Here is a 72,089-nt window from a genome sequence, read left to right as displayed (position 1 = left end):
CAATTGTGTAAAACGTTATACAATCCAAAATCAAATTTTTTTTTGTTATCACCACCGTCGAACAGCAGCATCCTTTATCTATATTTATAATTTTTTCTTTTCAATTAATTACAAATAAATGATTCTGGGTTTCGATTTTAAAACCCATACTTAACTGGGTAACTCGATTTTTGGTTGTGAATTGATTTGGGTTGTATAAGTTTTAGAAGAAGAAGTTGGTACAAGCAGAGGACGGGTTATATAAACTGGGTTGGCATTCAAATCAAAAAAACAATTACGGAGCCATGGTTAAGGAGTGATGTGTGCGAACGAGGGGTTGCGGGTTCAAGCCCGGTTCAGGGCATCTTCTTTTTAAAATGAGTTTTTTTAGGTAGTTCTCCATTTTAAAACTTATTTTTATTACTATAATTTTCTATACATACTAAAAGACCAACAGAAATTGGTCGTTTGATATCTATGAAACTACAACAAAAAAAATTCAAAACACCTCCCTAAACTATGTTCAATGTGTAAATTTTTAAGGGTAAAAAATGTAAAAAAACTATTTTATTAGAAAAACTAAAACAAACTTCACCAAAATTTTAAACGAGCCGTAACTTTTCGCTCACCAAGAGTTAAATTTCTCCGACATCACCGTTCAACTCGAAATAATTTCACGAAAGCAACGCAACTAACTACACGTGAAACGGACACTTTCTGAAAAACACTAAATATTTCGGGCTATTTGTCGTACGTATGTATACACGTATGATAAACAACCCAAACTAACTACATCATATCGATGGTTTCGTCCCCCTTTTTTACGCAATTTTCCTGGCGTCAAAAAAACGCACGTCATTAAGTATATACTAGGTACTACCCACGTGTATCCAAACACACCCACAACAACGCGTTTTTAATTTTGTAAATACATAACGCTACATTAAATATGAATATGCAAAATGAAAGGTCTCGCCGCATCGCGCGGGCCGATCCAGCTCTAGTTACTATTAATTGTTAATATTATTTTTGTTATTGTTATTATTGTTATTATAATTAATACTTGCTAGTATTATTATTAAGTATGATGAACCTTAGAATTATTGTTATGATTATCATTATTAGTTATTATTATTATTACAAGAATTATAATTATTATTATTAGTGTTATTTGTATAGTTAGTATTATCAGTATGAAAGGTATCAATATATGAAATCTGTCACTTTTACTAAAATAGGTATTATCATTATTACTACTAATATCACAAATTATCATTATGAGAATTATCATTTAAACATTAAAATAGGTTTTAGTATGATTACTAAAATTACTATTAAAACTATTATTGTTAAAATTACCGTTATTATCCAAAATAGTATTTCAATAAAAATTATCATTTTTATCTTATCATTATTATCATTTTTATTAAAGATATTATTATCACCATCATTAGTTATATTAGTATTATAACTATTATTATTATTTTTATTTTGGAAACTATTAAATTGCAAACAAAAGAAATTTGTACAAAAATATAATTATTACAAAATTATACTAATATTACTTAATATTGTGTTTAACTAATATTATATCATTTATATTGATATAACGTTAATTAATTTATATATCAAATAAGTAATATAATATATTATAAGTATTAATTAAATTTTATATAAATATTAATCCAAATAAATAATAAATTATATATAAACTTGTTCAATTACGATTATATATTTTAATATATATATGAATGATATAGGTTCGTGAATCGGAGGCCAAACCTAAACTTGTTCAATATAGTCATATGTATTTTTACTACAAAATACAGTATGGTGAGTTTCATTTGCTCCCTTTTTAATTGCTTTTGCATTATATATTTTTGGGCTGAGAATACATGCGCTGTTTTATAAATGTTTGACGAAATAGACACAAAAACTAATCCCATTTTTAAAACTCTTTAAATGTTTTGGGATGAATAAATGAGCTTTTTTATTTACAAAATAGTTCGTCAAAAACAAAATTCTATGTAGAGTTGTATCAACAAATATTTTTGGTTACACCTCAGGCTGTGGAATAGAACTATAGATTACTATATGCTGTTTAGCATGGATTATTCTATGCTGTTTAGCATTGATTTTAAATTCTAAGCTGAGTTGTATCATTAAATATTTTTGTTATACCTCAATGTAGAATAATTTTATAAAATGTTTTATAAATCTATTGGGCCCAACAAGCCCCATTCTGGAATTTGGAATGCTTTAGTACTTCGATTTTATCATGTTCGATGGGTGTCCCAGAATGATGGGGGTATTCTATATGCATCTTGTTAAGGTCGGTTACAGGTGTTCACCATATGAATGATTATTTTTGTCTCTATGCATGGGACGTATATTTATGAGAAATGAAAATCTTGTGGTCTATTAAAATGATGGAAATGAATGTTTATGATAAACTAATGAACTCACCAACCTTTTGGTTGACACTTTAAAGCATGTTTATTCTCAGGTATGAAAGAAATCTTCCGCTGTGCATTTGCTCATTTTAGAGACATTACTTGGAGTCATTCATAACATATTTCAAAAGACGTTGCATTCGAGTCGTCGAGTTCATCAAGATTATTATCAAGTCATTTATAGTTTAGATATATTATGAAATGGTATGCATGCCTTCAACTTTCAATGTATTAAAAGTTTGTCTTTTTAAAAACGAATGATCTGTTTGTAAAATGTATCATATAGAGGTCAAGTACCTAGTAATGAAATCAACTATTGTGAATCGTTTATAATCGATATGGACTACGTCCAGATAGATTAGGACGGGTCTCTACAGTTGGTATCAGAGCGGTGGTCTTAGCTAACCAGGTCTTCATTTGTGTGTATAACTGATAAGTCGTTAGGATGCATTAGTGAGTCTGGACTTCGTCAGTGTCTGCATGTCAAAAGTTTTACTTATCATTAGTGTCGAAAATTATTTGCTTATCATCCTTAAAGTTTAGACACGTCTTACTGCCTCTATTGCATAGACAGTGTATAAATAAATTCATATCTTAGCGTATCTGTTATTGTTACCTTTGCCTGACAGCTTCCGTAGTTTCCTCCGTAACTTATGGGATTTTAGTATTATATATGCATATGTAAATTATGTATTGCAGGGTACTAATCTACATCCTATTCTATTCCTTATCGAAAATCCTTCATCTGATCGTACGAGATGAGTCCCTCAACCAGTTCGAGTCCCTTAGATTCCGATAACTATTCCGATAGTTATTCCGACAGCTATTCTGACATAGAGTTTCACTCAAGCTCCGAAAACAGTGTCACCGGAATGAATCAACCAATCAGCCATCCCCAATTCATCTGATGGGTTCGTAGTCGACTTAATCAATGGAGAAGCGCAGAAGGCGATCCCTTCCACTAACCGAATTCACCTCTTGATGAAGAACCTGAAGCACTTACCGGAGAACCTGTTCATAACACCATTTTCTCTCTCATTTCCAGAGTATCTCACCACGACTATATCACAAGTCAGATTCAAAACCTTATTCATTCGCTCGTTCATACCGACAATCATCCCGGAGTAATAAAGTCAATGAGTTTCGTGCCCGAGTTGTAGCCTTGGAAAATATGGTGCAAAATGTACCAGCTTCAACAACATCAACTGAAAGAACCCGTTCATATACATTATAAACGATTCACAATAGTTGATTACATTGCGAGGTATTTGACCTCTATATGATACATTTTACAAACATTGCATTCGTTTTTAAAAGACAATCTTTCTTTACATCAAAAATTGACAGGCATACATACCATTTCATAATATTCACTATCCAACTATAAATTGATTTAATAATAATCTTTGATGAACTCAATGACTCGAATGCAACGTTCTTCGAAATATGCTATGAAAGACTCCAAGTAATATCTTTAAAATGAGCAAATGCACAGCGAAAGATTTCTTTAACACCTGAGAATAAACATGCTTTAAAGTGTCAACCAAAAGGTTGGTGAGTTCATTAGTTTATCATAATCATTTATTTCCATCATTTTAATAGACCACAAGAATTTCATTTCCAGTTCTCATAAATATACGTCCCATGCATAGAGACAAAAAATAATCATTCATATGGTGAACACCTGGTAACCGACATTAACTAGATACATATAAGAATATCCCCTATCATTCCTGGATCCTCCTTCGGACATGATATAATTTCGAAGTACTAAAGCATCCGGTACTTTGGATGGGGTTTGTTAGGCCTAATAGATCTATCTTTAGAATTCACGTCAATTAGGGTGTCTGTTCCCTAATTCTTAGATTACCAGACTTTAATAAAAAGGGGCATATTCAATTTCGATAATTCAACCATAGAATGTAGTTTTAATTACTTGTGTCTATTTCGTCAAACATTTATAAAAGCGCATGTATTCTCAGTCCCAAAAATATAAAGGGTAAAAAGGGAAATGAAACTCACCATACTGTATTTCGTAGTAAAAATACATATAACGTCATTGAACAAGTGCAAGGTTGGCCTCGGATTCACGAACCTAAATTAATTATATATATTTATGTGTTGGTCAATATTTGTCTAACAAATTAGGTCAAGTCATAGTGTACCACAATCCTAATGCTCGAGACTAATATGCAAAAGTCAACAAAAGTAAATTTGACTCAAAATAATTTCCAAAAATCTATACATGATTAATATATAGTTTAAATATCGTCGTTTTATATTTTTAAATATTTTTAAAAGATTTATTAGAGTAAATAATATAATTTATTTATTAATAAATAAAATTTTATATTATATTTATATAATAAAATATACTTTTATATATATTAAGTAATAAAATAGGGTTCATTTAATATTATAAAGATAATATGATAGGTATTATTAAAGTAAGTTATTACACGTAGTAAAATATGTTTGTATCAAATATTTATTTGATAAAATAATATCTATAATGATAGTAAGTAAAAGTTGTATTATTTTGTAATAATAATTATTATTATAAAAATATCAATATTTATAATTACTAAGATGACATTATGATAAACGATAATTCTAATTATGATAACTTTAATATTTACGATAATTTTTAATATTATCTTTAAAATAATAATTCTATTTAAAATAATAATAATAATGATATTTTATAGTAACAATGACATTTCTATTAAAATGATAATTTTTGTTAAAATGATAGTTTTAATACTAACAATAATTTTAATAATAATAGTAATGATAAAAATAATAAGAACGATAATTTTATCTAAATCAATATCTTATAATATTTTAATTTCATCATGATACTCTTACCCATTATTTCCTAATCGTTTCGTTTAATTGCTTTTACTCGTCTTTTATATCGTGTTCGTAATAATGATAATAATAGTAATCAGAATAATTAGGTGTTACAAATATTTTTTTTAATTACACTAATATTAATAATGATAGTTACTATAACATTATTAACGATAATACTAATAATTATCTTAATGATAATATAGTAATAATAATATTAACATTAACAATAACCATTTTTAAATAATGATATATATATTAATAATGATAATAATAATAATAATACCAATAATAATAATAATAATAATAATAATAATAATAATTGGATAATAATAATAATAATACTAATTATAACTTTAACGATAATAACGATAGTAATAATAATAAAAAATAACAATTTTTTTTAATGATAAATCCTTTTATTGATAAAGATAATAATAACAATAATAATAAGATAAAACTAGAACGACGATAATAACGACGATAATAATAATCATTTTTAATAATAATACAAAAATTCGATGGACTATAACTTCAAATCCGTTCATCGAAATCATTCGATATCTAAATGAAAAGTTCTTAATTTTTCGTTAGCTTTCTAACGACATGCATATCTTATACCTTATCTCAGTCGCATATATAACTAATTCAGGATTCAACATAACCTAACTAAAGGCAATATCAAAAGTACAAATATGCATAATCCTATATACTCGAGCACTAGTCAAGGATACACTATTAGTATGTAAAAGTTAAATTATGAGTATTCACATATCAATATTGAGATTCAATATTGCAGGAAAGGTACGTAGACGCAACGGAGATGATAAACACTATATTGACCACACGAGCATACCCATGAACCATACCCAATCACCTCCATAGCTATAACCCATAATTTCCTTAATCCAATCCCACTCGAAAAACAATTTTAAAATCACTCGGACAGCACTCTGACGTAATATTTTATGTATACTAATAATATCTTGAAATAATACGGAGTAAATATATATATGTAAATCGATTGAGAGAGTTTAGAGAAAAATATTTTCAAGTTTCTATGAAATAATGAAACCTATTGAATTCTATTTATAATAGATTTTTGAATTATTAAAGTGAATTATTAAAGTATGAATTATTAAAGTGAATTATTAAAGTATGAATTATTAAAGTGAATTATTAAAGTATGAATTATTAAAGTGAATTATTAAAGTATGAATTATTAAAGTGAATTATTAAAGTATGAATTATTAAAGTGAATTATTAAAGTTAAAGTAAAGTAAAAATAAAGTAAAGGTAAAGTTTAAGTATAGTAAAAGTATAAAACTATGTACGTATAATACGCGTATAAATATATATAATATTAATTTAAATCGTTATATATATTTAATAAAATAAAATATAAATATCGTTATCTTTATCATACTGGTTATGTAATGAGTTGTCAAAAGTGGTTCTAGATATTTATAAAAGTTATATACATTTTAATAATAAAGTTCTTTTTAAACTGAAAACGTTTTTGTACGTTTGAAACTAAATCAAATAAATATAATAATTTTGTTTTCCAAAACCAAATATATTTTTAAGAATCATTTTGTTTAAAGGTTAAAATAATGGAAATCGTTATATCATAAAATGTTTTAGAAAAGTAGAATCATATATATTCATAATAGATTTCAAGTTTTTAAATTATAGTTTGTTGGTGAAGCATGGGATAAAGTTCAAAGGTTAAATAAACGTATGAAATCATCTTAATGAAAAATGTCGAGTTACTTAACTTGTCGATATCCAACATCTAAGTTATTTACACTTCACGTTCTTACTTATAAATCACTTTACCATTTTCCGAATGTTGTCAAAAAGAATAGATTTCTTAAATCACAGTGGACCTCATAACATAGACCCGTAATCATATCATAATGTATCTGATAAATCAATCATTTGATATTATCTTCTAATTCCATCGATAAACATATTGAAACAAATACGTTCATGTAAAGTATTATACGTTTAATACTTTATTAATATTCTCAAGTTATAATATATATATACATATATATACATATTTATTTATATATAACGGATCGTCGGAATTTGGTCGAGGTTATAATGAATGTATGAACACAATTTAAAATTCTTGAGATTTAACTTAACAAACTTTGCTTATCGTGTCGGAATAATATAAAGATAAAGTTTAAATTTGGTTGGAAATTTCCGGGTTGTCACAGTACCTACCCGTTAAAGAAATTTCGTCCCGAAATTTGAGTGGAAAGGTCGTGAATGATAATAAGTATGTTTTCATGATGCATACAGGCTGAAAATTAGAGTTTTATTATCAGCGAATAATTTGGATAAACAATCCATTTATATGAAAAGTACGAATGAAGCTAACATAGAAGAGTGAAATGAGTAAGTGTAGATTCATCTTATCATTTGACGTAGATATGATTGATTTCCAGATTTCAAGGGATTTGAAGAAAATCTTTGTAATAAGATTTGATTCTCCGGTAACAAAAGGAATTTGGATCCGCTTTAAATGCGATAGTCCATTTTAATTGTTCTGTCGGAGATTTTCTTATAAATTCACCTCCTTCGTTTTCTTACAATTCACACCTTCTGTTGATGCATTTTATGCAAGTCCCTAGACATCTACCCACGTCTATTGCAGGTACAACAGTTTACAGGCCACCATGATCGTTCGTTATTATCCTATCCGTGTTTGTATATGGTTACAGCAACTACAGGAACGAGATTTAGATGCTTGACTATGTTAGACTTAGTCAGACATCCGAGTGAAGCCTCACTCGTACGGCTGATAGGCTCATACGCACGATTGATACTGAGCTAAGTCACAATTACAACCTAAATGAGAAGACACGAGTGAGTGATCACCCGTACGGCTGATGAAGCCAACTCGTATGTGTGATGGATGAATCGTACGGGTGAGTCAATAGCAGGGGTATATAAAGTCTTATGTTCATCATTTTAGGTTAAGCCTCTCATTTGTTACACACACTCAGATCTGGTGAGCTCCTCCGATTCTCTCTCAACCCAAATCACCCAGGTGGTGAATAATAGCTCTAGGTGTTGATCTAATCACACTTGATTTAGTTATGGTATGACTAAATTAATCCCAAAAAGCTTAACCTATTTACTAGAGGGTTTGATTCACTTATTCCGTCATTGTATGAGTTAAATCTGTTGATTTCTAAGTTCCTAGTCATGTTTCATCACCTTCTATTCTTTCCCCCTCAACTCATATTTTAAAGTGTTCATCAATATGCTCCATCCAGTTCTGATTCTCGATATACTTATAACTTTCATATCGGTCATTCTTCTTTTTTCATCTACCGCCGAAAGAATCTATTTACTTGTACTATACTCTTGGGTTTATAGTGTTTCTAGTTCTCCCGTGTTTTTATATTGCTATATGCATCGATATATATGGTTTATAATTTTTGGTTTGTCGTTGGGCTTTATATCTTCCCTTATATTTCAAAGTCTCTATTTCTATCTTCTATAATCATCGTCATCCACAGTTAATCTCTCTTTTATTTACTGCAATTTATACCCCAATTTCTATTTCGGAGTTTTGTCCTTTCGTTTCTTCTTCTTGCGATTAAGCACCGCTTGTAATGGTCCAGAATTCACAGATACGAATTTCGGAATGAACATTGTTAATGTTCTAGGAAGGAAATTGTGATGGCACGAACTTAACTTGTCAAATTACTAGAATACCTTGGAAAAGGCCGAATCATCAAGAAATATTTTCTTGATATTTTAGAGGTTAAATAGAATACAAGAGTCGTATAATATGGCACATGATGATGTTATGATCTGTGAATCATCACGTTCCATTTAGAAACTCAGCATGAATTACTGTAATATAATCACGTTGATCAAGTGTCATTATATTATACTAACTCATGCTTCAGTTTCCAACACTACTTCAAAAACATTCATATTTTAAACTCAAAGGTTTACAGAGTATAGCAACTAAACAGTTTCCTTTTTGATGTAATACAGATAGCGCAAAGAGATAAATGATTCCAGATAAGAATAGTTATGGAAATATCTTCAGAAATATGGAGGATATTTATAATGAAAGATACGATGATATCTTAGAATTTCTAATATCAGAGGATGATGAAGAATATTGTCTGTAAGAGTTTAGTGTCAGGAGCAAGGTTTTCGTTAATGACTTCAGCAGACACTGAATCATTTGGATTCTTTGAAGGCAGGTTCAGTCTTTATGATTTGTCCACAGCCTCGTTCATACTTTGCTCAATCCGTTTTCCAGTTCCAAAACTTCTCTATTTCTGAGCTTTGTTAATACACTAATCTTTATCATCAAACTTTTTATTGCTAAGGTCGTTTACAGTTTTTGTTGCTTCATCAGCATTTCGAGAACTAGTTCGCGATTCAGAGTGTTTTTCAGAAACTTCACATTCGAAGTATGTAAGCCTTGGAAATAGACGTTATGTATAACTGTTGGCGTCAACATGCTGTGAGATTTCAAAATACTGATTGCTAATTCCCAATGATTCGTATGGTAATTCTCGTTACAAGAGGCAGATGAGTAAATGATGAGGTTTCGATAAATATAAAGATTCTTCGGAATGCCCAAGATCAGTGAAGTTGTTGGTAAGTTTATTGCTAATGTGGTGGAATATGAAAGGTTCTCCGGTAACAAAAGGGTAATCACATATATCAAAATTATGATAAGGCTAATCCGAATGAAAAATCGAAGTTGTCTTGCTGGAGCTGTGATATAATTTGCTACTTTGCAAAGGAATTGCAAGGTTATTTTTGCTAATAAATGCCAAAAGATCTGACACAGATATGTGTTGAATTATGACTTTGGTTTCGAGAGCTTTTTAAGTACATAACTGTGGGTAATATGTGGTTGGATCATCATCTCGATTGCTCATTATTTGAAGTGTCTTCAGAGATTTTCGAAGGGTTTGAACACAGATTGTAATTGTTTGTATACATTTGATGTTCTAACACACTTTTGTAGTCAAAGTATAGCTTTGAAAGATGTAGGAATCTAAAAGTGATGGTACCGGTTATATCTCGAATTAAATTCTGAGATTTTAAAATCAGAATATGTAATTGGGTTTGAATGAGTATGATTGTTTTGATTTCTATGAAAGAATGTATATTATTGTGTAAGTAGGAAGTATAATTGATAATTTACTTAATCTGATTCGAAGAATGTAACATATTAATTGTGAATTTATATATATCTCTCGGGTATTACCTACCCGTTAAAAAATTTTCACAATTAATATTTTGTACATAAGAATTTTATTACAGTCTTTATGAAAATATATATGTATATATTCTCCTCAGATGTAACATAGATTTTAATGAGTTAATACTAAATTAAACTCATTCGATTTACGGTTGGAACTAGAATTGAATAATTCCTTGAAGGCTTTAGAGGTTACATAAGTATTTCTTCAATAATATTGAAATTATGAATCAATACTTCGTTATTTGTTGAGATGTGATGTTGGTTTTCGTTAAAGTCTTGTGAACTTCGCAAAGTACGAATGATGTTATCTGAAAAGTTTCGGTTACATCAATGATGAAGTGTAAAATCAAATATATACTTGATTTATTAGGAATTGGAAGTTGTTGAATTGAGACATAGATTGTAGTTAACGATGGTTAAGTCACGGGCGAGGGACGTACATTATTGCATATTTGTAATATGAATTAATCGAGTAGTTAAGATTCACACACAATAGCTTAGCACGAAAAGATTTATTTTTTATTTCAAAATATATATATATAAAATATATATATAATTTCTTCAGAGGAAATGAGTTAATTCTTCATAACTTGTTGATACAATATACACGTTATTGATTCGTAATGATGTCCACGGTGATTCTTGAACTAACGGAGTTTGTGATATTATAGGTGTTGTTGATTCTGATGTTGACTGTACTGACGATGCTGGTGACGTTGACGGTACTGTTGATGCTGTTGGTAAAACAAGTTTAACTTGTTAATCACACACCATTTTTTTCAGGGTTTCTACTCTTCCTTCTATCATTTTAGTTCGCTTAACTGATTTATGGTTAGGGCTAGATTAGATAATCTCTAAGACTTTAGAGATTATATAATCGCCGCGGAATGTTTCTCCAATGAAATTATGAATTAATACTTCGTCAGTTATTGTTGTTGGTACTCCTTGGTATCTATGGTGCGTATGACGTTGATACTAGTGGGACAGATTGTGAAGTTGAGGTTTACAACGTGGTTGTGGTTGGAGGTGGTAATGGTACTGTTGGCGTTGATGATGGTGGTACTGGTTATGCTGCTGGTGTTTGTAATCTCTGCACCATATTCTCCAAAGCCACTACCTGAGCGCGAAGTTCGTTGACTTCTTCTATTATTCCAGGATGATTGTCGGTCGGAACGAGCGGATAAATAAAATCTAGAATTTGATGTAGTATATAATCATGATGAAAGAACCCGTTCATATACATTATAAACGATTCACAATAGTTGATTACATTGCGAGGTATTTGACCTCTATATGATACATTTTACAAACATTGCATTCGTTTTTAAAAGACAATCTTTCTTTACATCAAAAATTGACAGGCATACATACCATTTCATAATATTCACTATCCAACTATAAATTGATTTAATAATAATCTTTGATGAACTCAATGACTCGAATGCAACGTTCTTCGAAATATGCTATGAAAGACTCCAAGTAATATCTTTAAAATGAGCAAATGCACAGCGGAAGATTTCTTTAACACCTGAGAATAAACATGCTTTAAAGTGTCAACCAAAAGGTTGGTGAGTTCATTAGTTTATCATAATCATTTATTTCTATCATTTTAATAGACCACAAGAATTTCATTTCCAGTTCTCATAAATATACGTCCCATGCATAGAGACAAAAAATAATCATTCATATGGTGAACACCTGGTAACCGACATTAACTAGATACATATAAGAATATCCCCTAGCATTCCTGGATCCTCCTTCGGACATGATATAATTTCGAAGTACTAAAGCATCCGGTACTTTGGATGGGGTTTGTTAGGCCCAATAGATGTATCTTTAGGATTCGCGTCAATTAGGGTGTCTGTTCCCTAATTCTTAGATTACCAGACTTTAATAAAAAGTGGCATATTCAATTTCGATAATTCAACCATAGAATGTAGTTTCAATTACTTGTGTCTATTTCGTCAAACATTTATAAAAGCGCATGTATTCTCAGTCCCAAAAATATAAAGGGTAAAAAGGCAAATGAAACTCACCATACTGTATTTCGTAGTAAAAATACATATAACGTCATTGAACAAGTGCAAGGTTGGCATCGGATTCACGAACCTAAATTAATTATATATATTTATGTGTTGGTCAATATTTGTCTAACAAATTAGGTCAAGTCATAGTGTACCACAATCCTAATGCTCGAGACTAATATGCAAAAGTCAACAAAAGTAAATTTGACTCAAAATAATTTCCAAAAATCTATACATGATTAATATATAGTTTAAATATCGTCGTTTTATATTTTTAAATATTTTTAAAAGATTTATTAGAGTAAATAATATAATTTATTTATTAATAAATAAAATTTTATATTATATTTATATAATAAAATATACTTTTATATATATTAAGTAATAAAATAGGGTTCATTTAATATTATAAAGATAATATGATAGGTATTATTAAAGTAAGTTATTACACGTAGTAAAATATGTTTGTATCAAATATTTATTTGATAAAATAATATCTATAATGATAGTAAGTAAAAGTTGTATTATTTTGTAATAATAATTATTATTATAAAAATATCAATATTTATAATTACTAAGATGACATTATGATAAACGATAATTCTAATTATGATAACTTTAATATTTACGATAATTTTTAATATTATCTTTAAAATAATAATTCTATTTAAAATAATAATAATAATGATATTTTATAGTAACAATGACATTTCTATTAAAATGATAATTTTTGTTAAAATGATAGTTTTAATACTAACGATAATTTTAATAATAATAGTAATGATAAAAATAATAAGAACGATAATTTTATCTAAATCAATATCTTATAATATTTTAATTTCATCATGATACTCTTACCCATTATTTCCTAATCGTTTCGTTTAATTGCTTTTAATCGTCTTTTATATCGTGTTCGTAATAATGATAATAATAGTAATCAGAATAATTAGGTGTTACAAATATTTGTTTTAATTACACTAATATTAATAATGATAGTTACTATAACATTATTAACGATAATACTAATAATTATCTTAATGATAATATAGTAATAATAATATTAACAATAACAATAACCATTTTTAAATAATGATATATATATATTAATAATGATAATAATAATAATAATACCAATAATAATAATAATAATAATAATAATTGGATAATAATAATAATAATACTAATTATAACTTTAACGATAATAACGATAGTAATAATAATAAAAAATAACAATTTTTTTTAATGATAAATCCTTTTATTGATAAAGATAATAATAATAATAATAATAAGATAAAACTAGAACGACGATAATAACGACGATAATAATAATCATTTTTAATAATAATACAAAAATTCGATGGACTATAACTTCAAATCCGTTCATCGAAATCATTCGATATCTAAATGAAAAGTTCTTAATTTTTCGTTAGCTTTCCAACGACATGCATATCTTATACCTTATCTCAGTCGCATATATAACTAATTCAGGATTCAACATAACCTAACTAAAGGCAATATCAAAAGTACAAATATGCATAATCCTATATACTCGAGCACTAGTCAAGGATACACTATTAGTATGTAAAAGTTAAATTATGAGTACTCACGTATCAATATTGAGATTCAATATTGCAGGAAAGGTACGTAGACGCAACGGAGATGATAAACACTATATTGACCTCACGACCATACCCATGAACCATACCCAATCACCTCCATAGCTATAACCCATAATTTCCTTAATCCAATCCCACTCGAAAAACAATTTCAAAATCACTCGGACAGCACTCTGACGTAATATTTTATGTATACTAATAATATCTTGAAATAATACGGAGTAAATATATATATGTAAATCGATTGAGAGAGTTTAGAGAAAAATATTTTCAAGTTTCTATGAAATAATGAAACCTATTGAATTCTATTTATAATAGATTTTTGAATTATTAAAGTGAATTATTAAAGTGAATTATTAAAGTATGAATTATTAAAGTGAATTATTAAAGTATGAATTATTAAAGTGAATTATTAAAGTATGAATTATTAAAGTGAATTATTAAAGTTAAAGTAAAGTAAAAATAAAGTAAAGGTAAAGTTTAAGTATAGTAAAAGTATAAAACTATGTACGTATAATACGCGTATAAATATATATAATATTAATTTAAATCGTTATATATATTTAATAAAATAAAATATAAATATCGTTATCTTTATCATACTGGTTAAGTAATGAGTTGTCAAAAGTGGTTCTAGATATTTATAAAAGTTATATACATTTTAATAATAAAGTTCTTTTTAAACTGAAAACGTTTTTGTACGTTTGAAACTAAATCAAATAAATATAATAATTTTGTTTTCCAAAACCAAATATATTTTTAAGAATCATTTTGTTTAAAGGTTAAAATAATGGAAATCGTTATATCATAAAATGTTTTAGAAAAGTAGAATCATATATATCCATAATAGATTTCAAGTTTTTAAATTACAGTTTGTTGGTGAAACATGGGATAAAGTTCAAAGGTTAAATAAACGTATGAAATCATCTTAATGAAAAATGTCGAGTTACTTAACTTGTCGATATCCAACATCTAAGTTATTTACACTTCACGTTCTTACTTATAAATCACTTTACCATTTTCCGAATGTTGTCAAAAAGAATAGATTTCTTAAATCACAGTGGACCTCATAACATTGACCCGTAATCATATCATAATGTATCTGATAAATCAATCATTTGATATTATCTTCTAATTCCATCGATAAACATATTGAAACAAATACGTTCATGTAAAGTATTATACGTTTAATACTTTATTAATATTCTCAAGTTATAATATATATATACATATTTATTTATATATAACGGATCGTCGGAATTTGGTCGAGGTTATAATGAATGTATGAACACAATTTAAAATTCTTGAGATTTAACTTAACAAACTTTGCTTATCGTGTCGGAATAATATAAAGATAAAGTTTAAATTTGGTTGGAAATTTCCGGGTTGTCACATCAACGACATCAACGACATCAACTATACCACCAGCAACAACATAAACCACAACAACACAAGCCTCAACATCACAATCGGTACCCCGATCATAAACATCGTTCTACATGACGTTCTACATCATTTATCTTCGTTCTTCATGGTGATTATGTAATCTCTAATGTTTTAGAGATTATATATTCTTGTTTCAACGGTAAATCAAATGAGTTTAATATCATATTAACTCATTAAATCCATGATTACATCTGAAGAAAATATATATGTATATATGTTTTCATAAAGATTGTAATTAAAAATTCTTTTGTACAAACTGTTAATGGTGAAAATATTTTAACGGGTAGGTAATACCCGAGAAATATTTAGATTTCACATTAATAAATTGCACTGTACATTCTTCGAATCTGATTCGACAGTCATTTACTATCCTACTTACACCCACAGATATACGTATCCGTTCACCGCAGAATAACCATTTTCATTCAATTTCATATTTGGATTTTGACCTATCAGAATTCAACAAGTGGCATAATGAAGAAAATAATGGACATAATAAAAATTGTTAGAAACAAACAAATTAACTATGATGAAAATTTTGTTAAGAATCCATGCTAACTGTTTCCAACTAACTGTTCCTAGCTAACTGATTACATTTTATTTATCGCAATTTAATTATCGCAATTTATATTTTCGCAATTTTATTTATCGTCATTTAATTTTTGTTATTTATTTTACGCAATTTATTTATTGTCATTTAATTTCTGCTATTTATTTTTACGCACTTTAAATATCGGGACATGTATACAAGGTTTTAACATATCATATTGACGCATCTATATATATTATTTGGAATCACCATAGACACTCTATATGTTGTAATGTTAGTGTTCGCTATACAGGGTTGAGGTTGATTCTATAATAATATATATACTTTGAGTTGTGGTCGAGTCTGAGACATGTACACGGGTCACAATACGTATTAATCAATTCGAATATTATATATTAAACTATATATGAATTAGTGGACTGTTAACTGTGGACTATCGACTGTGGACGAATAATATTGGACAATTAAAATGAATTAAAATATTGATTATAACATATGAAACTAAACAATTCTTCAAGTTTTCCACTTGATTTCATCTTAAACCTCATTGTATCTCGACGATTACAATCTGCGTTCAAACCTTTCGTGATTCTTGAAAACACCTCAATCGAGATGATGAACCAACCGCACTTCATCTACGTAAGAAGAGATTGATGCATATAGTTATGCACTTGAAAACTCTCGGAACCTGAGTAAATGTTTAACACGTATCTGTGATAGCTCCTTTTGCGTTGTTATTACCGAAAATAATTTTACAATCCCTCTCCAAATTAGCCAATTTTGTCACAGCTCCAGCAAATCAACTTCAACTTTTCGTTTGAAACAACCTTATTATAACCTTGATATATACGTTGTCTTTTCTCCTTCGTTACCGGGGAACTGTTTAAATTCCACCATATTACCAGCAGATGTACCAGCAATCTTGTCGCTCCTTGGTTTAAATCTCTCAGACAAATCACTAAATTTATCTATTGAAGTCTCATCATGTACTCATCCGCATTTTGTAACAAGAATTACCATACCAATTACAGGGAATTAGCAAATCTGTATTGTGAGTCTCGCAACGTTTCCACACCAACAGTTATATGTATCCATATAACATTTATCTCTTAGAACTACGATCTTCCATTCTGAAATTCTAAAAAGCACCCAGTCTGCGAATTAATACTCTGAATTTTGAAAATTTTAATGAAGCAACACAAACTGTAAACGACCTCAACAGTCAAAAGTTGATGATAAAGAATTGTATGTTGGCAAAGCTCAGAAAAAGTTTGAAACTAAAAAAACTGATTGAGAAAACTACGAAGGAGTCTCTGAACAAATCACAAGGACTAAATTTGTACATTAAGAATCCTGATGATTCTGTTTCTGATGAAATCTTTAGCGAATACCTTGCTTCTGACTCCAAACTCTTGCGGACAAATTTTCTTCACCATCCTTCGATATTAGAAATTCCAAGATATCATCGTATCTTTCATTATAAATATCCTCCATATTTCTGAAGATATTTTTATAACTATTCTTATCCAAAATCATTAATCTCTACGTGCTATCAGTGTTACATCATATAGAAACTGTTAGTTTCTATATTCTGTAAACTTTCGAGCTTAAAATATGAATGTTATTGAAGTAATGTTGGGAACTGATGCATGAGTTAGTATAATATAATGACACTTGATCAACGTGATTATATTACAGTAAGTCATGCTGAGTTTCTAAATGAAGCGTGATGATTCACAGATCATAACGTCATCATGTGCCATGTTGCACGACTCTTACGTTCTGTCTAATCTTAAACATATCAAGAACATATTTTTCTTAATAGTCCTATCTTTCCTTGAATTCTGGTAATTTGACAAATCAAATCGTGCTATTACGTTCTTTCTCGTTTAGAACATTAAGTTCATTTGAAACTCCATACTTACGAATTCTAGACCATTACTCGCTTTACTAGAGGTCGAGAGGAGAATAAAAAGGCAAAGAGCTCCAAAATATAAGAGAAAATATAAAGCCCAATAGCAACACGGAGGTTACAAACTGTGGATATTAATACGAATAACAATATAAAAACACGGTAGAATTAAGAATAGTATCACCCCAAAGTAATAATAGAAGGAAACAGATTTTCTGATGGAAGATTGAAAAGAAGGATGACAGAAATGATAATTAGAAAAATATCAAGGATTAGAACGAGATTAAGTATTTTCACAATCTTTTGATTGTATGAACTAAGAAAGAAAGCATAGGAATGGTGAGGATAATGGAACAGAAGAGCTTAATTTATAATGGAAGTATCAGACAAAGCAATCGAGACAGATGATCGCATTTAATTAAAGAGATCTTAATTTTCATAAATCCCAAAGAATCAGATCTTATAGATTTTCAAGATTTTCTTTTAAATCTCCTGAATTCCAGAATTCAAACGTGACTACGTCAAAAGCTAAGGCGAATCTTTATTTCCTCATTTCACTCTTTTGTAATAGCTTCATTCGTACGCTTCACAAAATCGAATCATTTTATCTATATTTATCAATAATGATAAAACTCTATTTATCAACTCATATTCGTCATGAAAACATTTTTATTGTTAGTCATGACGACCACACTCAAATTTCGGGACGAAATTTCTTTAACGGGTAGGTACTGTGACGACCCGGGAATTTTCGACTAAATTTAAACTTAATCTTTATATGATTTCGATACGATAAGCAAAGTCTGTAATGTTAAGTCTCGAAAACTTTGGAACAGTTACCTGAATGCATTTGACCTTTGACTATTCTCGACGATTCACGAACAAATATTGTAAATAAATATGTATATACATATATATAGGTAAATATAAATAATAGTATATGTATATAATAATTTGAGATGATAAGATACAATTGAATCATTGGAATTGAATACGTAAAATAATATACAAAGTAATAAAGTGATTATTAAAATAAAACTAAATATATAAGTGTACATAATCATTATGATATGTATATTGGAAGATAAATAAAAAGTTTGACCATTATATGTCATACAATTAGTAAAAATATACATAATTAATAATATATAATAATAGTATGTTAAATGCAGATTGAAAATATAATAGTAATATTATTAGTACATAAAATATTATGATTAATATTAATATCAATATTCAATATTAATAATAATATCAATATTATTGTTACATATATATATAACTAAAAAGTTATGATTAATAAAAAAAAAATAATAAATAAATAATAAAGATGATAAATATAAATACTAATATAAGAATGATAGAAATTATAATCTTAATTATTATTATTATTATTAATACTATCTTCATAAATATTACTACAATTAATATCATTAATATTACCATTGTTATTAGTATTAGTATAGTTATATTTATTAGAAAATAATACAAACCATTATCATTTGATTATCATTAGTATCATTATTATTTATTAATATATATAATTATTATTAGTATTTTTCAATAATAATAAGAATAATAATATTATTATTATTAGTTAGAATATCTATTAATTAATAATATCAATTATTTTTTTTAATATATAGAAAAAGAATACGTGTTTGTTATCTGTCAACTTACTGCCTTTTTATTTTTTTGTTTTCTTCTAAATGGAATTGTCGATCTCAATTATATGATGTTAATTGTCTGTTGCAAATCACAAGTGGATATCTGATACATATTTTTTTATTACTTCTCTGTTCTTGATAAAGAACTATGCCGACACCAATTCAGTGTATACATCGATCAATACAAGTTGTCAAGATATTCATTCACCCTTTCTTCATCAATTATCAATGGTACACTACAATTATCTACTGCAAAAATTATCAAATTAAATAGGAAACTCATATAACCCGTCGTATACCTCTGTTTGTGTACTTAAATTCAAAAAGCTCAAATTTGAATGGAATTTCAAAAATTAGTATTGCCGATGTGTTTATAATCTCTAATTCGAACTATCTGCAAAGTCTTAAAGTCTAATTTATCATATCGAGTTCTAATTTCGAGTCAAACGTTTAATTTGAAAAAAAGTCAAACATTATTCTTCAATTAAATTCGAGATTTCTGTTATGTTTCAAGTCAAATTGAGGATTTGGAAAGTTTTCATAAATGATTTCTAACATACTTCATGTTGTAACAATTGTGTAAAATGTTATACAATCCAAAATAAATTTTATTTTTTTTTGTTATCACCACCGTCGAAGAGCAGCATCCTTTATCTATATTTATAATATTTTTCTTTTCAATTAATTACAAATAAATGATTCTGGGTTTCGATTTTAAAACCCATACTTAACTGGGTAACTCAATTTTTGGTTGTGAATTGATTTGGGTCGTATAAGTTTTAGAAGAAGAAGTTGGTACAAGTAGAGGACAGGTTATATAAACTGGGTTGGCATTCAAATCAGAAAAACAATTACGGATCCATGGTTAAGGAGTGATGTGTGCGAACGAGGGGTTGCGGGTTCAAGCCCGGTTCAGGGCATCTTCTTTTTAAAATGAGTTTTTTTAGGTAGTTCTCCATTTTAAAACTTATTATTATTACTATAATTACTATTAATTGTTAATATTATTTTTGTTATTATTATTATTATTGTTTTTATAATTAATACTTGCTAGTATTATTATTAAGTATGATGAACCTTAGAATTATTGTTATGATTATCATGATTAGTTATTATTATTATTACAAGAATTATAATAATTATTATTAGTGTTATTTGTATAGTTAGTATTATCAGTATGAACGGTATCAATATATGAAATCTGTCACTTTTACTAAAATAGGTATTATCATTATTACTACTAATATCACAAAGTATCATTATGAGAATTATAATTTAAACATTAAAATAGGTTTTAGTATGATTACTAAAATTACTATTAAAACTATTATTGTTAAAATTACCGTTATTATCCAAAATAGTATTTCAATAAAAATTATCATTTTTATCTTACCATTATTATCATTTTTATTAAAGATATTATTATCACCATCATTATTTATATTAGTATTATAACCATTATTATTATTATTTTTATTTTGGAAACTATTAAATTGCAAATAAAAGAAATTTGTACAAAAATATAATTATTACATAATTATACTAATATTACTTAATATTGTGTTTAACTAATATAATATCATTTATATTGATATAACGTTAATTAATTTATATATCAAATAAGTAATATAATATATTATAAGTATTAATTAAATTTTATATAAATATTAATCTAAATAAATAACAAATTATATATAAACTTGTTCAATTACGATTATATATTTTAATATATATATGAATGATATAGGTTCGTGAATCGGAGACCAAACCTACACTTGTTCAATATAGTCATATGTATTTTTACTACAAAATACAGTATGGTGAGTTTCATTTGCTCCCTTTTTAATTGCTTTTGCATTATATATTTTTGGGCTGAGAATACATGCGCTGTTTTATAAATGTTTGACGAAATAGACACAAAAACTAATCCCATTTTTAAAACTCTTTAAATGTTTTAGGTTGAATAAATGAGCTTTTTGATTTACAAAATAGTTCGTCAAAAACAAAATTCTATGTAGAGTTGTATCAGCAAATATTTTTGGTTACACCTCAGGCTGTGGAATAGAACTATAGATTACTATATGCTGTTTAGCATGGATTATTATATGTTGTTTAGCATTGATTTTAAATTCTAAGCTGAGTTGTATCATTAAATATTTTTGTTATACCTCACTGTAGAATAATTTTATAAAATGTTTTATAAATCTATTGGGCACAAGAAGCCCCATTCCGGAATTTGAAATTCTTTAGTACTTCGATTTTATCATGTCCGATGGGTGTCCCGGAATGATCCGGATATTCTATATGCATCTTGTTAAGGTCGGTTACCAGGTGTTCACCATATGAATGATTATTTTTGTCTCTATGCATGTGACGTATATTTATGAGAAATGAAAATCTTGTGGTCTATTAAAATAATGGAAATGAATGTTTATGATAAACTAATGAACTCACCAACCTTTTAGTTGACACTTTAAAGCATGTTTATTCTCAGGTATGAAATAAATCTTCCGCTGTGCATTTGCTCATTTTAGAGACATTACTTGGAGTTATTCATAACATATTTCAAAAGACGTTGCATTCCAGTCGTCGAGTTCATCAAGATTATTATCAAGTCATTTATAGTTTAGATATATTATGAAATGGTATGCATGTCATCAACTTTCAATGTATTAAAAGTTTGTCTTTTTAAAAACGAATGCACTGTTTGTAAAATGTATCATATAGAGGTCAAGTACCTCGCAATGAAATCAACTATTGTGAATCATTTATGATCGATATGGAATTCGTCCAGATGGATTAGGATGGGTCTCTACATGTCGAATGGGATATGGGTCTCTAATCCTTCACAGGTTAAGGAGGTATTTTTGGAGTTCTTCATTAACAAATTCAAAGGTGTTGAACATGCTCGCATGAGGAACCCTAGTCCGAACATCAGAAGGTTGTCTCAGTCGAAGTGTGATGCCCTTTCCTCGGCTTTCTCAGATGAAGAAATCAAAGATGCGGTTTGGTCATGTGATAACGAAAAGTCTCCGGGTCCGGATGGTTTCACTTTTAAATTCGTAAAACATTTTTGGGAGATTTTAAAGTCTGATGTCTTTGCGGCTGTCCGAGATTTTTTGGACTCGAGTTTTATCCCTAGAGGATGTAATTCCTCATTTTTCTCCCTTATCCCCAAAAAAGACAAGCCTATCCATGTTCAAGATTTTCGTCCTATTAGTCTTATCGGTATTCATTACAAGATCATCGCAAAACTCTTAGCTAACAGGTTAGCCCTCGTGTTAGATGAGATTATTAGTCCGGAACAAACGGCGTTCATTAAAGGTCGTCAAATTCTTGATGGACCCCTCATGGAAAACGAAGTGGTAGATTGGTGTAAGAAACGTAAGAAAAAAGCAATGTTTTTTAAGGCTGATTTTGACAAGGCCTTCGATTCAATTCATTGGGACTTCATTCTCACGATGATGAATGCTATGGGTTTTCTTCCTTGTTGGTCGGGATGGATATTTGCGTGTTTATCCTCTTCTAAAGCCTCTATTCTGCTCAATGGTAGTCCTTCCACGAAAATTGATATTGGCATGGGCCTTCGGCAAGGGGACCCTCTCTCCCCATTTCTTTTTATTATAGGGATGGAAGGGCTTAAAGTAGCTTTTCAAGACGCTGCTGAAGCTCACCTTTATTATAACAACCCTCACTTTTCGCTTCTGAATTTACCAAGTTGTCCTTAGGGTTTTAATGTCATATTCTGTGCATCATCATTAGGGTTGTTATCCATTCGACAAACAAACATTTATACTTACATTGAATGATCATAATTATTAATAAAACCCTAATATGATATAAAACCCTAAACCTAACCTTACCAACTAACTACTAAACCCTAATCCCATTTAATATTGAATCTTAAACCCTAACCCTAATACTAAATAAACGATATGTGATAAAATAAATGTGACATTTTGTTGAATTAAAAATTTATAAGAACTAATTGGAACTTAATAAAATTTGTAAAGGTTAGGGGTTAATAAATAAATAAAATGTAATTAAAATAAATGCAACCTTAATATAAATAATAATAAAATAAATAAAAAATATATATATACATAATATATAAAAATAAATACATAATGCCGTAAAAAAATAATAATAATATGTAACAAGTGAATAATAGGCTGTGTTGCTCATTTAGCAGAACTTGACTTGATCATTAAGCTTATAAATCCTAGTTCAATCTTAATTAGAGTCCTTAATCTCCAAGTATTAGAGAGCATTTAGGAAACTTCCAACAACTATAAAATCCCTCATGTTTTCCCTAAAGTTCACCATAAATAAACCCTACAATCTTACAATTTAGTCGACTAAAACTAGCTGCAGTTTCCCTCTGTTAGTCGACACATAACTCCCTCCAAAACTAACTTTGCAGTCGACCAAAACAACCCTCCAACACATCCTATAACTCGCCATCTTCCTGCTGTTTCCCTGCTTCTGTGATTTCAGCCGATCACCATCACCTCCTGCTGCAAATTCGTGACCTGTTCAGCCTTAAAAATCGACACCACAACAGCCCATTAACCAGCTGAAATTGCTGTCTGTCTGTTCTGTTTCCTGCGTGACACAACAGCCCTTTGATCTCCAGTTTGGTTGCGTTTTTGCTGCTGTATTCGTGAGTCAAAAAGACCCAAGTTTGGTCCATTTTTGCTGCGGGTTGTTGCTATTTCTGTCAGGATCAAACGGGTCAAGAAAACCCTTGTATTGGGTCATGATTTCCTGCTGAATCTGCTACTGGTTTCTGTTTCTATTTCGACTCACAATCATCATCATCCTTAGTCTTAATCTTGCTAAGGTATACTCAATAAACCCTAGTTAATCTTGCATATAAATCAATTACTTTTAAAGTCATATTAATGTATTATGAATTATGTTTGATCATGAAGAAGTAATAGGTTGTTAATGATTAATGGTTATAAATATTGTGTCAATTAATAAGAACTTATATATATATGGGTATAAAGGTGATAATTAATGATTAATGAATAAGAATATGATTATAATTAAGTAGTATGATTATAAACTTGAAAGTGCTAGTAAATAAAAGTTGATGATTCTTGATATGAAGTTAATTAATATAGATGAAGATGATAAACATGAATACTTATTATGGTTAATGATTTTGGCATAGGTTATGAGTAAGTTAAATAATTACGTATGAAGTCTTATGAATAAGATATTGATGATGTTAAAAGTATAATTATAAAGATGATGATTATGATAAAAGATGTATGATAATAAACTAGTTATATAATTAAAAGGTGATAACGAGTATGAATTATAATTATGGAGTAATAAGATAAAAAAAAATATGATGATTAGTAATAAAGATAAAAGGTGAATGATTATGATTTTATGTAAGTGAATCAAGTATTATGATTGGTTATTAATAGGAAGTTTATGATTTCGTGTAGGAATAATAATTATGATTTTATGTGAAAAGTTATTAACTAGTTAGTAAAGGTAGATAAAGATTTTTATTAATGATATAATGAAGGTTGTGAATAATTAATAGGCATATGATCTTATGTGAATGTTATAAAGTTTGGCTAAGTATGATTTAAAAGAATTAGAGTTACGGATATGATTAATGATTATGTTAAAAAGTTGTGATTTTATGCATTGGTTAGGTTAAGATTATGATAAAAGTTATGAATTTGTGATTGGTAAAGTAATTATGATCATGGTGTACGTGCATGCATGCATGCATACGTACGTATGTGCATGTATACACTGTATGTATATATATGTGTGTGTGTGTGTGTGTGTATATGTAAATATATACATATGTGTATATGTATGTGTATATGTGTATGTATATGTACGTGTGTATGTATATATGAATTTGTATTATGTAAAGTATAAGTTAGTAAACTTAATAAAAATAAAAGTGATAAGTATATGTATATGTACCATCTTACACTATTATATATGTAACACATACACCTACTATATATATATATATATATATATATATATATATATATATATATATATATATATATATATATATATATATATATATATATATATATATATATATCATATAGTATTGAACACATACATGTATAATAATAAATAAAAGAATATATATGTATGTATCACATAGATATAATTATACACGTAGCATATAATGATAAGTATATACAATAGTTGATTAATTAAATAATAATACTATAATTAGTATAACCTATACACTTATCTATATAGTAACACTTAAGTACACTAAGTATAATATCACTTATATAAATATAATTTTTCTCGAGAACGGTCACTGTTAATATAATTTGCGATATTAATAAACAAACATTACGTCTATTAGACATTAACTAATCGAACATAATATCTCTAGGTTGAGATCTCCGTGTTCAACACTCCGATCATATAACCTGTGTGGAATATCTATCTGCTATTAAGGTGAACTTCATAGCCCCACCTTTTAACTTTCTTTATATACTTGTTTTAAACTTTTGGGGTGAGACACATGCTTGCTTTCAAACTGTTTTACGCTTAGACACAAGTACCCGAAAACTGTTTAACTGTGCTGACATGCTTTGATTCATGCTAAATCCCTACCATGATATCGTTAATTAATGGAATTTGGTAAGCTTAGTTATTGTAAATAGCGCTATTGAGAGTGACTTCTCTAACCATTTGACCTTTGGTCTTTGGTTACATAATAATGATTACGACACTGACAGTTCAAGGTGTCCAGGGGTAACTTTGTTTATGTTTCGATATCATAACTTCAGCATTTACTTTTGATAACTAAATCTTGTGGTCTAAAACTATTTATATTAAACATATATTGTTCACTCAACCTTTTTGGTTGACACTTTAAGCATGTTTTGTCTCAGGTGAAGATTGCTAAAGATTATTTGCTATTTGGACTTTGCTGCTTTTGGAGACCGCATATATACATTTATATTATTGCATTAGAACATTAAAGTATACAATTGTAATGACTTAATACTTTCCGCTGCTTATAAATACATTGGTTTTTAATTAAAGCGTCTCATATAGAGTCGTTCTCATTTATACATACTTGTGTTGTGATATTGTGAAGTCATATTTCCCCGGCCCTATTTGGGGGTATGACAGAATGGTATCAGAGCCAGGTTATTATAGAGAACCAGGATTACATTTTATGTGTACCTTATGTGTTAGTTATGTGCCTTAGCAATCTATAGGACTATAACCTTTCCTGTTTTAGTTTTTAGTGCATTTTCCCCTTACATTTTATTCGCGCTTTTGCATCATCCTTTGAACCTACCTAATTATCTCTCTTTCTTTTCATTTAGGATGTCTCGCTTTAGCCTGATCGTCATTTCTGACTCCGAAGAATCCTACTCCGAAAGATCAGTCCGCACACCGACTTATGGACCCGTTTCCCCGCCATTTTCACCAACTCACCCAAACTATGTCCCTGCTAGTCCACCACACTACCCTCATTTGGAAGAATCCCACACTAATGATAACTATGATGGGGATGACGAGGAGGAAGAATTTTTGGGGGAGATGATTGAAGAAGAAGAAGTTGAGGAAGAATCCAAGTCCGAGTCCTCTGTTCAAGGCAATGGCAACAATGGCGTACCGCGAAACCTTTCGACTATTCGTTCTCATCAAGGTTTTATAAGCTACCCACCCCCTACATACAAGAGTACTGAAAGACCCGGGCTCAGTAATATAGAAATGGTGAATGCTGATCTCATGAGCTACACCAACCGATTTCAAGAGTTTGCTCTTATGGCTACTCCCAAGTATCTAGGGATCCAATGCTACATCAATGGATTGCCTAATGAAGTCCGAAGAGATATTATCTTGGAGAACCCGAGCACCATACAAGAAGCTGCTTGCATGGTAAGCTATTTCATCGATAAACATAAGGAGAAAGAAGGTGCAAAAAGGAAGAGAGAAGGAATGGAGCAAGAAAATTCTAAAAGAAAATCCAAAAAACTTTATAAGGGAAAATTCAACAAGTTGTATAAGGGAAAACGTCCTTATTGCAAGAGATGTGAGAAAAATCATGAAGGATGGTGTAAGGCCAAGTGCACCAAGTGTGAGAAGGTGGGCCACGTAGCCAAGAATTGTAGAGTTGTTATCCCATCAATCAAAACTCCATCAAATGCAACTGTTCCTATTTGCTATAACTGCGGAAGAGTAGGGCATTTCAAAAATCAATGTTTGGATTAGAAGAAGAATGAAGAGGCACAATGAAGAGTTTTTTGGAAACCACTAGAGACATTTAAATTTTCATAATATTCTTTATGTTACCGTTTAGTACTTCTATAGTTTGCCAGATTTCGTTAAGTTTCTGTAATATTCTAGTTATTTTCTTTTAATGAATGATGTTATTTTCTTTTCTTTCATTTTCCATTGAATCATTCACCTCGATGAAGATGCATATTGACTAGTTGACATAGTAGTAACCTTATGGAGTGATAAAAGTATGATTTAGAATAATATAATGACACTTGATCAATGTCATTATATTATGATAAGTCATACAAAAATCCTAATGGATCATGATGGGAATAAGATTTGATCAACCTTATGACCACCGTGTACCATTACATACTCCTTATCACTATATTGTCAACTAAAAATATCAACCCTAGATATCATATTATCCTTTTACTTTTAAACTATCCACGCCCGGTGCTGTACCCATTGCATAGGTACCATACCTCTTAGCTCCATCCGAAAGGAAGGAATTATCTAACCAACTCCAAGAACCTTTGGAAAAAGGTTTCATTCGTCCTAGCTTGCCTCCGGGAGGAGCACCCGTTCTTTCCATTAAGAAGAAAGGTGGCACGTTGAGGATGTGTATTGATTACCAAGAACTCAACAAGCAAACCATCAAAAATCGTTATCCATTTCCGCTTATTGATGACCTGTTTGACCAACTGCAAGGATCAAGTATCTATTTAAAGATTGATCTTAGGTCGGGTTATCATCAATTGAGAGTCAAGGAAACCGATGTTTCTAAGACTACTATCCGAACTCATTATAGACCCTATGAGTTTCTTATCATGCCGTTTGGTTTAACCAATACTCATGCTGTATTCATGGATCTTATGAATCATGTATGCAAACCTTATCTTGATAAATTCGTAACCGTTTTCATTGATGACATCATAATCTATTCCAAGAATGAGAAAGAACATGAGCAACATTTGCGATTGATTCTCGAGCTCTTAAATAAGGAACAACTGTATGCCAAGCTTTCCAAGTGTGAACTTTGGCTACAAATCGTACAATTCCTTGGACATGTAGTTAATAGTGAAGGAATACATGTCGATCCTATAAAAATCACCGTTAACCAGAAATTTTCAAGAACTAGTCATGGAGGAAGTCCATAAGACTAGGTATTCTAAACCCCTAGGCTCTTTTAGCTGAAATTTCATACAATATCAACTCTCACTCAAGTAGGTCCCCACTATAATTAAGTGTAGACTTTGCTTTAACAAAATGTTGACCGAATGATAATTTTTAGTCAACACTTCCTGTTAAATAAAGTTCATACACTTCACATCTCGAATCTTAAAAAGTGTCTTGTTGACGACATACTTGTTATTCCCTTGAATGATCTTCGCATTAATTTCTCTTCATCGAAAAACCTAAAGAAGTTATGGATCGTAAGATTAAACGTTTGAAACAAAGCTCTATTCCTGCTGCTAAGATCCGTTGGAATTCATGAAAAGGCCCTGAATATACCTGGGAACGTGAAGACCAGATGAAGCGGAAATATCCCCATCTATTCCTAAACATTGATGCATCCGAGAAGTCTTACTGAAACTTCGTGACGAAGTTTAAATTAACGGGGAGGTACTATAACAACCCTCACTTTTCCCTTCTGAATTTACCAAGTTGTCCTTAGGGTTTTAATGTCATATTATGTGCATCATCATTAGGGTTGTTATCCATTTCGACAAACAAACATTTATACTTACATTGAATGATCGTAATTATTAATAAAACCCTAATATGATATAAAACCCTAAACCTAACCTTACCAACTAACTACTAAACCCTAATCCCATTTAATATTGAATCTTAAACGCTAACCCTAATACTAAATAAACGATATGTCATAAAATAAATTTGACTTTTTGTTGAATTAAAAATTTATAAGAACTAATTGGAACTTAATAAAATTTGTAAAGGTTAGGGGTTAATAAATAAATAAAATGTAATTAAAATAAATGCAACCTAAATATAAATAATAATAAAAAAATAAAAATATACATATACATAAAATATAAAAATAAATACATAATGCCGTAAAAAAATAATAATAATATGTAACAAGTGAATAATTGGCTGTGTTGCTCATTTAGCAGAACTTGAGTTGATCACTAAGCTTACAAATCCTAGTTCAATCCTAATTAGAGTCCTTAATCTCCAAGTATTAGAGAGCACTTAGGAAACTTCCAACAACTATAAAACCCTCATGTTTTCCCTAAAGTTTACCATAAATAAACCCTACAATCTTGCAATTTAGTCGACTAAAACTAGCTGCAGTTTCCCTCTGTTAGTCGACACATAACTCCCTCCAAAACTAACCTTGCAGTTGACCAAAACAACCCTCCAACACATCCTGTAACTCGCCATCTTCCTGCTATTTCCCTGCTGCTGTGATTTCAGCCGATCACCATCACCTCCTGCTGCAAATTCGTGACCTGTTCAGCCCCAAAAATCGACACCACAACAGCCAATTAACCTGCTAAAATTGATGTCTGTCTCTTCTGTTTCCTGCGTGACACAACAGCCCTTTAATATCCAGTTTGGTTACATTTTTGCTGCTGTATTCGTGACTCAAACAGACCCAAGTTTGGTCCATTGTTGCTGCGGGTTGCTGCTGTTTCTGTCAGGATCAAACGGGTCAAGAAAACCCTTGTATTGGGTCGTGATTTCCTGCTGAATCTGCTGCTGGTTTCTGTTTCTGTTTCTGTTTCGACTCACAATCATCATCATCATCCTTAGTCTTAATCTTGCTAAGGTATACTCAATAAACCCTAGTTAATCTTGCATATAAATCAATTACATTTAAAGTCATATTAATGTATTATGAATTATGTTTGATCATGAAGAAGTAATAGGTTGTTAATGATTAATGGTTATAAATATTGTGTCAATTAATATGAACTTATATATATATATGGGTATAAAGGTGATAATGAATGATTAATGAATAAGAATATGATTATAATTAAGTAGTATGATTATAAACTTGAAAGTGCTAGTAAATAAAAGTTGATGATTCTTGATATGAAGTTAATTAATATAGATGAAGATGATAAACATGAATAATTATTATGGTTAATGATTTTGGCATAGGTTATGAGTAAGTTAAATAATTACGTATGAAGTCTTATGAATAAGATATTGATGATGTTAAAAGTATAATTATAAAGATGATGATTATGATAAAAGATGTATGATAATAAACTAGTTGTATAATTAAAAGGTGATAACGAGTATGAATTATAATTATGGAGTAATAAGATAAAAAAAAAATATGATGATTAGTAATAAAGATAAAAGGTGAATGATTATGATTTTATGTAAGTGAATCAAGTATTATGATTAGTTATTAATAGGAAGTTTATGATTTCATGTAGGAATAATGATTATGATTTTATGTGAAAAGTTATTAACTAGTTAGTAAAGGTAAATAAAGATTTTTATTAATGATATAATGAAGGTTGTTAATAATTAATAAGCATATGATCTTATGTGAATGTTATAAAGTTTGGCTAAGTATGATTTAAAAGAATTAGAGTTACGAATATGATTAATGATTATGTTAAAAACTTGTGATTTTATGTATTGGTTAGGTTAAGATTATGATAAAAGTTATGAATTTGTGATTGGTAAAGTAATTATGATCATGGTGTACGTGCATGCATGTATACGTACGTATGTGCATGTATACTGTAGTGACCCGAACTTTTCCATGTTTATATATATTAATTGAGATTGATATTTACATGATTAAATGTTTCCAACATGTTAAGCAATCAAACTTGTTAAGACTTGATTAATTAAAATATGTTTCATATAGACAATTGACCACCCAAGTTGACCGGTGATTCACGAACGTTAAAACTTGTAAAAACTATATGATGACATATATATGGATATATATATAGTTAACATGATACTATGATAAGTAAACATATCATTAAGTATATTAACAATGAACTACATATGTAAAAACAAGACTACTAACTTAATGATTTTTAAACGAGACATATATGTAACGATTATCGTTGTAAAGACATTTAATGTATATATATCATATTAAGAGATATTCATACATGATAATATCATGATAATATAATAATTTAAAATCTCATTTGATATTATAAACATTGGGTTAACAACATTTAACAAGATCGTTAACCTAAAGGTTTCAAAACAACACTTACATGTAACGACTAACGATGACTTAACAATTCAGTTAAAATGTATATACATGTAGTGTTTTAATATGTATTTATACACTTTTGAAAGACTTCAATACACTTATCAAAATACTTCTACTTAACAAAAACGCTTACAATTACATCCTCGTTCAGTTTCATCAACAATTTTACTCGTATGCACCCGTATTCATACTCGTACAATACACAGCTTTTAGATGTATGTACTATTGGTATATACACTCCAATGATCAGCTCTTAGCAGCCCATGTGAGTCACCTAACACATGTGGGAACCATCATTTGGCAACTAGCATGAAATATCTCATAAAATTACAAAAATATGAGTAATCATTCATGACTTAATTACATGAAAACAAAATTACATATCCTTTATATCTAATCCATACACCAACGACCAAAAACACCTACAAACACTTTCATTCTTCAATTTTCTTTATCTAATTGATCTCTCTCAAGTTCTATCTTCAAGTTCTAAGTGTTCTTCATAAATTCCAAAAGTTCTAGTTTCATAAAATCAAGAATACTTTCAAGTTTGCTAGCTCACTTCCAATCTTGTAAGGTGATCATCCAACCTTAAGAAATCTTTGTTTCTTACAGTAGGTTATCATTCTAATACAAGGTAATAATCATATTCAAACTTTGGTTCAATTTCTATAACTATAACAATCTTATTTCAAGTGATGATCTTACTTGAACTTGTTTTCGTGTCATGATTCTGCTTCAAGAACTTCGAGCCATCCAAGGATCCATTGAAGCTAGATCCATTTTTCTCTTTTCCAGTAGGTTTATCCAAGGAACTTAAGGTAGTAATGATGTTCATAACATCATTCGATTCATACATATAAAGCTATCTTATTCGAAGGTTTAAACTTGTAATCACTAGAACATAGTTTAGTTAATTCTAAACTTGTTCGCAAACAAAAGTTAATCCTTCTAACTTGACTTTTAAAATCAACTAAACACATGTTCTATATCTATATGATATGCTAACTTAATGATTTAAAACCTGGAAACACGAAAAATACCGTAAAACCGGATTTACGCCGTCGTAGTAACACCGCGGGCTGTTTTGGGTTAGTTAATTAAAAACTATGATAAACTTTGATTTTAAAGTTGTTATTCTGAGAAAATGATTTTTATTATGAACATGAAACTATATCCAAAAATTATGATTAAACTCAAAGTGGAAGTATGTTTTCTAAAATGGTCATCTAGACGTCGTTCTTTCGACTGAAATGACTACCTTTACAAAAACGACTTGTAACTTATTTTTCTGACTATAAACCTATACTTTTCTGTTTAGATTCATAAAATAGAGTTCAATATGAAACCATAGCAATTTGATTCACTCAAAACGGATTTAAAATGAAGATGTTATGGGTAAAACAAGATTGGATAATTTTTCTCATTTTAGCTACGTGAAAATTGGTAACAAATCTATTCCAACCATAACTTAATCAACTTGTATTGTATATTATGTAATCTTGAGATACCATAGACACGTATACAATGTTTCGACCTATCATGTCGACACATCTATATATATTTCGGAACAACCATAGACACTCTATATGTGAATGTTGGAGTTAGCTATACAGGGTTGAGGTTGATTCCAAAATATATATAGTTTGAGTTGTGATCAATACTGAGATACGTATACACTGGGTCGTGGATTGATTCAAGATAATATTTATCGATTTATTTCTGCACATCTAACGGTGGACAACTAGTTGTAGGTTACTAACGAGGACAGCTGACTTAATAAACTTAAAACATCAAAATATATTAAAAGTGTTGTAAATATATTTTGAACATACTTTGATATATATGTATATATTGTTATAGGTTCGTGAATCAACCAGTGGCCAAGTCTTACTTCCCGACGAAGTAAAAATCTGTGAAAGTGAGTTATAGTCCCACTTTTAAAATCTAATATTTTTGGGATGAGAATACATGCAGGTTTTATAAATGATTTACAAAATAGACACAAGTACATGAAACTACATTCTATGGTTGAATTATCGAAATCGAATATGCCCCTTTTTATTAAGTCTGGTAATCTAAGAATTAGGGAACAGACACCCTAATTGACGCGAATCCTAAAGATAGATCTATTGGGCCTAACAAACCCCATCCAAAGTACCGGATGCTTTAGTACTTCGAAATTTATATCATATCCGAAGGGTGTCTCGGAATGATGGGGATATTCTTATATATGCATCTTGTTAATGTCGGTTACCAGGTGTTCACCATATGAATGATTTTTATCTCTATGTATGGGATGTGTATTGAAATATGAACTCTTGTGGTCTATTATTATGATTTGATATATATAGGTTAAACCTATAACTCACCAACATTTTTGTTGACGTTTTAAGCATGTTTATTCTCAGGTGATTATTAAGAGCTTCCGCTGTCGCATACTTAAATAAGGACGAGATTTGGAGTCCATGCTTGTATGATATTGTGTAAAAACTGCATTCAAGAAACTTATTTTGTTGTAACATATTTGTATTGTAAACCATTATGTAATGGTCGTGTGTAAACAGGATATTTTAGATTATCATTATTTGATAATCTACGTAAAGCTTTTTAAAACCTTTATCTATGAAATAAAGGTTATGGTTTGTTTTAAAAATGAATGCAGTCTTTGAAAAACGTCTCATATAGAGGTCAAAACCTCGCAACGAAATCAATTAATATGGAACGTTTTTAATCAATAAGAACGGGACATTTCAGTTGGTATCCGAGCATTGGTCTTAGAGAACCAGAATTTTGCATTAGTGTATCTTATCGAGTTTGTTAGGATGCATTAGTGAGTCTGGACTTCGACCGTGTTTACTTGAAAAATGATTCCTTAACAAATTTTGTTGGAAACTATATATTTTTAACATGTGAATATTATGTGATATATTAATCTCTTAACGCGTTTGATATTATGTGATAGATGTCTACCTCTAAAACAAGTCCCATTGACTCACCTAATAATAATGAAGAGTCAAATGTAAATTGGAATGATTCGTGGACTGATTCACAAGTTCCCGAAGAGGAACCGGAAGAAGAGTCGGAACCGGAAGAAGAATCGGAACCAGAAGAAGAATCGGAACCGGATGAAGAAATAGAACCGGTGGGGGAAATAATAAAACGGTTAAGTAAAAGAAAATACTCAACCAACCGACCAAGGTTAATTATGGTCAATGGTGTTTCCGCCAAGGAAGCAAAATATTGGGAGGATTACCAATTCTCCGATGAATCGGATTCCGACGAGAATTCCGATGATGTTATAGAAATTACCCCAACTGAATTTAAAAAGGCAAAAGAAAATAATAAGGGAAAGGGCATAAAAATAGAGAAATCTAATTCCAACCCCGATGAACTTTATATGTATCGTCAACGCCCGAAGTCCTTAAGTTGTAACAATGACCCGGGAACCTCTAAACCACCAGGTTTTTCTAAACCAATGTGGACAACGACGGCTCGTATTAGGGGAACACCATATATCCCTAGAAACTTGGCAAAACGAACCAAAACCGAAGAAGAAGAAACGAGCGAGTCGGAATAAGATAGTTGTATTCATGTGGTGTAATATATGTAATATAGTGTTCTTATGCTTTATGATATATGTAAAAATTGCTTGTATTAATAAGTATTTTTTTATGAATCTAACTCTTGTCTATTTTACAGTTTAAAAACACAAAATGGAAAGACAACCTAATATTTTAAGAGACCTACCCGGAGACATGATTGATGAAATCTTGTCTAGAGTCGGCCAGAATTCCTCGGCACAACTATTTAAGGCGAGATCAGTTTGTAAGACATTCGAAGAACGTTCCAAGAATGTCTTGGTTTATAAGAGACTTTCATTTGAAAGATGGGGGATATCACATTGGGAAACCCATAAGTTACGATGTGTTTACTTTGACGCATATATTGCGGGGAACCCAAATGCTATTTTACGCAACGGGTTAAGAAACTATTTTGACTCAATATATCCGAATATTGGACTTCGTGATTTAGAAAAAGCGGCTAACATGCAACATAAAGAAGCATGTTATGCTTACGGATTAGTAATGTTCGCTTCTCACCAAAGTGAGAACAAGAACATCGGGCTACAACTATTAAAAAAAACGTTTCCACAAGTGACGGAGTCGGTAATTGGGGTAAGAAATGAGGTTTTTAGATTATTACGGGACTGTTGGACATTACGTAACCCTCGTCCCTTTGACGACGTTACAACACGCTGTCTTATCAACGGCCATAACGGTTATGTTGCACAAGACCAAGGATGGGAAGTAGTCCTAGTAAAACCAGAATGCATGACTTGTTTCTGGACGTATGAATTACGTGTCTTTATTGCCTTTGCTGAACGACTTGTGTACTAGCTAGAATTATCTTCACAACTATCTTGTATCAAAGTTATTGTGTGCTATATTTCATGCTTTATGTAAAATAAGCGGTATTGTAAGTTTGTAAAATATTGTATAAAAGTTTGAACGCGAAATATTATTATAATCAGTTTTTCATATAGAATTGTAGTAGTTGAATTGTATATTAGCTACTAAGTATGAACTTAACGGGTAGGTACTACCCGAATTTAAACTTATAAAATGCTAATATGAAGAAAAAGCTTTTATAAATGAGTTCATATTATGCTACGAAATACTATTAACTACTCTTAATATTCTGTATGATTAACTTGTTCCATTTAACTATTTTGAAGGAAATGGCACCGACTACTCGACACACCGTGAATATGAATGAAGAGGAATTCCGTACTTTTCTAGCTTCAAACATAGCTGCAGTACAGGCTGCGCTACATACCAACAATAACCTTGGATCTAGCAGTACAGGAAATCGTGTAGGATGCACCTACAAAGAATTCACTGCCTGCAAACCTTTGGAATTTGATGGAACCAAAGGACCGATCGGATTGAAACGGTGGACCGAGAAGGTCGAATCGGTGTTTGCCATAAGTAAGTGTACTGAAGAGGACAAATTAAAGTACGCTACGCATACCTTCACAGGTTCTGCATTAACATGGTGGAATACCTATCTAGAGCAAGTGGGACAAGACGATGCGTACGCACTACCGTGGTCAGCATTCAAGCACTTGATGAACGAGAAGTACCGTCCCAGAACCGAGGTCAATAAGCTCAAGACAGAACTTAGAGGGTTACGAACCCAAGGATTTGATATTACCACGTACGAAAGACGATTCACAGAATTGTGCCTATTGTGTCCGGGAGCATTCGAAGATGAGGAAGAGAAGATCGACGCGTTTGTGAAAGGATTACCGGAAAGAATCCAAGAAGATATAAGTTCACACGAGCCCGCCTCCATACAACAGGCATGTAGAATGGCTCACAAACTCGTGAACCAAATTGAAGAAAGAATTAAAGAACAGACTGCTGAAGAGGCCAATGTGAAGCAAGTCAAAAGAAAGTGGGAGGAAAACGGTGATAAGAATCACCAATACAACAACAACAGCAATTACAACAATAATCGCAACAATTATCCCAACAATCGCAACATCAATCGCAACTACAACAAACGGCCCAACAACAACAACAACAACAACAACAGCAACTACAACAATCATCCCAACAACAATAATAACCGCAACAACAACAACAATCAGAAGCAGCTATGCCAAAGGTGTGAAAAGAATCACTCGGGGTTCTGCACCAAATTTTGCAACAAGTGTAAAAGAAATGGTCATAGCGCGGTGAAGTGTGAGGTCTACGGACCAGGGGTTAATAGAACGAAAGGAACAAATGGTGTCGGAACGAGTAATGGCGGAGCAAGTAGTGTCGGAGCAAGTTATGCCAATGTAGTTTGTTATAAATGTGGAAAACCGGGCCACATTATTAGAAATTGCCCGAACCAGGAGAACACGAATGGACAAGGCCGCGGAAGAGTTTTCAATATTAATGCGGCAGAGGCACAGGAAGACCCGGAGCTTGTTACGGGTACGTTTCTTATTGACAATAAATCTGCTTACGTTTTATTTGATTCGGGTGCGGATAGAAGCTATATGAGTAGAGATTTTTGTGCTAAATTAAGTTGTCCATTGACGCCTTTGGATAGTAAATTTTTACTCGAATTAGCAAATGGTAAATTAATTTCAGCAGATAATATATGTCGGAATCGAGAAATTAAACTGGTTAGCGAAACATTTAAGATTGATTTGATACCAGTAGAGTTAGGGAGTTTTGATGTGATAATCGGTATGGACTGGTTGAAAGAAGTGAAAGCGGAGATCGTTTGTTACAAAAATGCAATTCGCATTATACGAGAAAAAGGAAAACCCTTAATGGTGTACGGAGAAAAGGGCAACACGAAGCTACATCTTATTAGTAATTTGAAGGCACAAAAACTAATAAGAAAAGGTTGCTATGCTGTTCTAGCACACGTCGAGAAAGTACAAACTGAAGAAAAGAGTATCAATGATGTTCCCGTCGCAAAAGAATTTCCTGACGTATTTCCGAAAGAATTACCGGGATTACCCCCACATCGATCCGTTGAATTTCAAATAGATCTTGTACCAGGAGCTGCACCAATAGCTCGTGCTCCTTACAGACTCGCACCCAGCGAGATGAAAGAACTACAAAGCCAATTACAAGAACTTTTAGAGCGTGGTTTCATTCGACCAAGCACATCACCGTGGGGAGCTCCTGTTTTGTTTGTCAAGAAGAAAGATGGTACATTCAGGTTGTGTATCGACTACCGAGAGTTGAACAAACTTACCATCAAGAACCGCTACCCACTACCGAGAATCGATGACTTATTTGATCAACTACAAGGCTCGTCTGTTTATTCAAAGATTGACTTACGTTCCGGGTATCATCAAATGCGGGTGAAAGAAGATGATATTCCAAAGACTGCTTTCAGAACACGTTACGGTCATTACGAGTTTATGGTCATGCCATTTGGTTTAACTAATGCACCAGCTGTGTTCATGGACCTTATGAACCGAGTGTGTGGACCATACCTTGACAAGTTTGTCATTGTTTTCATTGATGACATACTTATTTACTCAAAGAATGACCAAGAACACGGTGAACATTTGAGAAAGGTGTTAGAAGTATTGAGGAAGGAAGAATTGTACGCTAAGTTTTCAAAGTGTGCATTTTGGTTGGAAGAAGTTCAATTCCTCGGTCACATAGTGAACAAAGAAGGTATTAAGGTGGATCCGGCAAAGATAGAAACTGTTGAAAAGTGGGAAACCCCGAAAACTCCAAAACACATACCCCAGTTTTTAGGACTAGCTGGTTACTACAGAAGGTTCATCCAAGACTTTTCCAGAATAGCAAAACCCTTGACTGCATTAACGCATAAAGGGAAGAAATTTGAATGGAATGAGGAACAAGAGAAAGCGTTTCAGTTATTGAAGAAAAAGCTAACTACGGCACCTATATTGTCATTGCCTGAAGGGAATGATGATTTTGTGATTTATTGTGATGCATCAAAGCAAGGTCTCGGTTGTGTATTAATGCAACGAACGAAGGTGATTGCTTATGCATCTAGACAATTGAAGATTCACGAACAAAATTATACGACGCATGATTTGGAATTAGGCGCGGTTGTTTTTGCATTAAAGACTTGGAGGCACTACTTATATGGGGTCAAAAGTATTATATATACCGACCACAAAAGTCTTCAACACATATTTAATCAGAAACAACTGAATATGAGGCAGCGTAGGTGGATTGAATTATTGAATGATTACGACTTTGAGATTCGTTACCACCCGGGGAAGGCAAATGTGGTAGCCGATGCCTTGAGCAGGAAGGACAGAGAACCCATTCGAGTAAAATCTATGAATATAATGATTCATAATAACATTACTACTCAAATAAAGGAGGCACAACAAGGAGTTTTAAAAGAGGGAAATTTAAAGGATGAAATACCCAAAGAATCGGAGAAGCATCTTAATATTCGGGAAGACGGAACCCGGTATAGGGCTGAAAGGATTTGGGTACCAAAATTTGGAGATATGAGAGAAATGGTACTTAGAGAAGCTCATAAAACCAGATACTCAATACATCCTGGAACGGGGAAGATGTACAAGGATCTCAAGAAACATTTTTGGTGGCCGGGTAAGAAAGCCGATGTTGCTAAATACGTAGGAGAATGTTTGACGTGTTCTAAGGTCAAAGCTGAGCATCAGAAACCATCAGGTCTACTTCAACAACCCGAAATCCCGGAATGGAAATGGGAAAACATTACCATGGATTTCATCACTAAATTGCCAAGGACTGCAAGTGGTTTTGATACTATTTGGGTAATAGTTGACCGTCTCACCAAATCAGCACACTTCTTGCCAATAAGAGAAGATGACAAGATGGAGAAGTTAGCACGACTGTATTTGAAGGAAGTCATCTCCAGACATGGAATACCAATCTCTATTATCTCTGATAGGGATGGCAGATTTATTTCAAGATTCTGGCAGACATTACAGCAAGCATTAGGAACTCGTATAGACATGAGTACTGCCTATCATCCACAAACTGATGGGCAGAGCGAAAGGACGATACAAACGCTTGAAGACATGCTACGAGCATGTGTTATTGATTTCGGAAACAGTTGGAATCGACATCTACCGTTAGCAGAATTTTCCTACAACAACAGCTACCATTCAAGCATTGAGATGGCACCGTTTGAAGCACTTTATGGTAGAAAGTGCAGGTCTCCGATTTGTTGGAGTGAAGTGGGGGATAGACATATTAAGGGTCCGGAGATTATACAAGAAACTACCGAGAAGATCATCCAAATTCAACAACGGTTGAAAACCGCCCAAAGTCGACAAAAGAGCTACGCTGACATTAAAAGAAAAGATATAGAATTTGAAATTGGAGAGATGGTCATGCTTAAAGTTGCACCTTGGAAAGGCGTTGTTCGATTTGGTAAACGAGGGAAATTAAATCCAAGGTATATTGGACCATTCAAGATTATTGATCGTGTCGGACCAGTAGCTTACCGACTAGAGTTACCTCAACAACTCGCGGCTGTACATAACACTTTCCACGTCTCTAATTTAAAGAAATGTTTTGCTAAAGAAGATCTCACTATTCCGTTAGATGAAATCCAAATCAACGAAAAACTTCAATTCATCGAAGAACCCGTCGAAATAATGGATCGTGAGGTTAAAAGACTTAAGCAAAATAAGATACCAATTGTTAAGGTTCGATGGAATGCTCGTAGAGGACCCGAGTTCACCTGGGAGAGTGAAGATCAGATGAAGAAGAAATACCCGCATCTATTTCCAGAAGATTCGTCAACACCTTCAACAGCTTAAAATTTCGGGACGAAATTTATTTAACGGGTAGGTACTGTAGTGACCCAAACTTTTCCATGTTTATATATATTAATTGAGATTGATATTTACATGATTAAATGTTTCCAACATGTTAAGCAATCAAACTTGTTAAGACTTGATTAATTGAAATATGTTTCATATAGACAATTGACCACCCAAGTTGACCGGTGATTCACGAACGTTAAAACTTGTAAAAACTATATGATGACATATATATGGATATATATATAGTTAACATGATACTATGATAAGTAAACATATCATTAAGTATATTAACAATGAACTACATATGTAAAAACAAGACTACTAACTTAATGATTTTTAAACGAGACATATATGTAACGATTATCGTTGTAAAGACATTTAATGTATATATATCATATTAAGAGATATTCATACATGATAATATCATGATAATATAATAATTTAAAATCTCATTTGATATTATAAACATTGGGTTAACAACATTTAACAAGATCGTTAACCTAAAGGTTTCAAAACAACACTTACATGTAACGACTAACGATGACTTAACGATTCAGTTAAAATGTATATACATGTAGTGTTTTAATATGTATTTATACACTTTTGAAAGACTTCAATACACTTATCAAAATACTTCTACTTAACAAAAATGCTTACAATTACATCCTCGTTCAGTTTCATCAACAATTTTACTCGTATGCACCCGTATTCATACTCGTACAATACACAGCTTTTAGATGTATGTACTATTGGTATATACACTCCAATGATCAGCTCTTAGCAGCCCATGTGAGTCACCTAACACATGTGGGAACCATCATTTGGCAACTAGCATGAAATATCTCATAAAATTACAAAAATATGAGTAATCATTCATGACTTATTTACATGAAAACAAAATTACATATCCTTTATATCTAATCCATACACCAACGACCAAAAACACCTACAAACACTTTCATTCTTCAATTTTCTTCATCTAATTGATCTCTCTCAAGTTCTAAGTGTTCTTCATAAATTCCAAAAGTTCTAGTTTCATAAAATCAAGAATACTTTCAAGTTTGCTAGCTCACTTCCAATCTTGTAAGGTGATCATCCAACCTCAAGAAATCTTTGTTTCTTACAGTAGGTTATCATTCTAATACAAGGTAATAATCATATTCAAACTTTGGTTCAATTTCTATAACTATAACAATCTTATTTCAAGTGATGATCTTACTTGAACTTGTTTTCGTGTCATGATTCTGCTTCAAGAACTTCGAGCCATCCAAGGATCCATTGAAGCTAGATCCATTTTTCTCTTTTCCAGTAGGTTTATCCAAGGAACTTAAGGTAGTAATGATGTTCATAACATCATTCGATTCATACATATAAAGCTATCTTATTCGAAGGTTTAAACTTGTAATCACTAGAACATAGTTTAGTTCATTCTAAACTTGTTCGCAAACAAAAGTTAATCCTTCTAACTTGACTTTTAAAATCAACTAAACACATGTTCTATATCTATATGATATGCTAACTTAATGATTTAAAACCTGGAAACACGAAAAACACCGTAAAACCGGATTTACGCCGTCGTAGTAACACCGCGGGTTGTTTTGGGTTAGTTAATTAAAAACTATGATAAACTTTGATTTTAAAGTTGTTATTCTGAGAAAATGATTTTTATTATGAACATGAAACTATATCCAAAAATTATGATTAAACTCAAAGTGGAAGTATGTTTTCTAAAATGGTCATCTAGACGTCGTTCTTTCGACTGAAATGACTACCTTTACAAAAACGACTTGTAACTTATTTTTCTGACTATAAACCTATACTTTTCTGTTTAGATTCATAAAATAGAGTTCAATATGAAACCATAGCAATTTGATTCACTCAAAACGGATTTAAAATGAAGATGTTATGGGTAAAACAAGATTGGATAATTTTTCTCATTTTAGCTACGTGAAAATTGGTAACAAATCTATTCCAACCATAACTTAATCAACTTGTATTGTATATTATGTAATCTTGAGATACCATAGACACGTATACAATGTTTCGACCTATCATGTCGACACATCTATATATATTTCGGAACAACCATAGACACTCTATATGTGAATGTTGGAGTTAGCTATACAGGGTTGAGGTTGATTCCAAAATATATATAGTTTGAGTTGTGATCAATACTGAGATACGTATACACTGGGTCGTGGATTGATTCAAGATAATATTTATCGATTTATTTCTGCACATCTAACGGTGGACAACTAGTTGTAGGTTACTAACGAGGACAGCTGACTTAATAAACTTAAAACATCAAAATATATTAAAAGTGTTGTAAATATATTTTGAACATACTTTGATATATATGTATATATTGTTATAGGTTCGTGAATCAACCAGTGGCCAAGTCTTACTTCCCGACGAAGTAAAAATCTGTGAAAGTGAGTTATAGTCCCACTTTTAAAATCTAATATTTTTGGGATGAGAATACATGCAGGTTTTATAAATGATTTACAAAATAGACACAAGTACATGAAACTACATTCTATGGTTGAATTATCGAAATCGAATATGCCCCTTTTTATTAAGTCTGGTAATCTAAGAATTAGGGAACAGACACCCTAATTGACGCGAATCCTAAAGATAGATCTATTGGGCCTAACAAACCCCATCCAAAGTACCGGATGCTTTAGTACTTCGAAATTTATATCATATCCGAAGGGTGTCCCGGAATGATGGGGATATTCTTATATAAGCATCTTGTTAATGTCGGTTACCAGGTGTTCACCATATGAATGATTTTTATCTCTATGTATGGGATGTGTATTGAAATATGAACTCTTGTGGTCTATTATTATGATTTGATATATATAGGTTAAACCTATAACTCACCAACATTTTTGTTGACGTTTTAAGCATGTTTATTCTCAGGTGATTATTAAGAGCTTCCGCTGTCGCATACTTAAATAAGGACGAGATTTGGAGTCCATGCTTGTATGATATTGTGTAAAAACTGCATTCAAGAAACTTATTTTGTTGTAACATATTTGTATTGTAAACCATTATGTAATGGTCGTGTGTAAACAGGATATTTTAGATTATCATTATTTGATAATCTACGTAAAGCTTTTTAAAACCTTTATCTATGAAATAAAGGTTATGGTTTGTTTTAAAAATGAATGCAGTCTTTGAAAAACGTCTCATATAGAGGTCAAAACCTCGCAACGAAATCAATTAATATGGAACGTTTTTAATCAATAAGAACGGGACATTTCATATACACTGTATGTATATGTGTGTGTGTATATGTAAATATATGCATACATGTATATGTATGTGTATATGTGTATGTATATGTACGTGTGCATGTATATATGAATGTGTATTATGTAAAGTATAAGTTAGTAAACTTAGTAAATATAAAAGTGATAAGTATATTTATATGTACCATCTTACACTGTTATATATGTAACACATACACCTACTATATATATATATATATATATATATATATATATATATATATATATATATATATATATATATATATATATATATATATATATATATCATATAGTATTGAACACATACATGTATAATAATAAATAAAAGAATATATATGTATGTATCACATAGATATAATTATACACGTTGCATATAATGATAAGTATATACAATAGTTGATTAATTAAATAATAATACTATAATTAGTATAACCTATACACTTATCTATATAGTAACACTTAAGTACACTAAGTATAATATCACTTATATAAATATAATTTTTCTCGAGAACGGTCACTGTTAATATAGTTTGCGATATTAATAAACAAACATTACGTCTATTAGACATTAACTAATCGAACATAATATCTCTAGGTTGAGATCTCCGTGTTCAACACTCCGATCATATAACCTGCGTGGAAGATCTATCTGCTATTAAGGTGAACTTCATAGCCCCACTTTTTAACTTTATTTATATACTTGTTTTAAACTTTTGGAGTGAGATACATGCTTGCTTTCAAACTGTTTTACGCTTAGACACAAGTACCCGCAAACTGTTTAACTGTGCTGACATGCTTTGATTCATGCTAAATCCCTACCATGATATCTTTAATTACTGGAATTTGGTAAGCTTAGTTATTGTGAATAGCGCTATTGAGAGTGACGTCTCTAACCATTTGACCGTTGGTCTTTGGTTACATAATAATGATTACGACACTGACAGTTCAAGGTGTCCAGGGGTAACTTTGTTTACATTTCGATATCATAACTTCAGCATTTACTTTTGATAACTAAATCTTGTGGTCTAAAACTATTTATATTAAACCTATGTTGTTCACTCAACCTTTTTGGTTGACACTTTAAGCATGTTTTGTCTCAGGTGAAGATTGCTAAAGATTATTTGCTATTTGGACTTTGCTGCTTTTGGAGTCCGCATATATACATTCATATTATTGCATTAGAACATTAAAGTATACAATTGTAATGACTTAATACTTTTCGCTGCTTATAAATACATTGGTTTTTAATTAAAACGTCTCATATAGAGTCGTTCTCGTTTATACATACTTGTATTGTGATATTGTGAAGTCATATTTCCACGGCCCTATTTGGGGGTATGACATTTATAGGCCTCTTCGGGTCGGAAACGGTAATCTCAAATATCTCATCTCTATTTGTTTGTTTGCTGATGATGCTTTATTTATTGGTGACTGGGATGAAGAAAACATAAACAATATCATGGCTATTCTAGCCTGTTTTTTTGCTGTGTCAGGTTTGAAAATTAATCCGCATAAATCTTCTCTTTTTGGTATTGGTGTCCAAAATTAGGAAGTGGTGCAAGTTACTTCCTCGGTAGGGTGTACTGCCGCCACTCTTCCTTTCATCCATCTTGGTTTGCCTATTGGTTATAACATGAAACGCATCTCTAGCTGGGACCTATTATCACAAAAGCTAAGAAAAGGCTTTCCTCTTGGAAATCAAATTTAATCTCGATAGGCGGTAGATTAACCCTTGTTAAATCGGTGTTGAGTGCTATTGGTAATTATTATTTCACTCTTTTTAAAGCTCCGTTGTCGGTTCTTAACAAACTGGAGTCCTTGCGCGCTTCTTTCTTTTGGGCTGGTAAGGATAAGGCTCGGAAGATGCATTGGGTGAATTGGAGAACTATTCTTAATCCTTTAGAAAATGGAGGGTTAGGCGTAGCAAGTTTAAAGTCTCTTAATCTCGGGTTAATTTATAAATGGCGGTGGAGATTCGTCAATAGTAAAGAGTCGTGTTGGGTTAACCTCATCTCGGCTATCCATGGTACCGCGACAGGCGCTTCTATTCCATCTCTTTCTAACTCCACAGGTACGTGGGCAAACATTCGTAATTGCATCGATTCTATTCACATCAGTCAAGCTATTCCGGCCGATAGTTTACGGGTTTGTATTGGAAACGGGAACCGTACTATGTTCTGGTCAGACCCGTGGATTGATGGTACGATTTTAGCAGCTCGTTTCCCACGGTTGTATTTGCTCGAGCTGAATAAAGTTTGCCTTGTGGCTGACCATTACTCGAACATCGGATGGTCCTGGTCTTGGCGCCGAAATCTGAGAGGGGGTGAAGAGAGCTCGCAATTTGTTGAGCTTCTGTCGGTTCTCAATAACGTGGTCCTCACGTCAACCCCGGACACATGGACGTGGAATGGGTTCAAATGGGGTGTTTTCTCGGTGTTTAATGCTCAAGGTTTGATTGACAAACAATTCTTTGCTCCTTCATCCAGACCTACATTATGGTGTAAACTGATCCCTATCAAGGCTAATACCTTTATTTGGCGTTTGAACCTTTTTTGCTTACCGAATAGAATGAATCTCCTTGATCGCGGTATTGTCCTTGAAAAAGTTAATTGTGGCATTTGTGATATTATGGAAGAAGATGAGTGCCATTTGTTTATTGAATGTGACACAAGTAGACTGATCTGGGAGATTATTGCTAAATGGCTCCAATGTGATATTCCTGTTTGGAATTCTATTCATGGTATTTGGTCTTGGGTTGATGGTGTCCCTATTCAAAACAATCAACGCACGGTGGTTCGGGTGGTAATTATTGCTACTCTTTGGCACATTTGGCGATTGAGAAACAACATCATTTTTAAGGACTCGAAGTTCCGAAAATGTCATGTCATTGATAGTATTATAGCTTTTAGCTTTAATTGGTTGTACTCTAGATGGCATAAGGGTAGTTTAAATTGGAACGTGTGGTTATGTAATCCCATGAACACTTTGTAATTTTTTCTAGCTTCTTGCTAGTTCTATTTATTTTATTTTCTGCTTTTCAAAAAAAAAAAAAAAAAACAATTACAATTAAAAAAGTACACAGATTAAAAATTAAACCATTACAATTTATTGAAATTAAAAAGTCAACCATTACAACTTATTTAAATTAAAAGTACTACAAATTGAAAGTAGATTAAGCATTTAAATGATCGAATGATCCCAATATTAAATTAAAAAGACGTCACATGATGTACCGTTTTGCCACCCCCCTGGTCACATACAAAAAGACTATAGTATACGAAGTAAGATAAAATAATTGCTTAATGTATGATTAAAAGTACTTGGGGCCAGAGTTGAACTTCAAATAATATTGCAATCTCTCCCATAATTACAAGTTTATAATTCCAAGGGACACACAGACTAAACTCCAATTGAACTTTTATGAACTTACTACAACTAATTTAAACATCCATTTTAGGCATGAGAAAAATTCTGAAAAATCAAAACCGATTCGTACAGAATATTTAACCGATGAGAATTCGGTTTTGATTCTTTATTTGGGACGAGTTCGGTTTAGGAATCATTCGAAACTGAACATCGATTATCGATACCAAATTAATGAACGTGTACGACTTTTTATTATCCGGTTCACATATATGCAAGTGAATTTTTTCAGGATTTTAAGATCCGTGTTCATTATTGCTCGTAGATTTTAGCGATCACAAACTATTTACATATTTATTGGTATTTGTATAGTTACGAACGAAAATAGATGGAAGTTTTATATATTAATTAACGAAATCCAAGTTTAAATTTCATAGGGTATAATAAAAACTGAATCGAAATCGATTTCATCGCTGATATGATTTCCAATTCATGTTCAATTTCAGTATGGTACGGTTCAGTACCGATCACGATTTCATCTCTAATTCATTTATTGAAGAAGAGTAACTTAAAAATAACATTATAAAAACTATACTAACTAAATAGAATAGAAACATTACATTAAATAAAAATTCAAAAGAACATTGCGAGAACAAATTTAAACTACACAATCAAGTATTGTTTTGAATACATCATATTATTATCAAGGGTTAAAGTCAAAAATAGGCCATATACTTTCATTTTTGTCTCAATGTAGGCTATATACTACATAAAATACCAATGTAGGTCATATACTTTTAAAAGTTGTACCAATGTACACAAATATGACCTATTACCGTTTGGTTCGGTTAAAAATCATACGTGGCTTATTAATTAAAAAAAGAAACTATAAATCAAAAAAAGAAAACCAAATCGTTCATATTGACTTTTCATCTGTTCAAACACAAAAACCCTAAATCTAAATGCATACTTAAATTGAAGAACAAGGTACGATTTCTAAGCTTTTAATAGTCAATTAGATAATTAATATGTCGAATACTAGCATTATTGTGTCCTAATTTGATCTTTATTGTTTCAGAATATCTTCGTTCAGCATAAAGTTTCACCATGAAGGCATATTTTCAACTGATCCTTTACAATATGTTAATGGCGATGTCGATACTTTGGAAGACTAAGGTAAGTTTTCCACGATGCAGTTTGATCAAGTCTTTAACCTAATTAAAGAGTGTGTTACTTGTCTACCTTCAGACCTTTATTATTGTGTTCCTGAAATGGAATTGGACAAGGGTTTGAGATACCTGAAACATGATGGTCATTTACATGAGTTTGTTAAGTTAGGTAAAACACATGGTATAATAGACTTATATGTTGAGCATCATGGGTATGATGTAATTGAAATGCTGCATTTGAGTGAAAAAGATAAGATAGATAGTAAAGGTAAAAAAACAGTCTATGAATCTGATAAGGAGGATTTACCAGCTTTTGAGCCCGATGTTGCAGAATTGGTAAACTTACATATTGAGGGTGAAGATAATGTTGTGATTTCTAATAGGGTTGTAAGTGATCCATTCTTATCAAAGGTAGGTAGAGGTGATGTTACAAGGTCTATTGAGGAAAATAAAGATATCCCAGATGATCATCATGGTGCAGATCACACACTAAATGAGGATGAACTAGAGGAAGAAGGAGGTGTTGATGATAAGTACAAAGTCATAAAAGGAATAAAACAATTCAAGTATGATAAGGATGGAACTGGTTCAAACATTGAAATGCCCTTTAATCTGGATGACTAAAAGTAGAACAGCAGCATCTGATGGTTTGCTTTTTGTAATTTAGTGCTTTTGCAAGTGGTCACAGCTTTCTATGTACATGTTGGTCTTTTGCAAGTGGTCACAGCTTAAACTATTGTGAACATGTTGGTTTTTGTGGTCAAAGTCACAGTGTTTATAATGTAGTGCTTTTGATATGTATTACTTGTTTTTTGTACATGTATGACAATGCCAACATCCGGAACTTTGTAACTTTGTTATGCCAAAAGATGGAACTTTACTTTTCATTCATTCAATGGTAATCCATACATCAAACAATACAACATACCATCAAACAATACAACTAGATGGTTAACCATAAAACAATAAGCAACAATACAACAACTACACAACATTTCCTATAAAATCCCTTATCTTCTCTTGTCTTCTTCAATTGCAACTGCAAATTCATCACTTCACTTTCCAATTCTTCTAGTCCAATTCTGTCATCGAGTATTTGTCTTTGGTCTTGGTTTAAGCTACTGATGTTAAAGCTAAGGGGTATAAAATACTATTAAATTTTAGCAGGAAATACTCTTAAATACGATACAATTTTACACAAGATATTTATTTATTTATAGAATGGATATACTTAAACCTTGCTACAACACTTATAGGCAGTGTACCTAATCGTACAGTAGTGTAGTTTTTAGTAAGTCCGGTTCGTTCCACAGGGAAATCTTTAAACAAAGCTCAACGCTATATTAGTTTACTTTTATAAAAATACAAACATATATATAAGTAATATTATTATTATAAAGGGGGGTTTTTACCGTTTAATGACCGGTTTGTCGATTTTAAAACTTTAGTCGCAGTTAAAACCTAATGTAAAATATAAAATAAATACAAGACTTAAATTAAAGCGTAAAGTAAATAACGATAATGAAATTGCGAATAATAAAAATGCGATAAAATAAAATTGCGATAATTAAAAAGTACGATAATTAAAAGTGCGATTAAATAACAATAAATAAAAGTGCGATAATTATAAGTGCAATTAAATATAAAATAAAGGAAATTAAATATGAAATAAAAGAATTATGCTTATTTAAACTTCCGTAATCATGATGTTTGACGTGTTGATTTTAGTTTTATACCCATGGGTTAATTGTCCTTTATCCTGGATTATTCAATATGTCCATTTGGTTTTTGTCCATAACAGTCCATCAGTCATAAATATAAAGTGCGAGTGTCCTCGTCAAATTATTATTATACCCGAAGTTAAATATTCCAACTAATTGGGGATTCGAATTGTAACAAGGTTTTAATACTTTGTTTAATGAATACACCAGGTTATCGACTGCGTGTAAACCAAGGTTTTACTACTTTGTTAACAATTACACCAATTACCCTTGAATGTAATTTCACCCCTGTTTTAATTATTCTAGTGGCTATTAATCCATTCCCGTGTCCGGTTAAATGAACGATTATTCGTACATATAAATACCCCGCCCATCGTGTCCGATCGAGTGTATATGGTAATTTATAGGGACGCCCAATTGTAAATCTTTATATTAACATTAACAAACTTTCATTTAGTTAAACAAATATAAAGCCCATTAATAGCCCATAGTCTAATTTCCACAAGTATCGTTCTTTTGTCCAAACCCCAATTATGGTACAAAGCCCAATTACCCAATTTTAGTAATTAGCCCAACATCATGATTACTTCGTTTTAAATAAGCATAATAATAACTTAGCTACGAGACATTAATATAAAAAGGTTGAACATAACTTACAATGATTAAAAATAGCGTAGCGTTACACGGACAGAATTTCGACTTACACCCTTACAACATTCGCTAACATAACCTTATTATTAGAATTATAATTAAAATTAAAATTAAAATATAAATTATATATATATATATATATCGTATAGATAGAGAAGAGAGAAAGATGAAATAAGATATGAAATTTGATTAGAATTCGGTTTGCTTTATAGCCAGAAGTGAAATTTGGGGCTCCGCGACTCGCGGCAAAAGCCTCTCCAAACTCCGCGAGTCGCGGAGATAGAAATTACAGCTCAGTCCTTGGAGTTTTCTCTGCCGACGGTTTTTAATATATATATATAATATATATATAATTAATATAATTAATTATATATTATATTATATTTATATACATAGTTAACTTGTAATTTCTAGTCCGTTGCGTCGAGCGTTAAGAGTTGACTCTGGTCCCGGTTCCGGATTTTCGAACGTCCTCGCGTACAATTTTATATTTTGTACTTTGCGTTTTGAATCTTGTACTCTTGTAATTTCGAGACGTTTCTTATCAATAATTGGAACCTTTTTGATTGTCTTTTGTTCTTTTGAGCTTTTTGGTCGTTTGCGTCTTCAATTCGTCGAATCTGTCTTTTGTCTTCACCTTTTATTATTTAAACGAATATCTCTTGTAAATAGAACAATTGCAACTAAAAGCTTGTCTTTCTTGAGGAATAATGCTATGAAATATATGTTCGTTTTTAGCATTATCAAATATTCCCACACTTGAGCGTTGCTTGTCCTCAAGCAATATTGTCTTGAAATACTAGAATCACTTCTTTATTCTTCACACTTTGTACATCAGTGATTTCTATACGGCGGTATAAACAATGGTACTAACGATATGGTTTACAGTCCCACATGACTATAAAAATTTAGATCCATTAAGGAAATTGGATCTTTATGAAAACATTTGATCTTTTGAAAATTAAATCTAGTTTTTTACCCTAGATAAGTTTTCCGGAATAACCCTTTACCGGTGTTTGCAAAGTATTTTTGTGGGTTTGGTGGGTTTCAGATTTGAAAATTTTAGCTCAAACTTGCGGTTTTGTGTCACCCACTTGCTAACCTTGTATTTGGAAAGCAACACGTCCAGTTTACTTGTCCCGTATATTACCTTTCGGCAAACTACCGTCCGGTTGTAAAGGAAAGCGTTGAACAAGCAACTGTTTAAGGCAATGTCCCGTGACATGCTTTTGATTATGGTCTATAACGTGTCGGACGCAATTACTATCCTTGGTAGGAGCAATAGTAAAGCTCACCCTTATAATTTTTTCGGTCTGGCACAAGGTCCTGTCTTTGACCACTATGCAACCACCGTTCTTACGGTTGACACCCGATTTAGTTCAGGTGACCTAATGAATTCCAGGTGAATTCCTAGGATTTTACATTCAATGGTAATGAACGCATTGAAAATAGGGTTTTCAGAAAACAAATCGGTTTATAATTTTGATCAAAATATTTTCTCGTTTAAGCTCGAGTTTAGATATCATTGAATTCCATGAGTTTGAATTCTCAATCTTTAAGGTCAATCTCTAGGATTGAATAATATCAGTCTTAAAAGCTGATTTTTAATCTTTAAGGAGATTATCCTTTCTGGGGATCTGATTCATTAGTCTTATCCAGCTAATTTGCATGGTGCCCCCCCATTGTACGAGATAAATCCTTCTCATGGTTAGGATAAATCTGACCACTTGGCGACCCTGTTTAATGCTGAGGTCCGTGGATTTCCTGCTGATTTTAGAGATGACTTTTCTAGATTTTTCGTCAACCTACAGCTGGTCTGAACGACAACTTCATGACCTAAATCAAGAAGCGCGTTTCTTTTTCAGAAGACTTTACTTCCTTTTAATGATGGAATTGATTCATCGTGTAGATCCATCTCTTCTTTTCTTTCATCGGGTAAAACAGTTTAGTTTAGTCCAAAGCAAAAGTATTTTCAGTTATTTGTTATAGATATATGTGACATATGTTTAAAATAATTTGGTAAATTTTCCCACACTTGGCTTTTTATTTTTCTTTTTATCGTCCTCTATTCCATTTTAAATGAATTTTAACATTTTAGTTTGTTTCTCAATTTATGTCCTTTCCGAGGTAACAATAATTTCGGTGTTAAAACCTAGTTTTATCGTTCATAAATATGTATAAACATGATTTGAATTCATTTAATTGAAAAATTTTACTAGAATTGGGTAGTCAGTATATAAGACTAGGGCTGTTCTTTTTTATCAGAGAGCACTAGATTCTAATACAACTACTGCTTTACTAGTATTTTTAATGGTAACCAAGTGTATAAAGTAAAAAATTTTAAAATCCGAAAGAATTTAACCCCTTCCCACACATACGATCTTGCAATGCCCTCATTTGCAAGAAATCAGTAACAATTTAAATTATTGAGGGTGATTTGTGTGAAAATGATTAAATTTTTACCAAAGTTTCCAAATATATTGGCGTTTGTTTGCTGAATGATAAATGGTGCACATCATTTGTTCATTCTGTCTTGTTGTTATTTCACATATATTTTGCATCTTGTCGTCAAAATTAGTTGCTTTTGCTGAACTTAATGCCAGTCTTTGAAAATGCGTTGTTTTACCCTGTTGTGTACATAAGATAAACTGCAAACATATATACATATTTTTGAAGTTTGGTATATTACCCCACATTCAAAAATTATTAAAATCTAAGAATAAAAGTTAGATAATTATAAAAATGATTACAATATTAACAAGAGTATTAAACATATCAATAATTACAAATTACAAAATAAAAAAAATAATAAGTAAACTAAGGATGATATTGGTACCAATAGGGGTTCCAGGCATAACCATAAGTGCTATAGAATGCTTCGGCAGGGTCATACGTAGGATATGGTGGCTGCATCTCTATCGACCAAGGAGGGAAGACGGGTTTCGGTGTAGGAATATAGTTTCTACCTATATGTTGGCAATGCGCTATGATCTGGTTCTGATGAACTTGCCAATCTTCAAATGCTCTCTGTCTAGCATTTTCGTATTCCTGAGAAGCTATAAACCTATGCATTTCTTGCATCTCATTCCCCCCTCCTACATTACCTTGTTCCTGGTTTCTCTCCACCTGTGGATGTCTACCATGGTATCGTACTGCGGCGTTATTTCGCCGCTTCAAAACTTTCGCACCATGGTATACATTTAAACCTATAGTATCGCGGGGTTCCGGCTCTTCTAGTAATAATCCCCCCCGACTTATATCCACACCGAGATATTCACCAATCAAAGTAATAAAAATACCACCTCCTATTATGCTATGTGGTCGCATCCCCCGAACCATAGCTGATAAATAATAACCCACACAATATGGTATACTTACAGCGCTCTGTGGGTCTCGAATACACATATGGTAAAACAAATCTTGTTCATTTACCTTTTCTTTGTTTTTACCCCTTTGTGTAATCGAATTAGCTAAAAACCTATGTATTACTCTTAATTCGGCTCTATCTATATCCAAATAAGAGTAGTTTCCCCCTTTGAAACGGTGATGGCTTGTCATTTGACTCCACACACCGTGTGTATCAAAATTCTCATCTATCTTTCTACCGTTTAGTATCAATCCTCTACAATCGGCAGACGCTAACTCCTCAGGCGTATATATACGTAAAGCCTGAGCCATGTCCAGTAAAGACATGTGGCGCATCGAACCGCCTAACAAAAATCTAATAGAAGAACGATCGGTTAAACTAGCTACCCGATCATTCAACTCTATACTACATAACAACTCTTCACACCATACTTTATATACAGGTCTGCGTATGGTGAATAAACATATCCAGTCATTAAAAGAAGAATTACCATACCTCTGTACAAGTAATTCCCTAATTGGCCCGGCCAATTCTACAGCTTCTAAGGGTCCCCATTCTATGACCCTCGGTACCTCAACAACCTTGGAATGAAGAGTATGCAAACCCCGTTGATATTTTGGATAATCTATCCAAAGTCTGTCAAATCTCAGGTTCGGGTGCAACTCTTCCAAATGCATATCGGAAAAGGTCATGACTGGATGAGGTACATCCTGATTGTAGTAGTTATCTACCTCCTGTTGTTCCAAATTCTCGGCAGGAGCATTGCGGGCTTGGGATGAAGATTCACCCCTTTCATTCTGTAAAACACATCAAACACAAATTTTGTGCATCCAAATATGCATTAGTGTCAGCAAAATCATCAATCAAAATAATTACAATGACATTATCAATTTATATCAAACTTAAGCTCATTTTCATATTTTTATCAAATCTACACTTTTTCAAATAAGCATATACGAAAATGTTCGCCAAGTTCATAAGCATTCAACTCAAATAACATGTCAAAATAATCATTACTAGCAATCAAACAAGTCTCAAATGGCATTATCTTTCAAAAATCAAGTTCATGAATTTTGGACTTGAAAAAGTCCACTTTAATTCTCAAAATCATGTTTAGGCTCAAAGTTTGGATCATTTAACTACCTAGACATGTTACACTACTTAATTTAGCAACAATTCATGACAAAAATCGGCCATAACCTGTTTATATCAAAAAACCCCAAATTGCTCAAGAACACAAACCCTAGATTATTCAAAATTTGAAGTTTAAGGCTTCTAATCATGTTAAACAGCATCAATCTAGGTTATACAAGCATAATACATAAACAATTTAAGTCTAATTACACTAAAAAGCATCAAAATCAAATTGGGGAAAAAATAGCTCAAGAACACCTAATTTTGAATTAAATGGTGTTTAGGTGTAGAAATTTACCGTTTTTCTTGAGTAATTCTTAGATAGCATCCTTCTCAACATGATTTTAGCAAAAAATTTGGTGATTAACGGTTAAAAATTGGGATTTTTGGGGGTGTTTTTCGGGTTTTTTCGCAGTGTTTTTGCAGTATTTTTCGAGTTGTTTTTGTGTGGTGGAGTGTACTGATCGTGCAGCTCTTTTATTTTTTTTTTTTGGGTTTTTATCCCTCCGCGAGTCGCGGGGATATACCCTCCAAACTCCGCGACTCGCGGAGTTTGGTATTTTTTTTTTTTTTTTTTTTTTTTTTATATAATCTTTAACTTATTAAAACAATTTAGTAATTAATTTTAAAATTTTGTTTCCCTTGTTATTTAGGATGAGGTCGTTTCGGATCGATGTCCTAGTCCGTCCTTCGACAAAATTTTAAAACTTGTCTTTTTGTAGCGATTGTTTTAAAAGCTAAGATTTTTGGGTTTTTTCAATGTTTTTGGCATACTTTAAATCAATAAGATTAAAAATAATGATAATAAAAGTTCTCGTCCCTCCCTCGGGTAAAGCAATTTCGGTTCAAAGACCTAGTCTTCAACTTACGACGAATTTTAAAAATCATATTCTTAACTTAATGAGATAAAGTAAATTTTTGTTTTTAAATTCACACAACATAAATATAAAATTCAAAATTAATATTAAAAATTCACACCAAACTCAAAATTTAAAATGCATAAAATTAAAAATTAATATTTTAAAAATTAAAAATTCACACCAAACTTAATTTAAAAATTTATAAATTCATATCAAACTTATATTAATTTTTCAAATATTTACAATTTTAAATATATTGTTTTTACAAAGTTTACAATATTAATTTAAGATTTAAATATTAATTTTAAAAACATGGTAAAAATAAAATTAAAAATCTTTTTGTCTTTTTATCCCACTTTAATCAATCAAATATTATCAAAAATATGCGCCCCTCTTTTCGGTAAAGTAATTTCGGTTCCAAGACCTAATTTAACTCATGACGAATTTTTGAAATATTTTGGGTTGATTGATTAAAGATATTTATACCTTAAGAATAAACGTTAAATTTCGCAGTGATGTAATAAATTTTTGAATGATATCAATAATTTCGGTCGCCAAACCTAATTTTATTCAATACCAATTTAATACTTTTAGCGAACAAATTAGCGTTTATTATCAAAAGGTTAAAAATAAAAATATAAATAAAAACTGTACAGAAATACCTGTGAAATAGATTTCTTAGTTATATGATCTATCCCATTCATAAGATAGTCGGTTTAATTGATTTTCCATGGCTCCAAAGGCGTAACCTCGAGCATTCAGTGTCTTTTCTTCTAAACATATGAACGGTCCGTCTCTGCATAAAGTAACAAATTCGGTATTTGAATAGGTTTGATTATTTGAACATTTACCTCCATGTGACCATTTTCCGCATTTGTGACATTGTTCTAGGTGTCGTGCTCTTCTTTTCGCTGCGGATTTTGATTTTCCTTTACCAAATTGTAACTTATTATCTTCGCATCTGGATCCTTTTCTAACTCCGTCCATTCTTTCTCTGATTACTGATACTAATTCGCTCGGTAGTATGTCATTATTTCTTTTAGTGATCAAAGCGTGTAGCATTAGACCATGGTTTAGTTCACAGGCAGTCTTCATATCGTAAAAACCTAAAAAAAATAAAAATTCAGAATGGGGGGAGAAGACTAGTTCTTTAGGGTCTGCTAGGGAAAGACCATACGTGTTCCATTTTCGAGAACTACACGAAAACAGACAATCTAACTCTAACAGAAATACATATTATCCTTTAAAGACTTGATTCTCCCCACACTTAGTTAGCTGTGGTGTCGAAATTGTGATTAACTTCGTTGTCGACTTCCATCGGACCATGTATGTAATGTTTAACTCTGTGACCATTAACTTTAAATTCAATCCCATTTGAATTTATCAATTCTATCGTTCCGTATGGGAAAACTCTTTTTACTATGAATGGTCCAGACCATCTTGATTTCAATTTTCCAGGAAATAGCTTGAATCGTGAATTGAAAAGAAGAACTCTGTCTCCTTCTTTAAATTCTTTTGAACTTCTGATTCTTTTATCATGCCATTTCTTTGTTCTTTCTTTATAGATTAACGAATTTTCGTATGCTTCATGTCTTAATTCTTCTAATTCATTTAGTTGACTTAATCGTAGACGTCCGGCTTCATGTAAATCAAGATTACATGTCTTCAAAGCCCAAAATGCTTTGTGTTCAATTTCTACTGGAAGATGACATGCTTTTCCATAAACAAGTCTAAAAGGTGTGGTTCCAATTGGAGTTTTGTAGGCTGTTCTAAAAGCCCAGAGTGCATCTTCCAATTTAATGGACCATTCCTTCGGATTTGATCCTACGGTTTTCTCTAGAATACGTTTTAAAGCTCGGTTGGTATTTTCAACTTGTCCACTTGTTTGTGGATGATATGCGGTGGAGATTTTATGAGTTACTCCATATCTTTTAAGAACTTTCTCAAGTTGATTATTACAGAAATGAGTACCCCGATCACTTATTAAAGCTTTCGGTGTTCCAAACCTTGCAAAAAGACGTTTTAAAAAGTTGACTACAACTCGTGCATCGTTAGTTGGGAGAGCTTGTGCTTCCGCCCATTTAGATACATAATCAATGGCTACGAGTATATATAGATTATTATGAGATTTTGGAAATGGACCCATAAAGTCAATACCCCAAATGTCAAATACTTCACATACTTGGATGACATTTTGTGGCATTTCATCACGTTGACTTATTTTTCCGGTCCTTTGACATGCATCACAGGATTTGCAAAGAAGGTGTGCGTCTTTGTAAATTGTAGGCCAATAGAATCCAGCTTCATAAACTTTTCTTGCTGTTAGTTGAGGCCCATAATGCCCTCCTGTTGGTCCTGTGTGACAATGGTTTAATATTTTACTAGCTTCATCTTCAAATACACATCGGCGTATTATTCCATCGGGACAACTTTTAAACAGATGTGGATCTTCCCAGAAATAGTGTTTTATATCACTGAAGAATTTCTTTCGTCTTTGGTACGATAATCCTTTTTCAAGGAATCCACAAACTAAGTAGTTTGCATAGTCTGCAAACCATGGGATTTCTTTATAATCTATCTTCAATAGATATTCATCAGGAAAGTTGTCTTGTATGGCCGATTCATTTAGAACTTCTAATTCGGGATTTTCAAGACGAGAAAGATGATCAGCGGCGAGATTTTCTGCTCCTCTTTTATCTCGGATTTCAATATCAAACTCTTGTAAGAGTAAGATCCAACGGATTAATCTTGGTTTAGCATCTTGTTTTGAAAATAGGTATCTAAGAGCAGAATGGTCGGTATAGACCACCGTTTTTGCTAGAACGAGATATGATCGAAATTTGTCAAAAGCAAAGATAATAGCAAGGAGTTCTTTTTCAGTAGTTGTATAGTTCGTTTGTGCTCCTTGTAATGTCTTAGTAGCATAATATATAGGTTGAAATCGTTTTTCAATCCTTTGTCCTAAAACGGCTCCCATTGCAAAATCACTTGCATCGCACATTAGCTCAAATGGTAGATTCCAATTTGGTGTTATCATGATCGGCGCATTAGTGAGTTTTTCTTTAAGAATATTAAAAGATTTGATACACTCATCTGAAAAGATGAATGGCGCATCCTTTTCTAGGAGTTTATTCATAGGAGTGGCAATTTTAGAAAAATCTTTTATAAAACGTCGGTAAAAACCGGCATGCCCTAGAAAACTCCTAACTCCTCTAACATTGGTGGGATGTGGAAGTTTAGCAATTACATCTACTTTAGCTCTATCCACTTCAATTCCTTCTTTTGAAATTTTATGTCCAAGAACGATGCCTTCTTTAACCATGAAATGGCATTTCTCCCAATTAAGTACTAGATTTGATTTTTCGCATCTAATTAGCATTCGTTCCAGATTAACTAGACATGATTTAAATGTATCACCGAAGACTGAAAAGTCATCCATGAATACTTCCATGCATTCTTCTATCATGTCATGAAAAATCGCCATCATACACCTTTGAAAGGTTGCAGGGGCGTTACAAAGTCCAAATGGCATGCGTTTGTAAGCAAAAGTACCATAAGGGCACGTGAATGTGGTTTTCTCTTGATCTTCGGGTGCTATTGGAATTTGAAAATATCCGGAAAATCCATCTAGAAAACAATAGTAACTATTTCCGGCTAATCTTTCCAACATTTGATCTATGAAAGGTAAGGGAAAGTGATCTTTTCTGGTGGCGTCATTTAATTTTCTATAATCAATACATACACGCCATCCTGTTACAGTCCTAGTAGGAATAAGCTCATTTTTCTCATTTGTAATGACAGTCATGCCACCCTTCTTAGGCACGCATTGAACTGGGCTTACCCATGGACTATCAGAAATTGGATATATCAAACCTGCATCTAGCAGTTTAATAATCTCTTTTTAACTACATCTTGCATATTAGGATTTAGTCTTCGTTGTCGTTGCACATACGTTTTATGACCTTCTTCCATAAGGATTTTATGTGTGCAATACGAAGGACTTATTCCTTTAATATCATGAATCTTCCATGCAATGGCTGGTTTATGAGCTTTCAACACAGAAATGAGTTGTGATTTCTCATTTTTAGTAAGAGAAGACGATATTATTACAGGTAATTCAGATTCGCCATGTAAATAAGCGTATTCCAAATGGTTTGGAAGTGGCTTTAACTCTAATTTCGGAGGTTCTTCTATCGATGATTTATATCGATATCTGTCTTCTTCTTTTAGCATTTGAATTTCTTCTGTTGTTGGTTCATATCCATTAGCTATAAGTGTAGCTAACATTTCAGCTTCATCAATTGGTTCATTACCTTCTCCTAAAGAACATTCTCCTGTTCCTTGTAATTCTGGAAATTCTTCTAATAATTCTGCATGTGCATCTATAGTTTGAATATAATAACATGTATCATCTGTAGATTGTGGTTGTTGCATTGCTCTATCAACTGAAAAGGTAACACTCTCATCCTCTATACTTAGGGTCAGTTTCTTACCGAACACGTCTATCATTGCTTTAGCCGTGTTTAAGAATGGTCTTCCTAATATGAGAGGAACTTGAGAATCTTCTTCCATGTCCAAAACAACAAAATCTACTGGAAATACTAAAGTACCAACTTTAACTAGCATGTTTTCCATTATCCCTCTAGGATATTTTATTGATCTATCGGCTAGTTGTATGCTTATTCTGGTTGGTTTCAATTCTCCAAGGTCTAGTTTAGCGTATAGTGAATACGGCATTAGATTTATACTAGCACCTAAGTCTGCCAATGCTTCTATTGAACTAAGACTACCCAGAAAACATGGAATTGTGAAACTTCCTGGATCAGATAATTTTTCTGGTATCTTATTCAACAGCACTGCTGAACAATTAGCATTCATAGTAACAGCCGAGAGTTCTTCCATTTTCTTTCTATTCGTGATTAGATCTTTCAAGAATTTAGCATATCTAGGCATTCCTGAAATCACATCAATGAAAGGAAGATTTACATTTATCTGTTTAAACATATCCAAAAATTTGGATTGCTCTGCTTCAAGTTTTTCTTTCTTCATTTTACTCGGGTAAGGAAGTGGTGGTTGGTATGGTTTAACATAAGGTTTATCCTTAACTGTGTTATCTTCATTAACCTTTTCAACTACCGGTTCTTTTTCCTTATCTTGATCAGGTTGTGGTTCTTGTGGTGTAGGAATAGTTTCATCAGAAGTTACAGGTATTTCAGGTGGTTTAAGTGTTGTACCACTTCTTGTGGTAATAGCTTTAGCTGTTTCATTTCGTGGGTTAGCATTTGTATCACTAGGTAGACTTCCCGGTTTTCTTTCACCTATCAACCTTGCTAGGTTACTTACTTCTTGTTCCAGATTTTGAATAGAAGCTTGTTGATTTCTAAATGCTTGAGCATTTTGTTCATTTGTTTGTTTCTGAGATGTGAAAAACTGCGTTTGAGTTTCAACTAGCTTCGTCATCATATCTTCTAAATTCGGCTTTTTATCATCGGTTTGTTGTGGTGGTTTGTTTTGAAAATTCGGTCTTTGCTGATTGTAAGTATTATTGGATACTTGTTGATTGCTAGGACCTTGTTGGTTGTTGTATGGAATATTTCGGTTATAATTCTGGTTTTGATTGTAAATCGGTCTTGGCGGTTGATAATTATTCTGATAATTATTTCCAGGCCTTTGGTTTATGTATGAAATATTCTCTCTTTGTTCCATTGTTAATTCAATACTTAGACAATCTTTTGTCAAATGTGGTCCTCCACACTGCTCACAACTAATTCGTATTGAGTGAATATCTTTAGTCATCTTTTCCATTCGTCTCTCGAAAGCATCTATCTTTGCGGAAATGGAATCTAAGTCATGGCTAGAATCGGCTCTAGCTGCTTTAGATGATCTAATGATATCTTTTTCTTGGTGCCACTCATGTGAGTGGGAAGCAGTATTATCAATAATTTTGTAAGCATCAGTTTCGGTTTTCTTCATAATAGAACCACCAGCTGCTATATCTATGTCTTTTCTTGTAGTGATGTCGCATCCTCGGTAGAATATTTGTACTATTTGACAAGTGTCTAAACCATGTTGCGGACATCCTCTTAACAACTTTCCATATCTTGTCCACGCCTCATATAGAGTTTCATTTGGCTTCTGTGTGAACGTAACAATTTCTGCTTGAAGTCTTACGGCTTTAGATGCAGGAAAGAATTGTTTAAGAAATTTGTCAATTAAAACGTCCCATGTATCAATCGCCCCTTCAGGTAACGATTCCAACCAATCTTTGGCTTCTCCCTTTAAAGTCCAGGGAAATAACATGAGATATATCTGTTCATCCTCCACTTCTCGGATTTTAAATAGTGTGCAGATCCTATTAAAGGTACGTAGATGTTCATTTGGATCTTCCTTCGGCGCACCACTAAATTGGCATTGATTAGTCACCATGTGTAGAATTTGTCCTTTGATTTCATAATCTGGCGCATTAATGTCTGGATGAGTAATTGCGTGACCTTGGCCAGTGCGTTTAGCTCTCATTCGGTCTTCCATACTTAAAGGTTCCAGATTCTCCATAATTGAATTTGTTGAATCGGTATCACTAGATGATTCTGATTTAATGGTTCGTTCCTCAACAATCTCTGTTTGAATGATTGGTGGTTCCGGAGGAAAGTTTAATGGTTCAGGATCTATGAACCGTTCCTGAATATTTTCTGGATTCTCAATTGTGAGGTCGGGTTCAAAAAATGGATTATCGGAAATTTGAACTGAAGTACTTGGTCGACTGGATGACGATTCTAAAGAAAAATCAACGGCGGTTATATTTGTTAAACGTTTTGATCTAGTTACAGGTGGTGAACGTACAAAAGGTGATGAACGTCTTGCTCGGTGCATTCACTGAATATCCTATTAGTTTTAAAAAGGAAAGAAAAATTATAATAAGTTATCCAATCGATAGACTTTTCTGATTTTGCCCACGTTTCGAATAGCCAAAAGATGCAGCAGAGGGGCAGGATTCGTTTGGTCTCAATATAATTGAGGACTGTTTGGCTCCAATAACCCGGTCCACGTACAAATCCAACTATTACTACGAACCAGAAAATTTTGATGTCTATCAATTTAACCACTTAAAATAAATTTTCGTAATTTTAAGAAATTTAGATAAGAAGTAGAATAAAAATCTATGTCCTAAAACTAGAATAGCGAGAAATAAGAGAGAAAAAGAGTTCGTCGAAAAAGGTCGAAAAAGAAAAAATGGTTTAAAAAAAAAATAAAAGGTGACGGAAAAATAAAAGAAACTTATAAAAACTTAAAAATACTTAACTAACCTAACCTTATTACTACAACTAACTTAAAATTATAATCGCAAATTGAAATTATTAATTGGAATGATAATTGGTACATAGTAAAAGGTGTCTAAAAATATTAAAGCTTACAAGGAAAAACTAAATCCCAAATGGAAATAACTTAAAAAGAAATTAAAACTTAAAAAGGCGTCGCAAAATTCTAAAGCACCTAAATCTTAGTCTAAAGAAAAAGCACTTAAGGAATTCTACGGCAAAGCCTAAAAATCTAGGAGTAAAAATAACTATAGCAAAAACTAAGTTTAAAATTAAATATGAGCGAAAAATATAAATATTACGCTACAACGATTAAAAAGGGACAAAATATAAAAATATACAAAAAGTTGTAAAAAGTACAATTTTTATAAAAATATTATTTTTATATTATTTATTTAATAAAACTACTAATTTTACAATTTAATAAAAACTAATTAATACTAAAATACATAAATTAAATAAAAAGTAAAAATAAAACTAAAACTAATAATAATAATAATAATAATAATTAGGTTTAAATATTAATAATAATTAATTAAAAACCGTAATTAATGCTGAATTAGGGCTTCCTGTGCGCGTGTCAGATGATCTCCGCGAGTCGCGGCAATTAAAGAAGAAAACCCCGCGAGTCGCGGGGTTCAGAAATTCTGTTGACAGCTTTCAATTTTTACGCGTTTTTCTTTATTTTTTTTTTCTATTTTATGTTTTCTGTTTTTTTAAATAAATAAAAGATTTTAAAATAAAACTTATATTTTTATAAACTAAAATAGAAATAAAGAAACTTATAAAACTTAAATATTTAACAAAATCTAAAAAATGCTTATATTTTTGTTTTTTTTCTTTTTTATATTTTCGAATTTTTAAAACGTATTTTTACAAAAACGAATTTTAATAAAAGTAAGCTAAAATCTTTTTTTTTTTTTTTTTATATATTAGCGTTGCGCTTCCGGCTTTTAAGATAGGTCCCCGGCAGCGGCGCCAAAAATACTTGATGTTAAAGCTAAGGGGTATAAAATACTATTAAATTTTAGCAGGAAATACTCTTAAATACGATACAATTTTACACAAGATATTTATTTATTTATAGAATGGATATACTTAAACCTTGCTACAACACTTATAGGCAGTGTACCTAATCGTACAGTAGTGTAGTTTTTAGTAAGTCCGGTTCGTTCCACAGGGAAATCTTTAAACAAAGCTCAACGCTATATTAGTTTACTTTTATAAAAATACAAACATATATATAAGTAATATTATTATTATAAAGGGGGGTTTTTACCGTTTAATGACCGGTTTGTCGATTTTAAAACTTTAGTCGCAGTTAAAACCTAATGTAAAATATAAAATAAATACAAGACTTAAATTAAAGCGTAAAGTAAATAACGATAATGAAATTGCGAATAATAAAAATGCGATAAAATAAAATTGCGATAATTAAAAAGTACGATAATTAAAAGTGCGATTAAATAACAATAAATAAAAGTGCGATAATTAGAAGTGCAATTAAATATAAAATAAAGGAAATTAAATATGAAATAAAAGAATTATGCTTATTTAAACTTCCGTAATCATGATGTTTGACGTGTTGATTTTAGTTTTATACCCATGGGTTAATTGTCCTTTGTCCTGGATTATTCAATATGTCCATCTGGTTTTTGTCCATAACAGTCCATCAGTCATAAATATAAAGTGCGAGTGTCCTCGTCAAATTATTATTATACCCGAAGTTAAATATTCCAACTAATTGGGGATTCGAATTGTAACAAGGTTTTAATACTTTGTTTAATGAATACACCAGGTTATCGACTGCGTGTAAACCAAGGTTTTACTACTTTGTTAACAATTACACCAATTACCCTTGAATGTAATTTCACCCCTGTTTTAATTATTCTAGTGGCTATTAATCCATTCCCGTGTCCGGTTAAATGAACGATTATTCGTACATATAAATACCCCGCCCATCGTGTCCGATCGAGTGTATATGGTAATTTATAGGGACGCCCAATTGTAAATCTTTATATTAACATTAACAAACTTTCATTTAGTTAAACAAATATAAAGCCCATTAATAGCCCATAGTCTAATTTCCACAAGTGTCGTTCTTTTGTCCAAACCCCAATTATGGTACAAAGTCCAATTACCCAATTTTAGTAATTAGCCCAACATCATGATTACTTCGTTTTAAATAAGCATAATAATAACTTAGCTACGAGACATTAATATAAAAAGGTTGAACATAACTTACAATGATTAAAAATAGCGTAGCGTTACACGGACAGAATTTCGACTTACACCCTTACAACATTCGCTAACATAACCTTATTATTAGAATTATAATTAAAATTAAAATTAAAATATAAATTATATATATATATATATATATATATATATATATATATATATATATATATATATATATATATATATATATATATATATATATATATATATATATATATATATATATATATATATATATATATATATATATATATATATATATATATCGTATAGATAGAGAAGAGAGAAAGATGAAATAAGATATGAAATTTGATCAGAATTCGGTTTGCTTTATAGCCAGAAGTGAAATTTGGGGCTCCGCGACTCGCGGCAAAAGCCTCTCCAAACTCCGCGAGTCGCGGAGATAGAAATTACAGCTCAGTCCTTGGAGTTTTCTCTGCCGACGGTTTTTAATATATATATATAATATATATATAATTAATATAATTAATTATATATTATATTATATTTATATACATAGTTAACTTGTAATTTTTAGTCCGTTGCGTCGAGCGTTAAGAGTTGACTCTGGTCCCGGTTCCGGATTTTCGAACGTCCTCGCGTACAATTTTATATTTTGTACTTTGCGTTTTGAATCTTGTACTCTTGTAATTTCGAGACGTTTCTTATCAATAATTGGAACCTTTTTGATTGTCTTTTGTTCTTTTGAGCTTTTTGGTCGTTTGCGTCTTCAATTCGTCGAATCTGTCTTTTGTCTTCACCTTTTATTATTTAAACGAATATCTCTTGTAAATAGAACAATTGCAACTAAAAGCTTGTCTTTCTTGAGGAATAATGCTATGAAATATATGTTCGTTTTTAGCATTATCAGCTACAGTGCATATCATACAACACCTTTTTGTACCAATCATCATTAAGTTCATAATCCACCCAATAAAACGCCCCACATTGACATCCTGAAAACTGGATTACAATGAAGCTCTCGAATTAAGGGTTTTTTCAAAACAAGGGGTTACTTATTGAATAAAAATAAAAACTATTAAAACTTTATAAAACATATACTTACAGATGAATTGGGGGCATACCAAGAATCTCCTAGCGGGGTTCTTTTTGGTCCAAGCAATTCGTTTTTTCAATGATAATCCACAACGACACAAACCTGGCATATTAGGGTTCGTGGGGTATGAAGATGATGAAGAAGACATAAATTTGGTGAAGATGAAATCAAAATTAGTGTTATAAGATTAGGGTTGTAAAATTAGGGTTCGTGGGAAAAAAATTGGGGATGAAAGTGAATCTGATGTATAAGCGTGTTTAAATAGTCAAAGTGGGTCCCAATACAGGTACACGTCAGAAAAGGTAGCATTAGCCGGTTTCCAAGTTATGTTCATGTACATTAGTACAACTTTTAAAAGTATATGGCCTACATTGGTATTTTATGTAGTATATAGCCTACATTGGGACAAAAATGAAAGTATATGGCCTATTTTTGGCAATAACCCTATTATCAATTCATCGGTTTGGGAAAAACATCTGTTTTTGGACTTTGTGAAAAAGTGTTTTGCTTAGTCAAGATTAATTAATAAGTACATCCCTTCGTTAGATATTGATAGTCTCATAGCTACTAAGACCACTCTTAACCATGCCGGTAGGTCATGATATCACTGACTGCCACATCAGCGCCACATCAGCACCTTCTTCCCATCACTAACCAACCACTAAATGCTAACAACCATGACGTACCCATCACACACTTCCTCACACCTACTATATTAATTAATTATTTACGGGTAAAAGTAATAAAGCTAAATGTACAACAAATTAATACATTTCCTCCGTCATCCATTTTGATATCCAACCACATTTTACAGCGCGGGTCTTCAAGCACTAGCCAACAGCTAAATGCTAGTATGGAGCCCTTGGAAGACAATGTCGTTGGTGGATCCAATGGCAGAACCGATATTAGTGGTCTAATAGTGATGGAAAATTTACTCTCCGTACAACCTCCATCCGTTTTCAATGTTCATCCTAATTCACAACCTAATCCCCAAAATTCCTCCGTTTCTATTTCCATTCCGACTCAAAATCACTCAAATTTCACAACAAAAATTCTCAACACAACCTGCACCTTTAACCCATTCATATGCTGATGCTGTTGTGGGTAACTGTAAAAGAATGAAACCGGGGTTAAAAGTAAGATTACTTAATTGCCCTTAGGTTTATATTTGTGTTTGAAATATGCTTTTATTTTAATAATATGTTTATTATTAATTGAATATGTGGTTAAGACCAGTTTGTGACAAGGGTCACAGAAATGGTTCGTTTGTTGAATTTAGACTCCGTTAGAGCTGCCAAATTAAGTACGAAAGATATTAGATAACTGGTAAATACCCGTGTGTAATGGGGTATTATATTTTAACACAATAATAGTGTATGTATCTGCTTCTTTCTTCCCATTTCTAGATATTTCTCAAATAACCCGTACCTGAACTCTACACCATCTCAAACCCTAAATTGATCCAAGCTTGAAATTGGTTTGTGAAGCTATAGGAACAGAATTATATCATCCTTGTAAGCATTTATCCAGGTTAGCATGCTTGAATTCGTGGTTTAATTCTTAAGAATTGGGTTTTGGGTGTAAAATGAGTTTTATGTATTTTTGAGCTTGAATCTTCATGAATTATGTTTGTTATGCTCAATTGTTGTTAGAAATAGTTTATATATAGTTTATATGATGTTTTTGAAGTGGTTTTGGTGTTAGAACTTGCAAAAATCAAGATTTGGAGTCAAAAACGCGAAAAACAGCGAGCTGGAGCTGTTCATCAGCTCCCACGCGTTTGAGGGCTCAACCATGCAGTTGAGCACGCATTTGAGGGCTCAACCACGCGGTTGAGGGCTCAACCATACGTTCGAGGTCTCAGCCACGCGGTTGAGCACTGGTCAGCGTTTGGTAAAATTGAAAAGGGCATAACTTTCAAACCGTAACTCCGTTTTCGATGAATAATTAACCGTTGGAATCGTCTTGAGGTCTAATTTCCAATGATAAGGTTTTAAGAAGCTAGATCAAACTTTTTTTTTGTCAGAAAAGGGGTTTTAAGGTGTATGCTTTGTTTTGCACATATGTGAATGTTGTAATTGATTGAATTTGTGATGTAGAATTATCATATAGTAAATGCATGATTGTATGTATTGATTTAGTGTATGTATCAATGTTTGATTTCGTGCATTTTGGGTTGAAACCCGTCTAAACAGTTGCTGCTACTGTTCTTCATCACTCGCACGAGTGAGCCTTCACTCGTACAGTTGGGGTGGTCAACCGTGTTATGAACCGTGCGAGTGAGTGGTTAAGGAGAACTATTGTTTTGGTTAAGATGATATGTATGGTTGAGATGTGAGTTGTGCGAGTCACTGGTCACTCATGTGGCGAACCATACGGATCAGGTGATTCATTGATGGATGTTCAGTCATAGAACAAATGTACGAGTGAATTGTCAACCGCACGGTTGAGTGTTCTCAAACGTGCGAGTGAGGGTGTTACTCGTACGGTTGGCAGAATAGTTTTTTGTGGTTAAGTGTTGATCTATAGCGTTGTTGTCTTGTTGTTGATTTAATATCATGACATGATTACTGACTGTGTTATGTCTATTCTCAGGTGGAAAAGAAAACGAGAAGACTCAGAAAGATTAGACCTCCGATAATCTTCAGTTGCTGGTAATTTGTGACACCGCTAATTTTTTTTTTTAAAATACGTGGCGGAAGCATTTGTTTATTAATTACATAATAAACATTAACTATTGTTAATACAACCAGTGTCACGTGTCATTACAAAATACTTGTTTATATGGAGAAGACGTATTACAATACATTTACAAAGTATCACTGTTTAAACAAAACAAGACAACATCAGAGTTGATTCCTGTCAAACATAACATCACCATGCCCGTCTTCTCCCAAAAAGTACAATCTACAAAAGCTATCAACCTGCAGGAAGGAGATGGAGGGGAGTTAGCACGAAGCTAAGAGAGTACAACTAACTACAGGCCATAGCATACATAAGTGTTATACTAATCATGTCACATAGTCTAACACACAAACATCACCCAAGTGTCGTCTACAGAGACTCTGGCGGCTCGGCCTAACCATTAACCACCAGCTGATCGGACTGGGGCTTACCAGAAGTTCCTCCACCACCGTATGTGTATACATAATCCACACGCGACGGACACGTCATTCACATATATATACACCACGGTTGTCTAGGCTACCACAGAGGAACCCAACCCGCAGGTTGATCTCTCCTACCGAGGCTACCACACAATAGGGACGCACTGGGCTCCAGCAGACAAGCATCAACTAACATGCAGTCATCACAAAGTACTAACTAACCACAACAATAAGTATATCTAACAAGCATGACAATCATAATATAACATGCTTCTATATACTATATTCTCCAGTTAGTCCCCCTCACTAAATACCTGCAACCAGCTCAGATAATCTACTACTGAGCGGCTTCCTTATCTTTTTCACCTGAACATAAGGCAAATTAAGTTAGTTATTATGCACTTTCAAAATTTACATCAATATCATTAAAATACAAACGGGCAGCATAACGGCTAAAACTCAACACTTATCAAAATTTCTACTGCATAGACCATCGGTCGATCGTCAGAGATGACCGGCCGATCGTCACTACACCATCGGTCGATCGACCACCCTATCGGCCGATCGTTAAAATTACAACCGTTGGTCGAAGGACTTCCACCATCGGTCGATATTCTAGTCCATCGACCGATCGTCACACACCATCGGTCGGTGGTCAGAGACCATCGGCCGATGGTAGTTCATCTGCAGCACCAGCTACCAAAGTGACGGGTTTCTCACCAAACTCACCAATTCTCGATCTAGAGCTCGTTATTACCCTCAAAACTTACCAAATCGAAGACACTAAACATGTAGGAACATAAACCCACAAGATTTGGACTCAAACAACATCAAATCTAACTCTTTTGACCCAAAATACACACTTTGTAAAAACTAACACAAAAACTCCATTTTCTCAAAGATTAAAGCATGAAAACTTGTGATTCTTACCTTGATAGAATCAGTAAAACACAAGGAACAAGATAATGTAAATGATTTGAGCTCTAAAACAAGAATTAAAGATTAGGGTTTTGGTTAGGTGAGAAGATGAAGAACGAGTGTGGTTTGGGAAGAATCTGGAAAGTGATAGAAAATGAGCTACACTAGTGATCTAAATGGGTTTAATTGCCACACTGTGCAACACACGGGTATTTATCAGTTATCTGATATCTTTTGTACATCATTTGGCAACCCAAACGAAGTCCAAATTAAATAAACAAACCTGTTCTGTGACCCTTGTCACAAACTGGTCCTAACCACATCATTAAATAATAATAATCATTAAA

The 72,089-nt window shown here is 31.8% G+C and overlaps 1 protein-coding gene across 1 annotated transcript; it reads left to right on the top strand.

Annotated features, from left to right (window-relative positions):
- The first annotated feature begins 22,564 nt into the window (after positions 1–22,564).
- Positions 22,565–49,376, top strand: LOC139888409 (uncharacterized). The gene is made up of 3 exons (XM_071871418.1): positions 22,565–23,404; positions 46,489–47,759; positions 49,280–49,376. The coding sequence occupies exons 1-3, from the start codon at positions 22,565–22,567 to the stop codon at positions 49,374–49,376; spliced, it is 2,208 nt and encodes a 735-aa protein (XP_071727519.1).
- The last annotated feature ends 22,713 nt before the right edge of the window (positions 49,377–72,089 follow it).

This window comes from Rutidosis leptorrhynchoides, chromosome 2 (assembly GCF_046630445.1).
Source record: "Rutidosis leptorrhynchoides isolate AG116_Rl617_1_P2 chromosome 2, CSIRO_AGI_Rlap_v1, whole genome shotgun sequence".
Taxonomy (NCBI): Eukaryota; Viridiplantae; Streptophyta; class Magnoliopsida; order Asterales; family Asteraceae; genus Rutidosis; species Rutidosis leptorrhynchoides.
The sequence above is the reverse complement of the archived record's forward strand: the minus strand, read 5'-3'. Positions and strand labels throughout refer to the sequence as shown.

Coding starts and splice junctions, on each gene's coding strand:
- LOC139888409 (XM_071871418.1), top strand. CDS start 22,565: ATGGGTCTCTACATGTCGAATGGGATATGGGTCTCTAATCCTTCACAG. Junction 23,405..46,488: donor TAGGGATGGAAGGGCTTAAA/GTAGCTTTTCAA, acceptor ACGCATCTCTAG/CTGGGACCTATTATCACAAA. Junction 47,760..49,279: donor GCTTTTAGCTTTAATTGGTT/GTACTCTAGATG, acceptor TTATTGTTTCAG/AATATCTTCGTTCAGCATAA.